General features: G+C 39.3%; 5 protein-coding genes across 7 annotated transcripts; 3 read left to right on the top strand and 2 right to left on the bottom strand.

The window, feature by feature from the left end:
- Positions 1-4,424: 4,424 nt before the first annotated feature.
- Positions 4,425-7,963, top strand: LOC104210497 (uncharacterized). Its single transcript, XM_009759408.2, has 4 exons — positions 4,425-4,835; positions 5,001-5,110; positions 5,265-7,215; positions 7,827-7,963. The coding sequence occupies exons 3-4, from the start codon at positions 5,286-5,288 to the stop codon at positions 7,961-7,963; spliced, it is 2,067 nt and encodes a 688-aa protein (XP_009757710.1). The 5' UTR covers positions 4,425-4,835; positions 5,001-5,110; positions 5,265-5,285.
- A 2,899-nt stretch (positions 7,964-10,862) lies between these two features.
- On the top strand, positions 10,863-11,627 carry LOC138876439 (uncharacterized). Its single transcript, XM_070155361.1, has 2 exons — positions 10,863-11,131; positions 11,225-11,627. Exons 1-2 carry the CDS (start codon positions 10,863-10,865, stop codon positions 11,625-11,627), a joined length of 672 nt encoding a protein of 223 aa, XP_070011462.1.
- Positions 11,628-28,359: 16,732 nt separating this feature from the next.
- On the bottom strand, positions 28,360-47,006 carry LOC138876435 (uncharacterized). Its single transcript, XM_070155359.1, has 11 exons — positions 46,730-47,006; positions 46,169-46,548; positions 41,265-41,500; positions 40,985-41,103; positions 40,797-40,864; positions 40,101-40,403; positions 39,327-39,848; positions 35,086-35,512; positions 34,437-34,684; positions 32,418-32,868; positions 28,360-28,595 (listed from the first exon to the last, which is right to left on the bottom strand). The coding sequence occupies exons 1-11, from the start codon at positions 47,004-47,006 to the stop codon at positions 28,360-28,362; spliced, it is 3,267 nt and encodes a 1,088-aa protein (XP_070011460.1).
- A 15,294-nt stretch (positions 47,007-62,300) lies between these two features.
- LOC104229093 (uncharacterized) lies at positions 62,301-63,547 on the top strand. 3 transcript variants are annotated; one of them, XM_009781670.2, is made up of 3 exons: positions 62,302-62,389; positions 62,489-62,803; positions 63,294-63,547. In XM_009781670.2, the coding sequence occupies exons 2-3, from the start codon at positions 62,496-62,498 to the stop codon at positions 63,310-63,312; spliced, it is 327 nt and encodes a 108-aa protein (XP_009779972.1). In that variant the 5' UTR covers positions 62,302-62,389; positions 62,489-62,495; the 3' UTR covers positions 63,313-63,547. The 3 variants fall into 3 exon arrangements, with proteins under 3 accessions (XP_070016791.1, XP_009779972.1, XP_070016795.1); XM_070160694.1 differs by having other exon boundaries at positions 62,324-62,389; positions 62,472-62,803; XM_070160690.1 differs by having other exon boundaries at positions 62,301-62,803.
- A 619-nt stretch (positions 63,548-64,166) lies between these two features.
- Positions 64,167-70,534, bottom strand: LOC104229092 (mitochondrial adenine nucleotide transporter ADNT1-like). The gene is made up of 8 exons (XM_009781668.2): positions 70,184-70,534; positions 68,537-68,585; positions 68,069-68,232; positions 67,910-67,947; positions 66,217-66,329; positions 65,984-66,097; positions 65,202-65,549; positions 64,167-64,547 (listed from the first exon to the last, which is right to left on the bottom strand). Exons 1-8 carry the CDS (start codon positions 70,339-70,341, stop codon positions 64,464-64,466), a joined length of 1,068 nt encoding a protein of 355 aa, XP_009779970.1. The 5' UTR covers positions 70,342-70,534; the 3' UTR covers positions 64,167-64,463.
- Between the last annotated feature and the right edge of the window lie 1,375 nt (positions 70,535-71,909).

Below are 71,909 nucleotides of genomic sequence, written 5' to 3'. Positions count from 1 at the left end.
TCAAATTGGGCCTTTTCTTTAATTATGTGTTATTCTAGGAATTACTATGCAATTTTCTTGATTGTTTGCATATTTAATTTTAAATTAAAAATACCAAAATATAGCATATGCACTTAGGATTTGATTTTACATTTTTGGTTAATTTAGTAAAATGTTATTTTTACAAAAAGATGAAAAATGCACAAAAAATAACGTACTTTACATTTTTAAAATGTTTAATGTCAAATTGTGTGATTGTTTTATTTTTAGTATTTAATTACTTGTGATAAATATTATTTGAAGTGGATTATTATTTTAAGTCAATTTTGGTTTTATAATTTGAGTTGGGATTTTGGTTTTAATTTTTTAGACAATTTAGGAAGAAAATAATTAATAAAAGAAAAGGAAATCGAAATTGGGCCAAAATTAATTTAAATCCTCAAGGCCCAAATCCTTACAGCCCAATTCAAACACCCATGTACCCAGTCCAACCCGACCCAGTCCCCAACCCTAAACCAAACGGCCCCGTTTTGTTAAGCGACTCAATCGGGACCGTTGGTTTCCATCCATCCAACGGTCCAGATTAAGTCTTTGATTTTAATATGTCACACCTCCCATACCCTTAAACCCGTCTCCATTCCCAAATCCCCCCCCCCTATTCCAATCGTCTCTTTAGAGACCGGAAATCCCTCCCCCAAAACCCTAGCCGCCGCCGGCCTGCTCCACCGCCCAAAACCCGGCGGCCGGTACTCCAATGGCCACCAAATTCACACCCCAACTTCCCCTCGACCTCCCCAACCTAACCCCTCTAACCATCACCCTCGAATCATGGCCGACTGCTTCGAATCTCAGATCGAAGACAAGACCTCGAACCTTAAACTTACCCAATCAGTCCCAAATTAACACCATACCACCACTAGACCTCCTTCGTCCCTAATCCAACACTATTTTCCTTCGAATCAAGTTGGATTCCTTCGAATTTGAAATCGATTGGACGAAACCTAAAAGAACCAACCCAGGGGATCGATATGTAGTAAAAAACTAAGGTCGTAATCGACCTTAGTCGCGTGTTCTCAATCGAGAACACTCGATTAAGGTCCATTTCGGCTTCAAAATCAAGTTGAAGCCTCGAGTAGGACGAATTCGAATGGTCTGAAATTCCAAGGTATTTCTTTTCATTTATTCTTTTTCGTTTGTTGTCTTCTGATTAATTTTCGTTGTAATTCGTCTTTTGTCAATTATTTTCTTCCTCCTCTTTCGGACCCTTTTCTTGGTCCAGTTTGCTTTGTTGATTAGCATATGTTATAAATTGTTGAATCGATTAAATAGTTTCGTCCATTAGTCCGTTTTCTTGTAGCTAATTCATGTTTGTAGTTAGTTGTTCTCTTCAAGTTATTTGACGTTGGTTGTTTTATTTTCTGATCCGTATATTCTCAACTTCAGGGGTTCATTGTTAGTTTTGAGTTTTGCTACCTGAATCAGTAGGTTTTTTAATTCGTATTCGTTTTTGAAGTGAGTTACAATCAATCGAAACTTAAGGTAGAGATTCAAGGGGGCTTTAATTTGAAAAGTTGAACTGAGGCCTGAGGGTAACATGACAACATGGATTGTCAAGGCAATTTTTAATTTAGAAAACCATGCTACCCATAACTAGGGGAATAAAATAATGAAATTGGGATGTAATGGGGTAACTGACACTTCTGTCTTGGTTTTTTTGAGTGGGAAAATCAGAGGGGGTGATAGGAGGAAATATTTTCTTAATAGTTAAATGCTTTTAGAAGTTGGAAAGTAGATAACATGGGGGGTAATGATAAAAAGTTAAAAGGGTACACATAGTAAGGGAATATACAAGTTGTAAAGAAAAGCCTGAATAAAAAAAGGGAGTAAGTTTGATCTTTAAATATAACACATAGAGAGGAGAAGAAAGAAAAAAAAGGGCGGAGAGAGCGGTATACACTCTATATACACTTTGGATACACTAGATATACAGGGGCAGAATTCATTTTGGAGAGAGTAAAAGGATAGAACCAAATTTTCTGAAATATTGAGAGCGGAAGAACACCAGAGAGAGTTCAAATCTAGAAAGAGAAAACAAAGAGAGATTTCCGGACTATTTTTCTTCTCCATTTTTACTGGCTTTCTCCGTGTTGCTGGGATTTCTGGATTGAGGTGTTGAAGCTACTATGTTGGGCTTTCTGCTGCTGTATTTTGCTGTTTGCTGTTGTTGATTGCTTACCCCATTTTTCTGTTCTACATACTAGGTACATGTCCTGAAACTCGATGTATGTAAATATCCAGTTGAAAATGAATGAAGTGGAGGCCTATTGTTGTTGAAGTGGAGGCCTATTGTTGATTTACTGCTTTCATTATACTGTGATAATCGTACTGATGGACTGTTAATCATAAGTTTGTGCATTTGAACCTTTAAGTGTGTGTTAGATATTCAGAAATGCATATGAGTTTAGTTGAGTATTCGTTGTAATAATTCCATGCTGGACTAACAGAATAGTTTCTATTAGTTTAGTTAATTTCCGGTTTTCTTAGATCTGTATAAATGGTGTTTTCAAGCTGTGATTAATTAGGCTGTAGACTGTTAAAGTAGTGTGATACTTCTTCTGATCATGGGAGCTTTATATTTAGTAGTGATGATGCGAGTTAATCTATAATTCTGAGTTTGAGTGGTTGTGTGTGGGTTCGAAATCAGAAAGTTAAAAATAGATATGAGATATGTAATTCGTAAGGTTAATTTAGGCAATCCATTTTCGTCCAGCATCCTTAATTCTGGAGTTTCAACTCTCATATGTGGTCACGTTAGTGTTTAATCAAAGTTCATGAGTCAGCATTTTAATAAAAATGAGTCATAGTAGGGAATTTGAAATTTGAACTAGTATGCACCATGTTTGAAATTGTGATCATAGGCAGTTTACGTGGGTCATGAAATCTGAAATCAGTTGCTTTCCAACTCATGTTTAATGTTGCATTGAATTTATTTTACTGGCTAGTTAATTTTAGTAGTAGATTCATCAGATTTGTGTTCTTAATTAAATTGAAATTCCATTTAGTGTAAAAGACAGGGCTTAACAGGCTAGTCCCTAAACGTTTGGGCCTCAGGATAATTGATGCACGGCCCAGGCCAGTTGTGGCCCCTTTCTCATTTAGGCTTGGGCCAAGATCTGTTTTGACCGATTTTATGGTGTATATCTAGTTTTAAATTCCCTCAGTTGGGCTCACATCGGAGCCCAATGGTCGGATGTTGGTGCAAAAATATTACTTAGTTTGCATCAGTCCAGTAACAAATTAATTAGGGCCTTTCTTTTATTTTAGAGACAAATTAAGTAGAAAACTATAGATTGCTCTAGGTTTGCACTTTAAAAAATAAAACGGGATGAGCCTCGCTAAACAAAACACATAAATTGCGGGGCCCACAATAATTGTATATATTAAAATACTTAGATTTCGGGACGGGTCGTTTAGCGAATTTCACGGCCTTCCCCAAAATAATAACGCGTTAGTCTCTTCAGGCGCGTATTTTAATAACATTACCTCCCTAAACTCGGGTGCACATTTATGTGACCCAAATCCAAATCCCAACGATAATAAAGTATGTCCAAAAATCACGGGTGCATTTATGTGACGTGGTTCAAGACTTGTTTTAATGACATTGCAATTTTCTTTAAAAAATGAATAAAAGCGGTTAAGGTTAAAATTTGCACATAGGTTCATAATTGTTAAAATCAGATAATTTAAGCCAAATGTAACAGTTGAGCGACCGTGCTAAAACCACTGAACTCGGGAATGCCTAACACCTTCTCCCGGGTTAACAGAATTCCTTACTCAGATTTCTGGTTCGCGGACTGTAATACAGAGTCAATCTTTTCCTCGATTCGGGATTCAACCGGTGACTTGGGACACCATAAATCTCCCAAGTGGCGACTCTAAATCTTTAATAATAAATCCCGTTTCGATTGTCCTTTAATTGGAAAAACTCTCTTATGCCCTTGCGGGTGTAGGTAAAAAGGTAGGTGTGACAATAACTACGGGTTCAACTGAACCCATAACTTTCGACGCGGAGTAAAAATTATATGTAATTTTTTTTTTTAAAATTGCAAAATAATAGATATGAACCCATAACTTTAAAAATATAATGGGTTCAATGTTAAAAATATTAAAATTGAATCTATAGGATTTAAATTCTGGATCCGCCTATGCGTTAAGAGTATAAAATTTGGCTTAAAAAATGACTCTCACGTGCCTACAAGGGTGAGGCAAATCAAACATGGAATCTAGTTAGCTTTTGTGTTAAAGTGGAATAAAAAAAATGGAGTTGAAGGGCTAAAATGGAGCAAGACTGAATTGAAGTGCCAAAATGAAAAATTGGGGAAGTTTGTATTTTGGAAAGAGGCGATATAGAAAATGATAGTACCTTTCACATATTACAAACTCGAAAATGTCAACAGCACGTATTTTATGGAATATACAGCTTTGCCGGCTTAAAACGTGCAATTTGGCACAAGAAAATTATACTAGAGAATCTGCCAAGTGTTGGGCCATCAACAAGTTCCTCTTTCAAAACCATTTCTTACTTTATTTTCTTAGTTTCTGTAATTCTGAAAATTCCAAAAGAGCTTGATTGCCCCCCTGTGATCCATTGTCATAGTTATGCAATCAAGTTCTTCATTGCGGTAACCAGATTTGCTTGCTGAAAGCTCAAATTCAATTCAACAACCTTTTCAATTTTTGGTAACAAGTCCAACAGCCTTGCCAAGAGAGAGATTCATAAAGGTTTTAACGATTCATAATTACTTTAGGAGACATAATGTGAGAAAGGAGCATGACGAAGCCAAGCCACTAGTAGAGTAAGTCGTTCATTGCAACCAATTGTAAATTCTTTGAGGCTCATATTCAATATTATTTTCTCAAGATATATAATACAGCTGGTATTCATTTCAAGACCCCATCTTTTCAAACCCTTTTTCTTTAGGGAAGTTTGATATACATTTTTTTGGTCTACGAATCTTCAGGTTGTGAACAAGAACTGGACGATGCAGTTTGGCATTTGATGTTTAATCAAGGCCAACTTTGATCTCCCTTGCGTTTGTTGGAACCCCATTTCAAAATTCACAATTTCTTGGTAAGCCATTTCCTTTGCTATTTCTTTTTTTTTTCTCCTTCAAAAATACATTTGATATTCATAGGCAATAATATTGTCTTTATTATGCCGATCACCAGAGTGATACTCATAATTAAGATGTAATTGATTGATTGATTGATATGCTTATGACCAGATCTTTTATATATGTCCAAGCATGCCGGCGCTAGAGGAATTCAGGCAGATAGGAGAGGTAATTGGGAGCCTTAAAGCTCTAATGGTTTTCCAAGATGACATACAAATAAATCAGAAACAATGTTGCTTGTTGGTGGATATGCTCAAATGTGCCTACAAGACAATTGCAGAAACCATGAAACAGAACTTGAGGTTTGAAGAGAAGAATATCAAATGGAAAATTATTGAGAACCCCTTAAAAGAGCTTCTCAGGGTATTCAAAGAAGCAGAGCAGTACATCAAGCAATCCCTGGAAATGAAGGATTTCTGGGCAAAAGCCATTGTTCTGTATAAGAATACAGATTCTGTTGAATTTCACATCCACAATTTGCTCTGTTGTGTGCCAATTGTCATTGAGGCCATAGAAATAGCAGGAGAGATTTCAGGTAGTGACCATGATGAGATACAGAAGAAGAGATTCATTTACTCAATGAAATATCAGAAAGAGTGTAAAGACCCTAGAATTTTCCAATGGAAATTCGGTAAGCAGTATCTGGTTTCCGAGAAGTTCTGTGAAAGGGTAAGCTTAGTTTGGAATGAGGACAAGTGGATGTTGCAGAATAAAATTCACGGGAAGAAGAAGAATTCAGGTTCAGGTACTTTGACAAAGCATGAGCTACGACTTGCTGATCTCCTCTTGAGGAACTTAAACGAGACGGAGACAGAGAATGATCATAAACTCTTACCTAGCTCAGTTCTTGTAAATTCTAAGGATTACCAGATAAGAAGGCGATTAGGTAGTGGAAGCCAATACAAGGAGATCCAATGGTTGGGGGAAACCTTCTGTTTAAGGCATTTGTTTGGGGACATTAAGCCCCTGATTCCAGAGATCACTCAAGAACTGAGTCTCTCGCATCCAAATATAATGCACATCTCCTGCGGTTTCACTGATGAAGAAAAGAGAGAATGTTTCTTAATCATGGAACTTATGAACAAAGATTTATCTAGTTACATCAAAGAGATCTGTGGACCAAGAAAGCGCGTACCATTTTCTCTTCCAGTTGCAATTGATTTACTGCTTCAGATTGCAAGGGGCATGGAATACCTCCACTCAAAGAAAGTATATCATGGTGAACTGAGTCCTTCCAACATCCTTGTCAAGGCGAGGAACATAACTACAGAAGGGTACTTACATGCAAAGGTTTGTGGATTTGGCTCATCATGTTCTATCAAGCTTCCTCAGAAAGCTCATGTGAGTCAAAATAATGGGACGCTCCCGTTCATTTGGTTTGCCCCAGAAGTCCTAGCTGAACAAGAGCAGTCGGGGGATGGAGGGAGCATCAAGTATACTGAGAAGTCTGATGTGTACAGTTTTGGGATGATATGTTTTGAGGTATTAACAGGGAAAGTTCCCTTTGAAGATAGCCATCTACAAGGAGATAAAATGAGTAGAAATATAAGGGCAGGAGAGAGGCCATTATTCCCATTTCACTCACCAAAATATGTGACAAGCTTGACAAAGAAGTGTTGGCATACAGATCCATATCAACGACCAAGTTTCTCATCCATTTGCAGGGTTCTCCGCTACATAAAGAGATTCTTGGTGATGAATCCTGAACACGGCCAACAAGATTCACCATTGCCACCAGTAGACTACGCCGAGATTGAGGCTGCCATCTTAAGGAGCTTCCCCTTTTTAGGAAATTCTGAATCTGATCCTCTGCCTGTCACACAAATACCATTCCAAATGTTTGCGTACAGGGTGACTGAGAAAGAAAAGTCAAGCACAAGTCACAGAGACATAAATTCTGAATCAGGAAGTGATGGAGCTTCAGCATGTGGGGATGATCCTGTAACAGCAGATGATCCACTTCCATCACCAACCGAAAAGAAGAATATTGCATCTCCTGAGATTTTGAGCAGGAGACTTTCAATTAAGAAACCTGCAGATATCAAAGTCGGCAAGCAACCAGGTATGATTTCTTGGCTCAAAAGCTATATCGTGCAGCATTTTAGCTTAATCTTGCCTTTTCTTAAGGGCTACTTTACCTTGTTCTTAAATTTTACAGAAAGTCGACAGACAGAATCTCTGGGACACCAGTAACAGCATATAACCCTATTTTATTGTTATTTGCTCCTTACCAGCAAAAATCCACAAAATAAGTTTTCATTTGTTATAACCTGATGAGGAGTATGGAACACTTAATTGGTAGATGTAAAGTAATCATGTTAAGAATTTCTTATCTCAAAGTTAAAATCACATCAACTTTGATCCTTTACATAGATAATGTTAGGGTTCTTAGCAATACCATGAAATATGAGCAGCCACAGCATCTATTTAGGTTATGTATCTATGAGCTTCAGTAACACAGTATTGCCAGAACAAGAATGATTCCAAGAGAACCTACAAATTGATGCATGCGATACCTTGTGCAATGATTGTAGATTAGTCTACTGGCATCTTCACTTCCCTTATCTTAAACTATTAGTGCAAGCTACAAAAGAAAAAGAGAACGATTCCAATTATGCAATTTCCATATTGTTTTTCATTGTCTCAAACATCATCATGAGATCATTGTTCCAGGAACACCAAGGGGACGGTCGGTAAGACCTCCACAAATACGCACTGTAAGGCAGAATTCCGAAAGTCAGCTAATGATGATGAACAGCCCAAGAACAAGGAGATCATCTGGTCATGCATCAGATTCGGAGCTTCCTTAACTAGTTTCCAACGTATCCACATTTTATAATACATTCTGATCCAACCCGATCAACAAATAACATGGTTGTGGTCTAAGATATTCATTATTGTTACTTGTTTTGTGTAATATATACCACCCTAGTGTCTCATATAGGGAAGGGACTGGAAGTTCAGAACAGCGGCATTTAGAGGCTCCTCATTGATCCTCAATTATCAGATTAGATTTACAACCCGGAATTGTGTAAGATTTGGAAGGGTTCCAAGAGGCAATTCAGCTCCCTCATTCAGCTTGCAGAGAGCATATTAGGCCATGCGGACAATTTTGGAGAAAATTCTTGTTTTGGAGAAAAAAGTTTTTGTAAAAAGATGTGTTTGGACAGTTGTAGTTTTTAAAAATTATGAGTGTTTTGTGAGTGCAAAAAGGGTTTTGGTTCAAAAGTGTCAATTGTGCCTCCTTAGACTTGTCTCCCGATTCGGTGTGCCTTCCATTTGCTTTCTAACAAATTAAAGAGAAGAAAATGGCACCATCGTATTAGCGTTGTGCTCCTTGAGCTGCATATATCAGTTATCCTTAAGGTGCATGAAGAAGAGATCAACTACCATATTAACGTAAATATCATTTTGTATAGAACTGAAAGAAATGCCAGAGCAAAATGAATCTACGGACAAAAGATATTGACATAAAAAAGAAATGCACATACATTGCCCTCTCCTAAACTCTGAATGGTCATATATATGGTAATTGTATTTAAAAGAAAATGCTTCTTCCTAAACAAACAGAGATGCAATGGACCTTGAAGGTTTGTGTAGTGCGATTGTTGCTGATTTCAAATTGCGAGAAGCCAGACGATCCATTCTCACTTAAATTGCTTATGCAGGATGAAAAAGTATCATATAATCCTTTTTGCTAGATGCATTTGATGGTGAAGGAATTGACCTTTTAAAGGAAACCGAGTACATGAGAAGTCTAGCCTGCTCCTTTTTACAAAAGGTCCACTATCAACTACATCTAGCAAAAAGGATTATAATCTACCTTTTCACCACGCAGAAGCAATTCAAGCGAGAATGGATTGACTAACTGACTTCTCGTGCTCTACAACCAGCTACAATCACACTACACGACCCTTCAAGTTCCATTGCATCTTCACAATGGAGTGAATGTTTGATCTAATATTTGGCAAATTAATGCAAAAAAGTAAACAAAAGTAAACCAGCTCGTTTTAGAAGTTGAAAACCGATCATTTGCTTCAAACTCGTCATTTAAATAATCAGGATTCTGTTTCATGTGAGACTCCTTGAAAAAAAAGGTAGATGTAAACCTTATCTTTCTCGTCATGTATGTAGATCTCATGCTTTTCAAAAGTTGATTCTTCCTGAACAAGTAGAAAAGCGTTTTTTGAGTTACTCAAATTTTGAAATTAGATCTTGACTGTGAAAAATTAGAACAGAAAAATAAATTTTCAGTAAAACTCATGCGAGACTCTTTGATAACTTGTGTATCCTGAAATGTGCAAATTAGCCTCTATGTTTATACTCTATGAGCATGTAGATGACCCTCATTAATATGCCTAATTTAATTGACCTATAATACCTCAACAATATGAAGTTCGACTAGAACAGCCTCACTTGTTGCACAAACACATACACATACACATACACACATATCACTATCTTCTTTGTTTTAAAGGAGTTACAGGCAGAATCAAGTCGGAAAAGATTTTCCGTAACTGGTCAATAAAATCTAACATTCCGCTTGAGGAAACAAAATCCAGAAGGACGCGATACCCTAATCAGACACTAGTTTATATCGTATCATCACGATTCAAAAGAAGAAGAATAAACAGATTTGAGAGGGTGAAATGTTAAAGCAAGAAAATTAGTCCCAGAAACACATAACAGAAAATCAAGAATCCGAGAAATAAAGTTCAAGCCTTCAAACCAAAATGCACGAAAAATAGTCCAGATGAAATAAACAAAGTCAAGCAGCAATCTCAAAGAGTTGAACCTTTTTAATGCACCCCAGAGCTGAAGTAGCATTAATAGAGATAGTAAAAGGCTTGCCTGAAAACGCAAACGTGGAAAAGCTCGTTAAAATCCAATATATTACTATTCAGCGTTGTGAATTTTCCAGTCCAAAGAAACTTGTGAGTTGCGGCCATAAATTTGCTGTATATTCTGGCATCGAGTTGGAATTAAAGGGGTCCCCTAACCATTCTTGCCTTTCGCCTAAATAAGGCGCACATGTATTTCTTCCCTTTTCTATTTGCCTTTCGCCTAGTTACCGATGCGCGTTGCTAGAGTTTAGTAATACGTTAGTTTTAATTGATTCATCAACGGCTTATAAAGAGGATTTTTTAATTTATTAGTACTATTGATAAATAATAGGAGTACAACAACTAACAACCCAGTGTAATCCCACAAGTGGGGTCTGGGGAGGTTAATATGTACGCAGACCTTACCTCTACCCCGAGGGGCAGAGAAGCTGTTTCCAGGAGACAAAAACATTGTTATGATACATTGTTGCGTTCCTATTATGATACAAAAACTAGTAGTTTGTTACGATAAATATCACATTATGGTGGATGTCTTCTCTTCTTCCATGATCTTCATCTCAAATGCTTAATGACATATTCAATGACATATTTTGTATGTTCAATGACATATTCCATGACATATTTTCTTCACTTTTTATGCCTATATAAAGGCCTTGTAATAGATAGGAAAATACACACAATTGAAGAAGAAATAAGAATCTCTCTTCCTCTCTTTCTATCTATATCTCTTAGTTTGTTTTGCTTGTTCTATATTGTTATTTTGGGTTATATTTTATAACACTTTATCAGCACGAGACTCTACCATCTCAAGAAGATCTTCGAGAAAATTAAGGTATAATTTTTTTCAAATTTGTATTTTTTTTAAATGTCTGATATTATGAAAAAAAAGTTTGTTGCCCTTGAAATTTCGGGCAAGAACTATATGACATGGGTATTGGATGCTGAAATCCATTTAGATGCAATGGGTCTTGGAGACGCCATTAAAGATAAAGATAAAGCATCTACACAAGACTGTGCTAAGGCCTTGATTTTCTTACGCCATCATCTTGATGAAGGGTTGAAAATTGAATATCTCACAGTGAAAGATCCATTTGTTTTGTGTAATGGTTTAAAGGAAAGATATGATAACTTAAAGTTGGTCACTCTTCCACAAGCACGATATGATTGGGCTCATCTTAGGCTCCAAGACTTTAAGTCTATTTCTGAATATAATTCTGCTATGTTTAGAATTACTTCCAAATTGAAACTCTGTGGAGATAATATCAGTGGCTATGATATGCTTGAAAAAACGTTTACAACGTTTCATGCTTCCAATATGGTCTTACAACAGCAGTACAGAGAGAAAGGCTTCACAAAGTACTCTCAGTTGATTTCTCCTGTACTTGTGGCTGAACGAAACAATGAATTGCTTATGAGAAATCATGAAAATCGACCCACTGGGTCTACACCAATGCCTAAAGAGGATGAGGTGTATTCCCATTATGCTAATCGTGGAAAAGGTCGTGGCCATATTCGTGGTCGTGGTCGCGGTCGTGGTCGTGGCCATGTCCAAGGAAGAAATTTTTCTGGTGTTAATCATTCTCCACTGAAAAATAACTTCCAAAAATGGAAAGGTAAAGATGAGAAGTGAAATGCAGAGGGTTCAGAAACTAAATGTTATCGTTGCGGTGGAAAAAGGCATTGGGCAAAAAATTTGTCGCATACCAAAACATTTGGTTGAGCTTTATCAAGCATCTCTGAAAAATAAAGGCTCTGAAGCCAATCTTGTCTATGATAATGAATTTGACATCACCCACTTGGATGTGACAGATTTTTTTGAGCACCCTGATGAAAAAATAAACCACTTGATCGGTGATGGATCTGTGGTTAGAGATGATTGAGCAATTTTATTTTTATGCTTTTCTATTCGTAGTATGTAATGAATGTCACACCTCCTTTTTGCGCGCCTACCCCGAAGGATAAATGCGTGAGGGAGTTTTTCCAATTTAAGTGACAATATTCGAAATGAGATTATTTATTTAATTCAGAGTCGCCACTTGGGAAAGGCTTGGCTTTTGGTGTCGCAAGTCACCAGTTTATCTTGAATCCCAATTCGAGGAAAATATTCGACTTTCTGAATGAAGTCTGCGAACCAGAAATTCTAAGTAAGGAATTCTGTTGACCCGAGGGAAGGTGTTAGGCACCCACGGATCCCGTGGTTCTAGCACGGTCGCTTAAATTGTTGTAATGGCTAAATATCTAATTTTTATACATGTTATGACTTGTGTGCTTTTATTAAGTTTAAACCACTTTTATTATTATTTTTTAATAGAATTGCAACGTCGTGAAAATGCATCTCGAACCACGTCACAATCAATGCACCCGTGGTTGTTGATATGTTCCGACTCCGTTGAGATTTGGATTTGGGTCACATAAATGCACACCCGTATTTAAGAAGATAAGATAAATTAAGGCGCATCCTAAAGAGACTAACGTATTGTTATTTTAGGAAGAGGTCGTGAAAATTCGCTAAACGGCCAACTCCGAAGTCTAACCAATTATTGTATACGTTTATTGAGGGCCCCACGATTTGTAATTTATTTGGCGAGGCGCGCCTCATTTTATTTTAAAGGTCGTCCTATAATGACTATGTTTTCTATTTCGTTTGTCTCTAAAATAAATGAAGAAAATGTCCTACTTTATTTACATACTTACGAGTTATTATAGGTAAGTTTCGAACATGATTCGTTAAATCTAAAATGAACGCAGTAAGAGCAGTCTGTTTGACAGTTATAGGCCCAGGCCTAATGTGCATGGCGTAAAACTGGGCCTGGGCCATCCTTATTCCAATTGGGCCTAATTGACTTATTTTATATATGTTTGATATTTACAAGGGGGCCGAAATGTGAACCCGTGCTATCTAATTTAACAATGTTCATGTAAGTTTCAAAACAAGCCTTTTGTTCCATGAGGTAACTATTAAGTATTTTAGAAATAGTCTAAGAGGCCTAACAGAGTCACCAACAAAACATACCATTTTTACTATTAAGTATGTTGTTAAATCTGAAACAACAGAACATGTTTTCTACCGCATCAATCCATTTTTAACTAAGCGCATAAGGGAAGAAGTTTACAACTAAACTACTACAAAACATTGTTCAGTTATGCATAGCCCATACCTACATAATTCTAGTAGAAGACATGAACTATTATATGTATACCGCTTAGTGTTCAATATACAACTAAAAGATATTCAAAACAACTTTCAACTCTTCATTTTTCATTCATGCTTCAAATTTCAGCTTACATTGAACCAGTGGATCAGTTGTGTACCTGATATTGGAAAGCAAGGAAAGAAGATGAAGATCAGTAGAAGCAGCAGTAGTATAGCGACAACAGGTTCAACAACACAGTGAAATCCTAGGAAATCGAAGTATGACCCCAAAAGAATACTCTGAATCAATCGAGATCAATGCCAGAAATTCCAAGCAGCAGAGGCGAGCCAAACCAAATTTCAGAATGGTTTCGAGAACCAAATAAGGTTGCAGAGATGACTCTAAACAAACCAATATGCTCAACAGAATGAATCCAACACCCACAAACCAAACTCAAATGAAACAGAAACAAATAGAATGACTCGCTACTAAGGTTTGAATGAGTCCAATGACTCCAAACTTCTAGTACTGGATAGGGTTTCTCCTTCGAAAACAAAAGAAACTATGTTCTGGTCTTTTAAAAGAGATATAGGAGCTAAACTTCTCATGGGATATTAAAAACAAATTCAAAGACGAGAAAGCAATCAAGCAGTATTTTTCTTTTGCTCTCCAAAAGCTTCTTGCACTCCAGTCTCCTTTTTCTGAATGTCTTGAACCCTTTCCCTTTTATAACCCAAACTGACCTCCATTCCAGCATGTTAAAACCAATTAAAAACTGACCCCCATGCTTCCTTATTTTAAAAGCACTCATTCTATACCCCTTTTCAGATGCAATTCTTTTTAGTTTTTTATAGTCTGAAAGGCATGTTATTCTCTGCAGGCCATTAGTGGATGTTCAAATAATATTTAATTCTAATCAAGCACGGTCAAATGAATTGATTAATTCAAAAACATCTGTCCACACATGGCTTCCACTAACAGTTTAAAGCAGTGAATTAAATCCAATTCATCAGTTAAAACAGTTCCTAGACTGATAGATAAATGGTACAGATTGACTCAATCAGAATTGAAGCAATATGAACCAAATTGTCATCAGGTTATTTTAACATTCAAGACTGCGAAACTAATCGACGACACTTATTAATAGACCATATATTACAACATATACAATCGATAACAAATAATCGAACTCGAACAGGTGCGGGGTGATTTCATACTGATAGACACAGTGATTTTACGAAAAACTTAACTAATCGATGGAGCCTATTCGACTCGATTGCACAAATTGTAATTACACGCAACAAAACGCGCAGAAGCAAATTCGACCAAATAAAAGGTCCGGGAGAGGTGGACAGAATAGTCGACACAATTGAAAACAAACTCAAACTGACATTTAAACACATAAACATACATCAACAGACAAAACATGGAACTGACAAGGAAAAGAAAATACCTTAAGAAATTGAAGGTTAGACGAACCCGTCTTAGATTCTGACTCGGACCTCTTTTGGGGTTGAACGGACTTTAATCGAAGTGTTCTCAACTGAGAACACCTCAATTAAGGTCTATTAGACCCCAACCCTTCGTTTAATTGGACAAACCCCCAGGTTTTGGATTTCTAGGTTTCTTGGGGCTCAGATTAGGGGTTCGAGCTTTTCTGGTTAGATTTGAACCAAACCAGGCTTGGTTTGGTCACGAGGGAGGTCAAGGGAGTAACTGGTGTGCATTTGGGATCGGTTGGTATAAGTTGAGGTTTGGCTCGGATCTTCAGATGAAGATTCGAGACGATGTAGGTTGATTCGAACCAAACGATTTGCAGATCCGTGTCCAGGGGGTCTAGGTGCACTAGGGGTGTTAATTTGGTGGTCACCGGCATCATTGCCGCCGGGTTTCAGGTGGGGGGATGGAAGGGCGGCGCTAGGGTTCTTGAGGGTTTCATCTCCGAGTTGATGGAGACGAAGGGGTGCAGGGGGGTGTTTGGTTACGGGGGCGTGAGGTTAGAGAGGAGGGTTTATATACGGGACGGGGGAGTTGAATTTCGGCCGTTGGATCATTGATGATCAATGACCTTGATCTTTTCACTTAAAGGGACGGCGTCGTTTGGTTTAGTGTTGGGAATGGGTCAATCCGGGTACCAGTGGGTCGGGTATCTGGGGAAAGCCTGGAGCCGTTAGATGAAGTGAGATGAACGGCTCATATCAAATACATCTAAACGACGTCGTTTGGAAACCCAGGTCGTGGACTGTGTTATTGTAACGAATTGGGCCTGATTTTCAAATGGATTTTTGGCCTAAATCCGGTATTTTCCTCCCCTTTCATTCTTTTAATTTAAACAAAAATTCCTAATTAAATTAAAAACCAAAATTAAACTACACAAATATTAATTAACATTCAACAAAAATTAACACACAAATTAAAACGTTTAATAAAAATAAAAATCACACGATGATGACAATTAGAATAAAAATGCATTTTTTTTGTGATTTCCCCCTTGAAAACCAAAATTATGGTTTAATTGATTCCTAAATGCACAATTAAATCCTAAGTATGCATGCGACCTATATTTTTTCTATTTTTAAATAACTAAAACAAGGTAAACATTTACGGACAAAATACTTACCAAAATGTCATGCAAATTCTCAAAATTGTACACATATGACATTTTTGTTTTATTTTGATTTTTCTTTTGGAGTAATTTTCGTGAAAAACAAAAATCACGTGCTCACAGCTGCCCCTCTTTATCTGAAAACACGAAGAGTTTTCGTGCAAAGATAAAGTGAGCGGATACGAGCGATTTTTGCCCGTTGGAATACTCCGTGTGAAGCATTTTTTGAAAGATTTGACCGAACCTTTGCTTCAAAGGCTTCCTAGATATCCTGGGCTAAACAGGAATCAGGTCAATGTAGTTCGGGAAGTTTGGGTAGTTGGGACTACCATGGGACTGCAATGCTGTTGTTACTACTGTTGTTGCTGCCGCTACTGCTTTACCGACCTCCTTATTACAACCAAGGAAAATTGAAACTAAACTAGCTACCTATGCCTGTCAACCACTAGTTACAAGATTTCTATCTATAATTCTTTTGCAACTTGATCTTGAGTCTTAGCTGATTCTGTTTGTAGACTTCGATCCGAATCTTGATGCTCGCAAGTTGTAGGCGCTTGTTTATTTCCGCAGCATTGAGTGAAACGGGATTGGCGGAGCTCGTGACTTCGATCAGATTTTGAGCGATCCGCACTTTGTTTGCTCCAATATTTGGGAACATCTTCTTTTTGTTCTTTTCTTCCTTTCTTTATTCTGGATTGAGACTCACTCCGTAGGTCATCTTGATCCCTGTGCCTCGAGGTCAAACCTGCTCAAACAACAAAACAAACGAACGAAAGTTTTCTGCCCCAGTTTCACTAGGAAAATTTCGTGAGTTAACTGCCATAAAAATCTACAGAATTGATGAGGGGATTGGAAACCCCAAGTCTAAAAGACGCAACTCAGGGATTGGAGCCCTAATGTCGTCTAAAGAAAAATCGCTCAACTCAGGGATTGGAGCCCTAATGTCGGCTAAAAGAAAATTGCTCAACTCAGGGATTGGAGCCCTAATGTCAGCTAAAGGAAAACTCGCTCAACTCAGGGATTGGAGCTTTAATGTCGACTAAAAGAAAACTTGCTCAACTCGGGGATTGGAGCCCTAATGTTGGCTAAAAGAAAATTGCTCAACTCAGGGATTGGAGCCCTAATGTCGGCTAAAAGAAAAATTGCTCAACTTAGGGATTGGAGCCCTAATATCGGCTAAAGGAAAATTGCTCAACTCAGGGATTGGAGCCCTAATGACGGCTAAAGGAAAATTCACTCAACTCAGGGATTGGAGCCCTAATGTTGGCTAAAGGAAAATTGCTCAACTCAGGGATTGGAGCCCTAATGTCGGCTAAAAGAAAGTTCGCTCAACTCAGGGATTGGAGCCCTAATGTTGGCTAAAATAAAGTCGCTCAACTCAGGGATTGGAGCCCTAATGTCGGCTAAAAGGAAAATCTCTCAACTCAGGGATTGGAGCCCTAATGTCGGCTAAAAGAAAATCGTTCAACTCAGGGATTGGAGCCCTAATGTCGGCTAAAGGAAAATCGCTCAACTCAGGGATTGGAGCCCTAATGTCGGCTAAAAGAAAATCGCTCAACTCAGGGATTGGAGCCCTAATGTCGGCTAAAAGAAAATCGCTCAACTTAGGGATTGGAGCCCTAATGTCGGTTAAAAGAAAAATCGCTCAACTCAGGGATTGAAGCCCTAATGTCGGCTAAAGGAAAATTGCTCAACTCAGGGATTGGAGCCCTAATGTCGGCTAAAATAAAAATCGCTCAACTCAGGGATTGGATCTCAAATGTCGGCTAAATGAAAATTTCTCAACTTAGGGATTGGAGCCCTAATGTAGGCTAAAAGAAAATCGCTCAACTCAGGGATTGGAGCCCTAATGTCGGCTAAAGGAAAATCACTCAACTCAGGGATTGGAGCCCTAATGTCGGCTAAAAGAAAATCGCTTAACTCAGGGATTGGAGCCCTAATGTCGGCTAAAGAAAATTGCTCAACTCAGGGATTGGAGCCCTAATGTCGGCTAAAGAAAATTGCTCAACTTAGGGATTGGAGCCCTAATGTCGGCTAAAAGAAAAATCGCTCAACTCAAGGATTGGAGCCCTAATGTCGGCTAAAGAAAATTACTCAACTCAGGGATTGGAGCCCTAATGTCGGCTAAAGGAAAATCGCTCAACTCAGGGATTGGAGCCCTAATGTCGATAAAGGCGACTAGGGAATGGAGGCCCCATGTCTCAAATCTCAACTTAGGGATTGGAGCCCTAATGTTGGCGAAAAATAGGTTTATACTGGGGATTCTAAACTAACCCTTTTTGGAATTTTCTTCTTATTTCTTTTTTCGTTTTTTTTAAAATTATTTTTGTTCAGTAAAAATGCAGGAAACAATTTGGAGGAAACTTTCCTTTTGGGTTGATTCCTTGTTGCAAAGCTGTTTCTTGCACTTGTACATTTCTTTTCCCTTTCGGTTGCACCTGCTTCTTGCCCGGTTGCTTTGGATTGCACCTGTTTCAATTTTCCAAACAAAGAACAATTGTCAGTTTGAAAACGGTAGTTGGTTCGGTGGCCTTGATCATTCCAACTGCTTGGTCCCGACCTCATTTCTGTTGAGAAACTTCGCCATTGATTGGCTTCAAAGGCGACCCCCTTTCAAACTGATAAGACTCAGATTTCAGGATTTCATGATGACTCGCCCGTGTAAGGCTTTGGTTTTCGTTCCATTCTGCTTGGGGATTTTTACTGGGGCAGATCTCATTGGGGATTTTTTCTAATGCCTTTACTTTGGAGGTAATCAACATCATGATCAGTCGGGATTGGACTGACGCACCACTAAGGGTGGGTATTTTCTTCACTTCTTGCTAGACGGAGCTCTGTGAAACCGGTCCTGCCACTTTTTCTTTCTAGCACATTTTGGAATTTAGGGTTAAGCCGAAAGGGATTCAAAGAAAGGTAAACAAAGAGCGAAAAAATGAATTTAAAAGAGAAACGTCCCTTTTGGGGGAAAATAAAGACTTATCTGAGGCGCATGTTGACTTTAAATTGACATGATATGCTTTTTGGACTGGATGCCCGACCCTCACGAACTTGCATTTTCTCATCAACCAAACAGATCTATGTTTCCAAACCAGGGAACCTTGCCAGAACTTTCTGAGGTGAAATCATCTTTTCGGCCGACAGCGCCCTTTGCTGGTTTTCGCTAGTCGACCTCTTTCATTTCTCTTCTCACTGTCGCCTGATAGCACTCTTTGCGAGTTTTTACTAAACAAGCTCTCTCATTTTCGATTTCTCTGCTCGCCATTGCCTTACGATGCCCGTGTGGGTTTTCACCAATAAGACTCTCTCATTTTATTTCTCTCATAAAAAAAATGATTTGGATTGACTTACAACTTTGGAACCATTCAAAACGGGATTACCACGGGACCATTACCACATCTGCCCCAGTTTCATTTCTGAGGGAATTTGGATTTTTTTTTTGGTGTGACTGAACCCCAGAGAGAGGCTGCCTACGTATCCTTTCGGAATCAAGTCAGACGTAGTTCAGGCAAATCATTTTTTTTTCAACAGTGCTTTTGGATTCCAAAGAGGGTAGCCAAAGAAATGTAACTGGCTCAAAGGGTTTGTAGAAAGAGTTGATAGTGTTTGGGTAGCGGGAATAAAAGCCTTCATCATCTCAAATGTGCCAACACTTCACCGTAGTAAACTCAGACATAGTACCTTTTGACTGCATCCGCGTTCACAGCTATTTCAGGATCATTTCGTTCAATATCACCCAGATATAATGCTCCTCTTGGTAATATCTTCCTGATGATGTACGAACCTTTCCAATTAGGAGCAAATTTTCCTTTCGCTTCCTGGTGATATGGAAGAATGCGCCTTAACACTAGTTGACCTACTTCAAAATTCCTGGGTCGCACTTTCTTGTTGTAAGCACAGGCCATTCTTTGTTGGTACAACTGCCCGTGACAGACCGCAGCCATTCGCTTTTCATCAATTAAGGTCAACTACTCCAATCGAGTCTTAACCCATTCGTTATCTTCAATTTCTGCTTCAACAATGGTTCGGAGCTAAGGAATTTCTACCTCTGCTGGTATCACAGCCTCGGTCCCATAAACCAACAAGTATGAGGTTGCCCCTACTGATGTGCGTACTGTAGTGCGATATCCCAACAAGACAAAAGGTAACTGCTCATGCCATTGTCTGGAACTCTGGATTGTCTTCCTCAAAATCTTCTTGATGTTTTTGTTTGCTGCTTCAACAACGCCATTGGCCTTGGGCCGATAAGGAGTGGAGTTCCTATGCATTATTTTGAACTGTTCGCATACATCCTCCATCAAGTGACTATTCAGGTTTGCCGCGTTATCTGTGATGATAGTTGCAGGAATACCGAAACGACAAATAAGATTTGAATGTACAAAATCCACCACAACCTTCTTAGTGACTGATTTGAGAGTGACAGCTTCGACCCATTTTGTGAAGTAATCAATAACGACCAATATGAATCTGTGCCCATTTGAGGCTTTCGGCTCAATCGGACCAATGACGTCCATACCCCAGGCGACAAAAGGCCACGGCGCCGACATAGGATGTAGCTCTGTTGGAGGTGCATGAATCAAATCTCCATGTACCTGGCACTGATGACATTTCCGGATGAAACTGAAACAGTCTTTCTCCATGGTTATCCAATAATACCCAGCTCGAAGGATTTTCTTTGCCAGGACATACCCGTTCATATGAGGTCCACACACTCTTGCGTGTACTTCATGCATGATTTTTCCTTCTTCTTCGGCGTCAACACATCTCAACAAATTGAGATCCGGGGTTCTTTTATACAATACCTCGCCGCTCAAAAAGAATCCACTCGCATGCCGCCTAATGGTTCTCTTTTGATCTCCAGTAGTATGTTCTGGGTATTCTTGTGTTTTCAAGAACCTCTTAACATCATGGTACCATGGCTGGGTACTTGGTCCCGCCTCGATTACATTACAGTAACCGTGTCTTTCCCTGATTTGGATTTCCAAGGGATCGATATGGGCATTGCCTGGATAAGGTAACATTGAAGCTAAGGTGGCAAGTGCATCGGCTAGTTCATTGTGACACCGCGGGATATACCTGAACTCTATTGATTTGAATTGCTTGCTGAGATCCTCCACGTGCTGCCGGTAAGGAACATCTCGAGTTTCCCATTCACCCTGGGCTTGTCGGATAATCAGATCAGAATCCCCCATAATCAACAAATCTTCAACATCTTAATCAATCGCCATACTCATGCCCATGATGCAGGCTTCATATTCAGCTGTATTGTTCGTGCAAAAGAAACAAAGCCTAGCTGTAGCCGGATAGTGTTGACCAGTTGGTGAGATCAAGATTGCCCCAATTCCTACACCTTTGGCGTTTACAGCCCCATCAAAGAACATCTTCCAAGCATGAGCGTCTTCCGAGACTACTCCTATGGTGTTTACCTCTTCATCTGGAAAATAAGTACTCAATGGTTGGTACTCATCATCAATCGGGTTCTCAACCAAATGATCTGCTAGCGCCTGAGCTTTCATTGTCGTGCGAGTGACATAGACTATGTCGAATTCAGTAAGCAAGATTTTCCACTTTTCCAATCTCCCAGTAGGCATCGGTTTCTGGAATATGTACTTCAAAGGATCCAACCTGGTTATGAGGTAAGTAGTATGAGCTTGGAGATAATGTCTCAATTTTTGAACGACCCACGTCAAAGCACAACACGTTCTTTCCAACAAAGTGTACTTGGCCTCATAGCTGGTGAACTTCTTGCTTAAGTAATAGATCGCCTACTCTTTCTTTCCAGTTATGTCATGTTGTCTGAGGACACAACCGAAAGAATTTTCCAAGACCGTCAAATACAAGAACAGGGGTCTCTCTGGCTCTGGCGGGACCAAAACTGGAGGATTCGAAAGATATCCTTTGATCTTGTCAAAAGACTCTTGACACTCAGCCGTCCATTTGATTGCTGCATCCTTCCTTAATAGCTTGAATATGGGCTCACATGTGCTAGTCAGTTGGGCAATGAATCGACTGATATAGTTTAACCTGCCCAATAGACTCATCACGTCTTTCTTCGTTCTTGGAGGAGGTAGATCTCGGATAGACTTTATCTTTGTTGGATCTAACTCGATACCTCTCCTGCTTACTATGAAACCCAGAAGCTTGCCCGATGGGACTCCGAAGGCGCACTTAGCCGGATTCAGCTTCAAGTCGTACTTTCTCAACCTCTCAAAAAATTTCCTCAAGTTTCGAACATGATCGTCCTGAGTCCTGGACTTGACTATCACGTCGTCTACATACACCTCTATCTCTTGATGCATCATATCATGAAAAATGGCAGTCATGGCTCTCCTGTATGTTGCCCCGACATTCATTAAACCGAACGGCATAACCCGATAACAGTAAGTACCCCAAGGTGTAGTGAAGGCGATTTTCTCGGCATCTTCTTCATCCATCAACACCTGATGATATCCAACGTAACAATCTACGAAAGACTATATCTCATGTTTGGCATAGTTATCAACAAGGATGTGGATGTTGGGCAACGGGAAATTGTCTTTGGGACTTGCCCTATTCAAATCTCGATAATCCACACACACCCAAGTTTTCCCATCTTTCTTCAGTACAGGAACTACATTAGCCAACAATGTAGTATACTGGACTACCGAATTACTCATGTTTTCAACTGCTTTGTGATTTCTTCTTTGATCTTATCACTAATACCAGTCTTGAACTTCCTTTGTTTTTGTTGAACTGGAGGACAATCAGGGTAAATTGGCAATTTATGCACCACTAGATCAACACCTAATCCTGGCATGTCATCGTATGACTAAGCAAACACATCTTTAAATTCAAAGAGGAGTTGAATTATTGCATCTCGCGTTGTCTCATCTGTGTGAATGCTTATTTTGGTTTCTCGGATTTCTTCAAGAGTTCCCAAATTAATCGGTTCGGTGTCATTCAAATTCGGCTTAGGTTTATTCTCAAAGTGTTCCAATTCTCGGTTTATTTCCCTAAAAGTCTCTTCTTCGTCATATTCCGGTTCTTGGTTCATTATTTCACAATTAAACAACTCGTTTGGATCTGGGCGTGAAGTCCGCAAGCATGTCATATTATTTAAAGCCGCATTATTATAACTGAAAGGAAAAGACAAAAGCAAAATAGCAAAAAACAGAAAGAATAAAGGAAAAATGATGAAATACTGATTTTATTCCTTGGAATTGGGAAGATAAACAGGGTTTATAATTCAGGAAGTTAAAACAGGAAACTAAAGAAAAACATCCGAGTTACACCCTGGGATAACTCGTGATGCAGGAAAGGTGGCATGACAGGTCTACCCGGACTCCTGCCTAACTGGGAACGGCGTGGCCTCCCAATTTTGAAGCTTAGCATTTGGCCCCATGTATAGCACCTCAACGGTGCTTGTGCCTTCTCCTAGCTGAACCATGTGAGTTTCGTAAAGCATTTCTCTCATTGCCCCACATATTTGTTCAATCTCTTCGGCCGTAAAGGCCTCGTCATCTTCTTCTTAATGTACTTTGGCCTTCTGAAAGTTTCGTACAAATGTGGCAATGGTCGAGGCAACTTCCGCCCCTCATTTTTTCTCTTCTTTGCCCAATCTTCATCTTTTGGAGTAGGTTGGAAGCCTATCCCAAAGAGTTTCTTAGTGGAAGGTAAGGTGATAGGTTCAGTTATTCCTTGCAGCGGTTTTCCAAGCCCCTTTCCCGGTTTGAATCCCTGTCGGATCATTTCTTTAGCAACCATGGTTGAAGCGTTGGACAAGAAAGGTTGGGGTCAAGGTTTTCCTTCTTCATACTACTCTGCCAGCACAATTTCAAAAGCCTGATAAACTGTGTGCTCACTCCCTTCCCTTGCTTCAAGATATGGGATGGATGGGTCCCAATAAATAGATTGTTCGTCTTCTCCGTGGACCACAATTTCCTGGTCTTCATATTCAAACTTCACCATTTGGTGGAGAGTGGAGGGTACAACCCCTGCAGCATGAATCCAAGGCCTTCCGAGGAGAAAGTTGTAAGATGTGTCCATATCCAGTACCTAGAAAGTTACTTCGAACTCCACCGGCCCTATAGTCAATACCAGGTCTATTTCCCCGAGGGTGTCCCTCTTGATGCCATCAAAATCTCTTACACAGACATTATTGGGGCGAATCCTTTCGGCCCCTGTCACACCTCCTTTTTCGCCTGCGCCGCCCGCGAAGGGGCGCGGAAGGGAGTTTTTTCCAATTAAAGGACAATCGAAACGGGATTTATTTATTTATTTTAGAGTCGCCACTTGGGAGATTTATGGTGTCCCAAGTCACCGATTGAATCCCGAATCGAAGAAAATATTCGACTTTCCAAATGAAGTCTGCGAACCAGAAATTCTAAGTAAGGAATTCTGTTGACCCGAGGGAAGGTGTTAGGCACACCCGAATCCCGTGGTTCTAGCACGGTCGCTTAAACTCTAGTAATGGCTAGATATCTGATTTTAATACATATTATAAGCTCATGTGCAGGTTTTAACTCTTTAACGCATTTATTATTATATTTTTAAAAGAATGTGAACATCGTTTAAAAAACATGTCTATGGATTGCGTCACATGAAATGCACCCGCAATCCGGAACGCATTTTTACTCAATGTTTTGGGATTTGGATTTGGGTCGCATGAAATGCACACCCGAGTTTAAGAAGGTAAGATTATTAAAATCGTGCCTAAAGAGTCTAACGCTTTATTACTTTGGAGAAGGCCGTGAAATTTGCTAAACGGCCCATCCCGAAGTCTAAGTATTCAATTAAACATTTATCGAGGGCCCCACAATTTGTGCATTTTATTGGGCGAGGCTCATCTCATTTATTTTAAAAGGATAATCCTAAAGTGCCTACATTTTTTTTTATTAAAATTGTCTCTACAAAAATGAAAGAGAAAAGGTCTTAATTTATTTACATGCTTGAGTTGTTATAGTTGGGTTTTGAATATGATTCATAAATTCTGAAAATGATGCAAGCAGGGCATTCCGTTGCCAATGCGGGCCCAGGCCCAACATGTATGGCACAAAACTGGACCTGGGTCATATCATTCGCATGTTACTACCTAATTACATTATACTAGGTATGTTCACAGTTTGTCAAATTAAAAAAAACTTGACAATCTAATTTTAATCCTAGACCATTTACATGCTGAAATTGATCAATAGTATTTAACTAAACAATATTCCTATAAGTTCCGAAATGGTCTGTTCGTTTAATGAACTAACTGTTGAATGTTTAAGAATAGTCTAAATCAGCTAACATGCTTTTTGAGACATGATAATCATCCAACAATAACGAATTAACTAGACAGAGTTACTACACCATTTATTTATTTTTTAGGCAATACATCGATAGTTCATCCGTTAAGCTATCGTCAGATGTTCCACTATATATATTAAACAGCTACATGATTCTGATTAGAGTAAGCTAAATAATTATATATACAAATAAAATTCAGAATATAATTAAAATAAATTCAGAACTTCAACTCTTCATTTCGTATTCATGCTTCATGTTTCAGTTTACAGTAATCAGCGTGTCAGTTGTGTACCTGATATTGGAAGCAAAAGAATTGGAGATCAGCAGAAATTCAGTAGCATACAACAACAACAACAACACCCAGCAACCAGTAACAACCAGCCACAAGAAACCAGTGACAGATTTTAAAATCAAGATAAAAATCCAGAAACACCGACAACGATCAACGGACAGAAGCCAAGGGAATCTTTTCAGATTTTGAAAGACTAATTAATGTTTAACCCTTAATTTCTGAATCTGTATATCAGAATATTTAGATTGTATATCAGGTGTATACTACTCTCTCTTTTAATTTCCAGAATGTTTTTATTTGTATTTTTGGAAGTCTTAATATTTTCGAAATTTTTCTCTCTCTTCAATATTCAGCTCTCCTTTTTTTATTCTGTCCAAGTTCCCTCTATTTATTACCAACTTTTAGCATTTTAAAATTAAAACCCATTATCTTCCACTCATCCCCCTTTTAATCCCATTACCTAATGATTTGTCCCCCACTACATTAAACAAATACATTATCCCCCCATTATATCTTGTCCCCTATGCCTACATTAAACAATTATATTATTCCCCCACTACATTATGTCTTGTCCCCCACCATGTACTATTTTAATATTATTAAAATATTATTTAATCTTAATGGACAGAGCACTCAAAATAATTAATTGTTCAGATTTTCAATTCCAAAAATACCCCTCCGACCTTACTGAAATTACCATTTTACCCCTCAAAATACTGCAATTTACCAATCTACCCCCATCAGCTATAACCAATTCACCTAATCAATTCCAACCAAAATACAGCAAATATAACCAATTCCTAAACAAATTTTATGAACAAACTCAAACTAAATGATGAACAACAAAGAAACAACTGGAATTATTTTGACTGAACAATATTTTTAAACAACAAATCTACTTTCAGATTTCAACAGCAATTACAAACAAGTATATCCAAATCATTGAGCACCAAATTCAAATTAAACTTAAACAAAACAAATAAACAGATTCAAATCACTAAATTAAATAACCAATTGAACCTCAAACTAAATCTAACAATTTTACAAACAAAGTAAAGGATTCAATTGACTAATACATCTCTATATTAAAACTAAACAAGAACAAATGAATAAAAACAAACTGAAGAAATAATCAAAGTGAAAATAACGAACAAGAAAAGAATCAAACTTATACTAATTTCGGATCTGAAAATATCAAACAAAATACGGACAAAAAATGAAACTTAAACCAACTAACCGGAAATAAACAACGACGAGCTCGAACGGAAACGGACAACTCGAACAAACAACCTCGACATACCGGATCTCGACGAACAACGAAAACCCACCTTCCTTTTAACCTTGACGAACTCAAAACGACAAACGATGACCTCGATGGATTGAAACTGAAGAACGACGAGGCAACAACTGATCGTGGAAGTTGCTACTGGTTTGTTTGCTATGGAGGCGACGATAGTCGTTTGGATGTGACGACGACGGGGCTGGGGACGATGAGCTGGCTCGTAGCAGGTGAAGCAGCAGCCATGGGGTTTGTTTGGACGTGAACTGAGTGGTCGTTTGGGCTGTTCGTTGGTTGAAGGGAGATGGACGATGGCTGTTATGGCTGTCGCTCGACAGAAGAGGAGACGACACAAGGTGGTCGTTTGGTTGGTTATGGCAACGTGGGTATGGCTGGTTGCTGCTGGGCTGTCATGAGGACGATGAGGAAGATAAGGGAGCAGGGATGGCTATGGAGCTCGATGGACTGAATTGTGCAATGAAAAAGAAGAAGAAGCCGCAGCCATGAGAGCTCGAGCTCGAGCTCGAAGAAGATGGCGGCGACGAAGGCTGTTAGTTCGACGAAGACGATGACATGATGATGGGAAGCTCGCGCGATGGCTACTGGAGCTCGTCGAAGAAGAAGAGGCAGCAGCCATGGCAGACTGAGGTTCGAGGTCGTTCATGGCGCAGGTTTGCGGCGAGGGGTCGCTTGGTCGACGAGGCTGTGTGTGTGTGTGTATGTGTTGCGTATGTGTGTGTGGCATGAGGGGGCAGGGGTGTGAGGGGGAGGCAGCCATGGCTGCTAGGGTTTGGGATGAAGTTTGGAGAAGAAGAGAAAGAGAGGGGGGCGGGTAGTGTTTGTTAGGTTTAGGGTTAGGAAAATGCAAGAAAAATGAAAAATGAAGAAAGGGGTTGGGTCTTTGGGGTTATGGACTGGGTCGATCCGGTTTGAAATGGACCGGGTCGTAGGGGAAGGTTGGGTATAGGTGTTTTGGGCCTAGGTTCAAAATTGGAGAAGAGGCCCAATTCCGATTTTCTTTATATTTTTTGCTCTCTTTTCATCTTTTATTTTTCTTAAACTGAAACTAAATTCTAAAAATCCTTAAATTATCATATAGAACTAAATTAATTTATAAAAGCGCAAATTAACTCCCAATAACAATTAACACACAATTAAATAATAATTACGATAAAATCACACAATTTGGACATTAAATGCTAAAAATGCAACGTACATTTTTTTAACGATTTTTTTCTTTCTTGTAAAACAAACTTAATTACTTCTAATTGTGGAATTAAATCCTAAGTGCAAATGCGACATATTTTGTATTTTTTTTATTAATTTAACAAATAAACATGCACAGACAAAAATACAAATAATTATCCAAAAATGCCACGAAAATTCAAAAATTGCACACAAAGGAAAATTATTTTATTTTGAATTTTTTGGGAGTAATTCTCATATAGGGCAAAAATCACGTGCTCACAGCTGCCCCTCTTTGTCCGAAAACACAAAGAGTTTTCGTGCAAAGATAAAGTGAGCGGATACGAGCGATTTTTGCCCGTTCGAGTACTCCGTGCGAAGCGTTTTTTTAAAAGATTTGACCGGACCTTCGCTTCAAAGATTTCCTACATATCCTGACTAAAGGGGAATCAGGTCAATGTAGTTCGGGAAGTTTTTGTAGCTGGGACTACCATGGGACTGCAATTTGTTGTTACTGTTGTTGCATGCTGTTATTACTACTTACCGATCTCCTTATTACACCGTTCTTAAAAGAAAAATCAAGAAGCTAGGCTAGACTACAGATTACAAGATCCCATCTATCTTCCATTTGTTCTTGATGCCTTGCTTTCTTGTCGGCTTGCGTCGATTCCGGTGCTTCTTTTTTTTGAGAACTGACGGGGATGACACCGGCCTCTTGCTTTCCTGAACACCAGTTTGCATCTTTTTGTTCTGTCCGCTTGAGGATGCAGCTTCCTGCATTATGCTGTGGATCTTTTGTTGTAACCTTCTGCCTTTTGGTGGGTTACGGATTTCAAGACCTGAAATGTAAAGACTGAAAAATATTCCCTCGTTATACAGGTGGGCGCTTAATTAGTAAAGACATGAAATGTATTCCCTTGTTATACAGGTGGGCGCCTAATTGGTAAAGACATGAAATGTATTCCCTTATTATACATGTGGGCGTCTAATTGGTAAAGACATGAAAGTATTCCCTTGTTATACAAGTGAGTGCCTAATTGGTAAAGACATGAAATGTATTCCCTTGTTATACAGGTGGTCGCCTAATTGGTAAAGACATGAAATGTATTCCCTTGTTATACAGGTGGGCGCCTAATTGGTAAAGACATGAAATGTATTCCCTTATTATACAGGTGGTCACCTAATTGGTAAAGACATGAAATGTATTCCCTTGTTATATAGGTGGGCGCCTAATTGGTGGAGACATGAAATGTATTCCCTTGTTATACAGGTGGACGCCTAATTGGTAAAGACATGAAATGTATTCCCTTGTTATACAGGTGGGCACCTAATTGGTAAAGACATGAAATGTATTCCCTTGTTATACAGGTGGCCGCCTAATTGGTAAAGACATGAAACGTATTCCCTTGTTATACAGGTGGGTGCCTAATTGGTAAAGACATGAAACGTATTCCCTTATTATACAGGTGAGCGCCTAATGGTAAAGACATGAAAAATATTCCCTTGTTATACATGTGGGCGCCTAATGGTAAAGACATGAAATGTATTCCCTTGTTATACAGGTGGGCGCCTAATGGTAAAGACATGAAACGTATTCCCTTGTTATACAGGTGGGCGCCTAATGGTAAAGACATGAAATGTATTCCCTTGTTATACAGGTGGGCGCCTAATGGTAAAGACATGAAATGTATTCCCTTATTATACAGGTGGGCACCTAATGGTAAAGACATGAAACATATTCCCTTGTTATACAGGTGGGCGCCTAATTGCTAAATAATAACTTGAATTGGTTTCCTCGATTCTTCGAGAAAATTTCCAAGTGTGGTAGAAAATATTCTACCCCAGTGAATGCGATCTTTCTTAGGGCGTGTCTTTCGGCCATCATCAATACTTTATTTTCCTATTCAAATCAAAGAAAATTTAGTTAGTTTTTAAAATATGGCGAGTGGTCATGTCACTCATGATGGGGGATGATTGTTTCCTTCCCCTTATTCCTGTTTGGAATTCCCAAAACTTGTTGGGGATGATGTTATTCGCTGGGGATAACATTCTGTTGGGGATGGTTTTTCCATTTATCCCTTCCCCGTTCTGTGTCTCAAAACTTGCTGGGGGTTATTTTGCTGAAGATGGATTTTCCTTTCTTCATTTCCCACTATGTGTTGTCCGACTACCTCAGAACTTTGGTCGATAATCGGTCGGAGTTCTGCTGGGGATTCTCTTGGAACTTAGCCCACAATTTCTTCAACATGCTGTTTTTCCGGTTCTTCCCCGTACTTTCCTTGCCATTTAGACCAATATTATTCGGCCTTGCAACCAACGTCTTTTGTCTTATTGCCTTGTCTCTGGCCTGTCCTCTTCACATTTTGCATTGTACCATTTTGGCAACTGATAGTAAGCTATGAAAGACCTTTCTAAAAAATAAATTTCTGGAAAAAGTCTTTTAAACAAATAAATGAAAAGATAGAAAAAGAGAAAATCTTTCTGAACAAATGTTGGGGAAAAGAAAAGAAATGAACTTATCTAGGTGGTATAACTGATTCCAACGATCATGTCGTGCATTCCGGATTAATCAACCCAGTCTATTTGTGTCGATCAATCTTTCTGATGTCTTCACTTGCTGGGGATAAATAGGTGCCCACCTCTTCGCAAAATGTGGATCCTTTTTGCCAATCTATCTTGTCGCCTCATAGTGCCCTTCGCGGGGTTTTCACTAACAAGACTCTCTCATTTCTCTCAGTTCCCAGCGCCTTATGGTGCCTGTGAAGGTTTTCACCGATAAGACTCTCTCATTTTTCTTCTCTCAGCCTACGTCGTCTTATGGCGCCTGTGAAGGTTTTCACCGATAAGACTCTCTCATTTTGCTTCTCTTAGATTACGTCGCCTTATGGTGCCTGTGAAGGTTTTCACCGATAAGACTCTCTCATCTTATTTTCTCAACTAGGGATTAGAGTGCTGCCGGTAAGATTCTCTCTGCTGGGAATTCTTATAGCTATCAATTCTTTTAGCTCATGATCCTCATTCAGTCGGGGACCGGCGTGTTATTCTCGGCTTTCATTTGCATGTCTTGGCACCTCTCGGATACTGATCGAGAGGTCTTTTTCGGACATCAATATGGGTTTTATGTGGGGCTTAGAAGAAAAAGATATAAAATTCAAAATAACTTTGATGGGTAAAACATTACAACTCTTGGAATCAAACTCTTTTTAAAAAAAAAATTTAAAAACATAACTTCTGCCCCAGTTTTCTTGCTTGGGGATTTTTTTTTATTTTTGTTACATTATGACCGAGCCGTGAGGCGCCTACGTATCTTCTTTGAGGAATCAGGTCGAACGTAGTTCACTTGATTCCTTTGTTTTTCTTGCGACCCTTTTTTTATCATTCTCCTTCTTTTCTCTTTTTCATTTTTTCTTTTCATTAATGATTCCAAGAGAGGGGTATAAAAGGATAAGTAAGGCTCAAAGGGGTAAAGCAAAAGTTAAAAGTGTTTGGATAGAAGTGAGAATCGCCTCCGTTATTTCATTATCCGATAAGCACCAAGTACAAACAAATAAATAAACAACAAAAGAAATTACACATAATATCTTTTGACTGCATCAGAATTGATAGCCATGTCGACGCATCTTTCTTCGACATCTGTCAGACGTAAAGCGTCGTTGGATAATACTCTGGTCACAATATACGGCCCTTGCCAATTCGGGGCGAACTTGCCTTTTGCCTCGATCTGATGTGGGAGGATCCGTTTCAATACTTGCTGCCCTACTTCAAATTTCCTAGGGCGCACCTTCTTATTATATGCTCTTGTCATTCTCTTCTGATATAACTGGCCATGGCATACTGCTACCAATCGTTTTTCATCAATTAAGCTCAACTGCTCCAGTCGGGCTTTGACCCATTCATCATCATCAATCCCGGCCTCAACGACAATCCGAAGGGATGGAATTTCAACTTCTGCTGGTATCACTGCTTCAGTTCTGTATACCAACGAATAAGGAGTTGCACCTACTGATGTACGAACAGTAGTGCGATAACCCAACAATGCAAACGGTAGCTTTTCATGCCACTGTATGGACCCTTCTACCATCTTCCTCAAAATCTTTTTTATGTTTTTGTTGGCTGCCTCAACTGCACCATTCACCTTGGGACAATACGGGGTGGAATTACGATGTGTAATCTTGAACTGTTGACATACTTCTTTCATCAAACTGCTGTTAAGATTAGCACCGTTGTCCGTGATGATCACCTTCGAGATCCCAAATCTACAGATGATATGGGAATGGACAAAATCCACCACCGCTTTTTTGGTCACTGACTTGAAAGTCTTGGCCTCTACCCATTTGGTGAAATAATCGATGGTTACCAGAATGAACCTATGACCGTTTGAAGCTGCCGGCTCAATGGTCCAATGATATCCATGCCCCACGCAACAAATGACCATGGCGCTGACATTGTATGCAATTCTGTCGGCGGAGAATGAATCAGATCTCCGTGTATCTGACACTGATGACATTTTCGCACGAAACTGATACAATCATGCTCCATGGTGAGCCAATAATATCCCGCTCGTAGAATCTTCTTTGCCAATACATACCTGCTCATATGGGGCCCACATACTCCAGCATGTACCTCTGTCATCACTATCGTGGCTTGACTAGCATCTATACATCTCAGCAATCCCAAATCTGGGGTTCTTTTGTACAGCACTCCTCCACTGAGGAAGAATCCATTTGACAATCGTCGGATAGCTCTTTTTTGATCTCCGGTGGCCTGCTCCGGGTATATCCCCATCCTGAGGTACTCCTTGACGTCATAAAACCATGGATTTCCATCCACTTCTTCCTCTATCATGTTGTAATAAACATGTTGATCACGAACCTGAATATGTAACGGGTCAACATGGATCTTGTCTGGATGGTGCAACATCGATGCTAAAGTGTCCAAAGCATCAGTAACCTCATTGTAAATTCTCGGGATGTGTCTGAACTCCACTGATCGAAATCGCTTGCTTAGATCATGCAAACATTGTCGATATGGTATAAGCTTTAAATCCCGTGTTTCCCATTCACCCTGGATCTGATGTACTAGAAGGTCTGAGTCTTCCAAGACCAAGACGTCCTGGACATCCATGTCTGCAGCTAAACGTAAGCCCAGAATGCATGCCTCATATTCAACCATGTTGTTGGTACAATAGAAATGTAGCTGAGCTGTAACATGATAGTGATGTCCTGTTTCAGAAATAAGTGCCGCTCCTATTCCAACTCCTTTTGCATTCGCAGCCCCATCGAAGAAAAGCTTCCACCCTGGTTCCTCATTCAGTTCTAACTCCTCTATATGCATCACTTCTTCATCTGGAAAATACATCCTCAAAGGCTCGTATTCTTCATCAATAGGATTCTCAGCCAAGTGATCGGCCAATGCTTGGGCTTTCATGGCCGTCCTCATCACATAGACAATGTCGAACTCTATGAGTAATATCTTCCATTTTCCAATCTTCCTGTGGGCATAGGCTTCTGGAAAATATACTTCAATGGATCCAGGCGTGAAATAAGGTAAGTACTATGTGACGACAGATAATACTTAAACTTTTGTGCTACCCAAGTTAGAGCACAACATGTCTTCTCAAGTTGAGTGTACTTAACCTCATAGACTGTAAACTTCTTGCTGAGATAATAGATGGCTTGCTCTTTCCTTCTTGTGATGTCGTGTTGCCCCAACACGCAGCCAAACGAATTCTCCAGGACCGTTAGATAAAGGATTAATGGTCTTCCCGGCTCAGGTGGAACCAACACAGGTGGATTTGATAAATATCCTTTGATCCGGTCAAATGCCTCCTGACATTCTGTCGTCCATTCTATCGTAGCATCTTTCTTCAGTAGTCGAAAGATGAGTTCACAAATTGCTTTGAGTTGAGCAATAAATATGCTGATGTAGTTCAACCTTCCCAACAGACTCATTACTTTTGTCTTGTTCTTCGGCGGTGGGAAATCTTGGATAGATTTGATCTTTGATGGGTCCAGTTCAATACCTCACTGACTGACGATGAATCCCAACATCTTTCCAGATGGAACACCAAAGGCACATTTAGCCTGGTTAAGCTTAATATCATACCTTCTAAGTCTTTGAAAAAACTTCCTTAGGTCTGCTACATGGTCCTCCTAATGCTTAGACTTTATGATTACATCGTCCACGTACACCTCGATTTCTTTATGGATCATGTCATGAAACACAGTAGTCATTGCTCTCATGTACATTGCCCCAGTATTCTTCAAACCAAATGGCATCACCCGGTAACAATAAGTTCCCCACGGCGTAATGAATGTCGTCTTTTCCGCATCTTCTTCATCCATCAGAATCTGATGATACCCAGCATAGCAATCTACAAAAGATCCGAGCTCACGTCCGGCACAATTGTCAATCAAGATATGGATGTTGGGTAAAGGAAAGTTGTCCTTTGGGCTTGCCCTGTTCAGATTGCGGTAATCGACACACACCCTGATCTTCCCATCTTTCTTTGGCATCGGCACCACATTAGCCAACCAATCAGGATATCGAGTGACACGAATAACCTTTGCTTGCAGCTGCTTGGTTACTTCTTCTTTAATCTTCACGCTCATATCCATTTTGAACTTCCTCAATTTCTGCTTGATGGGAGGGCATGCCGGGTCAGTGGGCAATTTATGAACCACTAAATCTGTTCTTAACCCCGGCATGTCATCATATGACCATGCAAAAACATCGTTGAACTTAATAAGTGTTTTGATCAATTCTTCCCTAATATTTGGTGCAATTTGGATGCTTATTATAGTTTCTCTGATATCGTCGGCATCCCCTAAATTGATGGCTTCTGTGTCATTTAAGTTGGGCTTGGATTTTTCTTCAAACTGACTTAACTCCATGTTTATCTCCTCGAAGGCTTCATCCTCATCATATTCTGATTCATTATCACAATCGACCTCTTGTATAGTTAGTTCGGAATCAGATTGATCTTTTAGACTAGGTTGAAGATCCGTTGTGCATGCCATGTCATTAGAACCAGTATGAAAAGAACTGTTCAGAAAAAGAAACGAAGGAAACAAAATTAATAATAACATATAAAATAAGGAATAAAGAAGAAACTTTTTCGTTTTATTGAATTATAGGATAACAAGGTTTCACACTTTGTTGAGCAGTAATAGAAATAAAAAGGAATCTGGATTACAACCCTAGAATAATCCAGAAAACAAAAAAGGAAAATCAGAGCCACCTACCAGGACTCCCTCCGAGTAGGAAGAGGAGTAGCTATCCAATTGTTGACATTGGCCCTAGGCCCCACAAACTGTATGCCTGCCTTACTGGAACCCTCTCCAGCTTCTATTGTGTTGACATCTGCGAACATTCTTTCTAAGCCCTCATCCAAATCTCCATCTGGCCCAATCAACGGTCTACGAATTTTCGGGACTGACGACCTTGTGACACCTGCTCTAACAAAAGATCTAGAGAGACGCGGAACTGGCTTGGGAAGAACCCAAACTTTCTTCTTCATTTTCCGAGCTCGCTTTATATCTGCTGCAGTTGGTTTGAATCCCAACCCGAAAGTCTCTAAATTCTTGGGCAAAGAGACAGGTTGAACAATTCCTTGGAGCTCAGCCCCCAGACCTTTTCCTGGCACGAACCCATTACTTAGCATCTCCGAAACTATCATGACGGTTGCGGAAGCTATTCTGGGGTGTGGAATGCTTTTACCCTCAGGAATCTTGTTTGTTGACACTGCATCAAAAATCTGATAAACCCAGAGACCTTTGTCATCATTGGTTTCTATGAATGGCACAATGGCACCTCCCATGGTGCACGCAGTGTCTTCCCCATGCAGCATGACATCTTGTCTGTCCCATTCAAACTTGACCATTTGATGCAATGTGGATGACACTGCTTTGGCCGCGTGGATCCACGGTCGTCCCAACAAAAGGTTATAAGATACTGTGGCATCTAATACCTAGAACTCCATAGTAAACTCGACCGGGCCGATGGTCAACTCGAGTATAATATCCCCCACGGTGTCTGTTCCACTTCCGTCAAATCCTCGGACGCAAACGTTGTTCTTGTGGATTCTATCATGGTCAATCTTCAACTGGTTGAGTGTGGATAATGGACAAATATTGGCACTTGAACCATTATCCACCAACGCCCGAGTAACTGTCGTATTTTCACATTTGACAGTCAAATAGAGAGCTTATTATGTTCCGTGCCCTCCACTGGCAAATCGTCATCAGAGAACGTTACCCTGTTTACCTCAAAAATTTTGTTGGCAATCGTTTCAAGGTGGTTCACTGAAATTTCATTGGGCACATGAGCTTTATTTAGTATTTTCATCAGGGCCCAGCGATGCTCGTCCGAATGGATCAATAGTGATAACAACGAGATCTGGGCCGGTGTTTTCTTCAATTGTTCGACAACAGAGTAATCCTGCACTTTCATCTTTTTTAGGAATTCCTCCGCCTCTTCTTCTGACACGGGTTTCTTTGTTACTGTTGGGTTGGACCTTCTCAACTCCACGGTAGTAAAACACCGTCCCGATCGAGTCAGTCCCTGCACCTCACAACTATCCTCCTCCACTTGCTTTCCCTTGTACATTACCACTGCCTTTTCATACTTCCAAGGCACAGCCTTTCTATCAATCACTGGCAATTGGACTACCGGCTTTATCATGACCGGTTCCCTGTAGACCCCTTTCACAACAACTACGGGTGCAGATGATACTCCCGACACTACCAATTTGGCTGGCTCTGGTTTCTTTGTAGCGGTGGATGGATTCTTCCCTATCACCACTGGCTTGACATCTTCCCCCTTCAACTGTACCCCTGCTTCCCCACCGGTCGATTTTTCTTTCGGAGTGGCACAGATCATCATCACTGTCTGTGGGGGTTTCTTCGGCTCCCCTCCTTCGTGCACAAGCTCGATCATGTGGGCTTCAGGGTGCTTTGGCAATGGGTTCTGGTTAATGTTAGGTGCCTCCGGTGCCTGTACCTCGATCTTGTTGGTATCAATAAGATCTTGTATCGCATGTTTCAGCCTCCAACATTTCTCGGTATCATGTCCGGGAGCTCCCGAACAATATTCACATCTTACCGAGTGATCCATATTTTGGGGTAAGGGATTTGGCAACCTAGGCTCAACAGGATTTAATAAACCCAACTGCCTTAATTTGTGGAACAAGGCAGTATAAGTTTCTCCCAACTCAGTAAAGGTTCATTGCCTCTGCAATCTTTCATTTCTGGAAGCCGGATTTCCTCTGAAACCCATCCCTGGAGGGTTCCTATAGGCTCTTGGTGGTGGATAGGTGTTTTGTGGTGGTGGGTAGGTATTATGTGGAGGTGGGTGTGTATTGTGGGGAGCTGGCGCGCGCCATTGCGGGTGAGCCGGAGGTTGAGTATATGTCTGAGCTTGATGGACGGAAAAATGTTGTTCTTGTGGTGGGTAGTAGGGTTGTGGAGGGTAATTTGGAATATGTGGGTAGTTTGGATGATGGAGTCTGGGTTGGTAATGAGGGGAAGGACCTCTAGATCTGGACCAATTGCCTGCCTCTATTGTCGTGACCTCTTCTCTCCTTTTCTTTCCGAGCGCACCTCCCGTGCCGCTCTGAATGGCCTGAGTTGTTGCCTTAATTGCCGAGTAACTCAGGATCTTATTGGACTTAAGTCCCTCTTCTATCATACCTCCCATTTTCACCACTTCGTTGAAGGATTTGCCAACTGACGTCACCAAGTGACCGAAGTAAGTTGGCTCTAGAGTTTGTAGAAAGTAATCTACCATTTCTCCCTCTCTCATTGGAGGATCAACTCTGGCTGCCTGTTCTCTCCATCGGAACCCAAATTCTCAGAAGCTCTTTCCGGGTTTCTTCTCAAACTTTAGCAATGTGAGACGGTCTGGGACTATCTCAAGGTTGTATTGGAAGTGTCCTGCGAAAGCCTGTGCCAGATCATCCCAGGTGTACCACCTTCGTGAATCTTATTTTGTATACCACTCTAGTGCCGACCCGCTCAAACTCTAGCCAAAGTAAGCTATTAGTAGCTTATCTTTGCCCCCCGCTCCCCTCATCTTGCTACAAAAGCCCCGTAGATGTACCATAGGATCTCCATGCCCTTCGTATAAATCGAATTTGGGCATCTTGAACCCTGCTGGTAATTGGACGTCAGGGAAAGGGCATAGATTCTTGTAAGCCACGCTGACTTGGTTGCCTAACCCGTGCATGTTCCTGAAGGACTGCTCCAGGCTTTTAAATTTCCGCATCACCTCGTCCTGGTCTTGGCTCTTAGCCGGGTTTTCAATCTCCGTCGGGACCTCAAAGTGGGGATTATAGGTATGTGGCTCGGGTGCTTTGAATGTGAGTTCAGGGGGGTAATATTGTGTATCGTGAGCCTGAAACAATGGCTCACTAGATGATCTGTGCAATGGGACTGGGGCAGGCGCCACAAAGACGGGAACATTTGGTGGAGGAGGATTCTGATTGGGTGGTGGAGCTTGGGTATCATAGGCCTCTCTTCCCTGATAGTAGTGATGGCTTGGGAAACTCGTTGAAGGGCCGGGAGAGGGGTATTCTGGCGTGTGTCCTGGTTGGAGAGTAGGAGTAACATGTAGTTCATGCCCCTTTTGGGCTCTAGCTAAGGCTATCTACATTTCATTCATTTCCAGCCTCATCTTTTCCATTTTTTCCATGGCCTCCTCCAGCATCCGATTTGCCGTCTTTTCCGACTCAACACTGTTGTCTGAGCCAGTCATGCTTTCTGGTATGGGCCCTTTTGATCTTGTTTGATAATGGTACGGTGCCAGTACGCTTTAACAAACTAACTGATATAGATTGGAAAAACAACAAACTTGTCAGTGTTAGAGTCTTAACGGATATTGTAATTGCACGTTGGGGGATGCAATGTTCTTAGGCAGTTAACCATTTCTAACATGCTTTTGCTCTGACCGCATGCATCATCCCGGCTTATTTTATTTGTGCCTCTTTCGAGCGTTTCAGGGACCTCTCTTTTCTTCTTCTCTCTCTCTCTTTTATTTTTTAATTACGGTCGAATCCTATAGAGATTGCCTACGTATCGTGACCCCGCACGAATCAGACCAGGCGTAGTTCGTGCCGCAAAGTAAAGACACAAAACTCTTTTGGAATCATTCAATTCATCACCAAAATTTGCTATTACAAGCTACTTATTTTAAACAAAGAACATCAAAATACAGATTCCAAAATTCTTAACCTAACTCGATGAAAAAAAAACAACATATGGGAGACAACGGACCCATAAAGTCAACAAACAAGACTCGAACTAGGGATACATTAAAGATTTCAATTTAGGTGCCCGTGAGGCATCGTTCGGCCTTTCCGCGGGCTTTGGTGTAAGACCCCTTTGCAAGCTCTTCAACTCATTCATGATCCGGTGGACGTAGCCCATGATGGAGGCAAGAAGGGTATCACGAGGTATTTGCTCACATGCTAGGCATCTCATGTAGATGCAGTGCCCAATCTCATCAATCCTACCTTGGATGTTATCCCTTTCCCCGAACAGTTGCTCTATTCGCCGGTTCTTTAGTCCCAGTACTTGAGCATTGTCGGCGAGTCGATCCTGAAACCTCTCCATTTGTTCTTCCATTCTGTCCATTAAATCATAACAGCGCCTTCTGTCTGCCCGGGCATTTCGGGCTTGTTTAAAGACCCGCTCCTGAAGAGTGGAGTTTGTTTCTCTTAATAGTCCAATGCTTATTTCAGAATCCCTTATGACTTGTTGTAGATGTTTTCTCCGTGCCATTGTACCTTTTGCCCATCTGACCCGCATTCTTGCTATGCAAGCCTCGTATCTCTCCAAGTCCTCTTGGCTTTTGCTGAATTGATTTCTCAACTCTGCTATCAACCTTTCATCGGAGCGACGTTGCTGTCGGTCCTTGTTACTCTTACTAACTTGGCGAATTCGGGCTTTTAGTGCCTGGTTTTCTTTGGTTAATTTGTTCTTTTCACCCTGCTCCGAGGTAACTTGCACGCTGTTCTCAAATTTAAGCCTTTCAACTTGTTGCTTCAGCTTCCCGATTTCAGCCCGGTAACCTTCTTCTCTCGCCAACCAACCCCACTATTCATGCGAATCATCCGTAAATTGTTGGACATGAGCTCTTTTAGCATGTCTCTGACGAATCTGGAACATTTTCCCGAACCAAACATCGTACTTTGGGTCTACCTCACCCTTAGCCAGTTCTCGAACCATAGTCTTGGGCTCAATGAATCTACATTCGTGCCACAACTTTCTAATTTTTCCTTCGGGGAACACGACTCCTGGACTCAACTCAATGGCGTGCTTACTTAGATCCTCATCAGTGGGAATTACCTGAAATTTTCCTAGTTGGCGCAATACCCGATGAGGAGCATATGGTTGGATACTGCGAACTCCCATCAAAAGAATATGACATTCCTCAGCCGCCATGTATATTACCTCAGTATCAGACAACCACCCAAATGCCCATTCAATTTGGTCGGCTGTTGTTGTCCTTAATCGTGCAAGCCACGCTTCGACACCTTTGGGGAATACAACGCCTGTCATCCGTTTCTCAAAACCACTGATACAATTTTGTTCGGTCAACCTGTGATTCATGTATCCTACTCGGTGACAGAGGTGTTCTTGCATCCACAGCTGGAGTAACAGATTGCATCATTGGAAGAAATTTCCTCCTTCTCGGCATATAGTTAAAGCTCGGTAGATTTCGGACAAAACCAAAGGGACCACAGTACTGTTAGTTTTCTTGATTGTAACATCAACCATACCTACAAGGCCTATCTCTATTTTCTTATCTTTGCGGGGACAAACCACGATTCCCTGGAATGTTGTTATGAATGCCAAAGTACGTCTCGCCTCCTACTTGTTCTTGTTCCCAGCATGAGTTAGTCCGAGGATCGGCTCTTCAAAACCCTGAGGAGTACCATACCGTTGATATAAGAATTGGAGAGCGCAGCATCCTCTCGACAAATCATCATTTTGCACCTTCCGACTAATGTTTAGCAAATCCAAAAACCCGTGCGGAGATACCGGTCTTGGTGAAAGCAAATATTGTCCCCTTAATTTCCCATTCAATCCCGCATATCCGGCGATTTCCTCTAGTGTAGGTGAAAGTTAAAGGTCAACAAAATGGAATACATTGCGGGTTGGGTCCCAGAACGGTATTAGAGCCTCAAGGATATCTGTCCTCGGCTTGATATTCAACAGATTGACAAAACCTCCTAAAATTCTTCCCACTATCTCCTTACTATCGTCTTTCAGATCATTCCACCACATGTGGAGTTGTATAGGGGCCTCGCTAAAGACTGAGAACGGTTCATTTTGATTTGTGCTCATCCTGCACATTTATTAATGTGATTAAAGAAGGAAAAACTTTTATTCGACTCAAAACAAAACTATTTATATTCCATCTTTTAATTTTGAAGATGAAGGACTCGGTTTTCAGATACGGCCTTTCAGCACTTCGGGGACGAAGATTTTAAGGCTGCGTAGGTCTACCAGTCAAAAAATCCCAAAAATGGCCGTTTGTGCAAATTCAGCCTTCCGAAAGTTTCGTACAAATGTGGCAATGGTCGAGGCAACTTTCGCCCATCATTTTTTCTCTTCTTTTCCCAATCTTCATCTTTTGGAGTAGTTTGGAAGCCTATCCCAAAGAGTTTCTTAGTGGAAGGCAAGGTGATAGGTTCAGTTATTCCTTGCAACGATTTTCCAAGCCCTTTTCCCGGTTTGAATCCCTGTCAGATCATTTCTTTAGCAACCATGGTTGAAGCGTTGGACAAGAAATGTTGGGGGCAAGGTTTTCCTTCTTCATACTGCTCTGCCAGCACAATTTCAAAAGCCTGATAAACTGTGCGCTCACTCCCTTCCATTGCTTCAAGATATGGGATGGATGGGTCCCGATAAATAGATTGTTCGTCTTCTCCGTGGACCACAATTTCCCGGTCTTCATATTCAAACTTCACCATTTGGTGGAGAGTGGAGGGTACAGCCCCTGCAGCATGAATCCAAGGCCTTCCGAGGAGAAAGTTGTAAGATGTGTCCATATCCAGTACCTGGATAGTTACTTCGAACTCCACCGGCCCTATAGTCAATACCAGGTCTATTTTCCCGAGGGTGTCCCTCTTGATACCATCAAAAGCTCTTACACAGACATTGTTGGGGCGAATCCTTTCGGCCCCTGTCATACCTCCTTTTTTCGCTCGCGCCGCCCGCGAAGGGGCGCGAAAGGGAGTTTTTTCCAATTAAAGGACAATCGAAATGGGATTTATTTATTTATTTCAGAGTCGCCACTTGGGAGATTTATGGTGTCCCAAGTCACCGATTGAATCCCGGATCGAGGAAAATATTCGACTTTCCAAATGAAGTCTGCGAACCAGAAATTCTAAGTAAGGAATTCTGTTGACCCGAGGGAAGGTGTTAGGCACCCCCGAATCCCGTGGTTCTAGCACGGTCGCTTAAACTGTTGTAATGGCTAGATATCTAATTTTAATACATATTATAAGCTCATGTGCAAGTTTTAACTCTTTAACGCATTTATTATTATATTTTTAAAAGAATGCGAACATCGTTTAAAAAACATGTCTTTGGATTGCGTCACATGAAATGCACCCGCAATCCGGAACGCATTTTTACTCAATGTTTTAGGATTTGGATTTGGGTCGCATGAAATGCACACCCGAGTTAAGAAGGTAAGATTATTAAAATCGTGCCTAAAGAGTCTAACGCTTTATTACTTTGGAGAAGGCCATGAAATTTGCTAAACGGCCCATCCCGAAGTCTAAGTATTCAATTAAACATTTATCGAGGGCCCCGCAATTGTGCTTTTTATTGGGCGAGGCTCATCTCATTTATTTTAAAAGGATAATCCTAAAGTGCCTACATTTTTTTTATTAAAATTGTCTCTACAAAAATGAAAGAGAAAAGGTCTTAATTTATTTACATGCTTGAGTTGTTATAGTTGGGTTTCAAATATGATTCATAAATTCTGAAAATGATGCAAGCAGGGCATTCCGTTGCCAATTCGGGCCCAGGCCCAACATGTATGGCCCAAAACTGGACCTGGGCCATATAATTCGCATGTTACTACCTAATTACATAATACTAGGTATGTTCTATGTTCACAGTTTGTCAAATTAAAAAAAACTTGGCAATCTAATTTTAATCCTAGACCATTTACATGCTGAAATTGATCAATAGTATTTAACTAAACAATATTCCTACAAGTTCCGAAATGGTATATTCTTTTAATGAACTAACTGTTGAATGGTTAAGAATAGTCTAAATCAGCTAACATGCTTTTTGAGACATGATAATCATCCAGCAATAACGAATTAACTAGACAGAGTTACTACACCATTTATTTATTTTTTAGGAAATACATAGATAGTTCGTCCGTTAAGCTATCGTCAGATGTTCCACTATATATATTAAACAGCTACATGATTCTGATTAGAGTAAGCTAAATAATTTATATATACAAATAAAATTCAGAATATAATTAAAATAAATTCAGAACTTCAACTCTTCATTTCGTATTCATGCTTCATGTTTCAATTTACAGTAACCAGCATGTCTGTTGTGTACCTGATATTGGAAGCAAAAGAAAAGGGAGATCAGCAGAAATTCAGTAGCATACAACAACAGCAACACCCAGCAACCAGTAACAACCAGCCATGAGAAACCAGTGACAGCTTTTAAAATCAAAATAAAAATCCAGAAACACCGACAACGATCAACGGACAGAAGCTAAGGGAATCTTTTCAGATTTTGAAAGACTAATTAATGTTTAACTCTTAATTTCTGAATCAGTATATCAGAATATTTAGATTGTATATCAGGTGTATACTGCTCTCTCTTTTAATTTCCAGAATGTTTTTATTTGTATTTTTGTAAGTCTTAATATTTTCGGATTTTTTCTCTCTCTTCAATATTCAGCTCCCCTTTTTTATTCTGTCCAAGTCCCCTCTATTTATTACCAACTTTCAGCATTTTAAAATTAAAACTCATTATCTTCCACTCATCCCCCTTTTAATCTCACTACTTAATGTTTTGTCCCCCACTACATTAAACAAATACATTATCCCCCCATTATATCTTGTCCTCCATGCCTACATTAAACAATTATATTATTCCCCCACTACATTATGTCTTGTCCCCCACCATGTACTATTTTAATATTATTAAAATATTATTTAATCTTAATGGACAGAGCACTCAAAATAATTAATTGTTCAGATTTTCAATTCCAAAAATACCCCTCCGACCTTACTGAAATTACCATTTTACCCCTAAAAATACTGCAATTTACCAATCTACCCCCATCAGCTATAACCAATTCACCTAATCAATTCCAACCAAAATACAACAAATATAACCAATTCCGAAACAAATTTTATGAACAAACTCAAACTAAATGATGAACAACAAAGAAACAACTGGAATTATTTTGACTGAACAATATTTTTAAACAACAAATCTACTTTCAGATTTCAACAGCAATTACAAACAAGTATATCCAAATCATTGAGCATCAAATTCAAATTAAACTTAAACAAAACAAATAAACAGATTCAAATCACTAAATTAAATAACCAATTGAACCTCAAACTAAATCTAACAATTTTACAAACAAAGTAAAGGATTCAATTGACTAATACATCTCTATATTAAAACTAAACAAGAACAAATGAATAAAAACAAACTGAAGAAATAATCAAAGTGAAAATAACGAACAAGAAAAGAATCAAACTTATACTAATTTCGGATCTGAAAATATCAAACAAAATACGGACAAAAAATGAAACTTAAACCAACTAACCGGAAATGAACAACGACGAGCTCGAACGGAAACGGACAACTCGAACAAACAACCTCGACATACCGGATCTCGACGAACAACGAAAACCCACCTTCCTTTTAACCTTGACGAACTCAAAACGACAAACGACGACCTCGACGGATTGAAACTGAAGAACGACGAGGCAACAGCTGATCGTGGAAGTTGCTACTGGTTTGCTTGCTATGGAGGCAACGATAGTCGTTTGGATGTGACGACGACGGGGCTGGGGACGATGAGTTGGCTCGTAGCAGACGAAGCAGCAGCCATGGGATTCGTTTGGACGTGAACTGAGTGGTCGTTTGGGCTGTTCATTTGTTGAAGGGAGATGGACGATGGTTGTTGTGGCTGTTGCTCGACAGAAGAGGAGACGACACAGGGTGGTCGTTTGGTTGGTTATGGCGACGTGGGTATGGCTGGTTGCTGCTAGGCTATCGTGAGGACGATGAGGAAGATGAGGGAGCAGGGATGGCTATGGAGCTCGATGGACTGAGCTGTGCGATGAAAAAGAAGAAGAAGTCGCAGCCATGAGAGCTCGAGCTCGAGCTCGAGCTCGAAGATGATGGTGACGATGAAGGTTGTTGGTTCGACGAATACGATGACATGATGATGGGCAGCTCGTGCGATGGCTGCTGGAGCTCGTCGAAGAAGAAGAGGCAACGGCCATGGCGGACTGAGGTTCGAGGTCGTTCATGGCGTAGGTTCGCGACGAGGGGTCGTTTGGTCGATGAGGCTGTGTGTGTGTGTATGTGTTGCGTATGTGTGTGTGTCATGAGGGGGCAAGGGTGTGAGGAGGGAGGCAGCCATAGCTGCTAGGGTTTGAGATGAAGTTTGGAGAAGAAGAGAAAGAGAGGGGACGGGTGGTGTTTGTTAGGTTTAGGGTTAGGAAAATGCAAGAAAAATGAAAAATGAAGAAAGGGGTTGGGTCTTTGGGGTTATGGACTGGGTCGACCCGGTTTGAAATGGACCGGGTCGTAGGGGAAGGTTGGGTATATGTGTTTTGGGCCTAGGTTCAAAATTGGAGAAGAGGCCCAATTCCGATTTTCTTTATATTTTTTGCTCTCTTTTCTTCTTTTATTTTTCTTAAACTGAAACTAAATTCTAAAAATCCTTAAATTATCATATAGAACTAAATTAATTTATAAAAGCGCAAATTAACTCCCAATAACAATTAACACACAATTAAATAATAATTACGATAAAATCACACAATTTGGACATTAAATGCTAAAAATGCAACGTACATTATTTTTACGATTTTTTTCTTTCTTGTAAAACAAACTTAATTACTTCTAATTGTGGAATTAAATCTTAAGTGCAAATGCGACATATTTTGTATTTTTTTATTAATTTAACAAATAAACATGCACAGACAAAAATACAAATAATTATCCAAAAATGCCACGAAAATTCAAAAATTGCACACAAAGGAAAATTGTTTTATTTTGAATTTTTTGGGAGTAATTCTCATATAGGGCAAAAATAACGTGCTCACAGCCCCGATTTCCATTCTTTGTAGCGTAGAGAGCGGACAAATGTCGACACCCGAACCCCCATCCAACATTACTCGCTTGATGTAGTAGTCTTCACACTTGACTGTCAGATGTAAAGCCTTGTTATGAGCTGCTCCCTCCGGAGGTAAATCGTTCTTGCTAAAAGAAACTTGATTAACCGCAAAGAACCTTTCCGCCATTCTTTCAAGTTGTTCAACTGAAGTCTCAGCCGGTACATATGCTTCGTTCAAGGTTTTGAGCAGGATCTTCTGATGTTCGGCGGACCTCATTAGCAAAGATAGCATGGACACTTGTTCAGGGTATTTGCGCAACTGATCCACCACTTCATAGTCAGGCATATTCATCTTTTGGAAGAAAGCCTCTGCCTCTTCAGCGCTTACATGCTTCTTGGGTGGGAAACGCTTCCGTGTGGCATTGTTCACTTCTTGAATGTCTGAATATTTTCCAACAGAAGTATTTTCTGGAAGTTCCCCCGTGATTTATTTGCCTTTGTATGTAACCAATGTTTGTTGATAATTCCACGGTACCGTAGACGGGTCTTTCATTGGCTTCTGTGCTACGCGTCCGATAACCTCTGGCTCATTCAGCCGAGGCGGTTTGATCGTCCCCCGAACCATATAGGCCCCTTTCGCCGTACATCGGTATTCTCCTTTTCATTTCGAAAATCTGTGGCTTCTTTGATTGACCTCGTGGAATGTAGAGAACTTCATTCTTCGAAGGCAACATCGTCTTTGTCTTTGTCTCAGCCTTCTTTTCGAGCTCAGCCTTGATAGTATTAGTCTTCTTTTCCCCTTTCTCTTGCTTCAGGGCTGCTTTAGGCTTTCTCTCTGCATCGATAATGGCGATTATAGCTTTCAGGACAGGATCAAACTCTTTGTCCTCACAGATCATCCTAATCAACGGCCCATTATTGTGAGCGGGCAACGGATTATTGGTCACATTTGGGACCTCCTAGTCCCTTAATACTATCTTTCCCTATTCTGTTAAGTTCTCTACCACCCTTCTTAAAGTCAAACAATCATTGGTATCATGCCCTTCTGCTCCCGAATGATAAGCACACCTGACACCGGCTTTGTAAGCAGGTGATGCTGGATTGTGCCTTGTACGAGGGACTGGTTGCAAGAAACCCATATGGACTAGCTTTGGGAATAGGGTAGAATACGGTTCACCAATGGGTGTGAAAGTTTGTCTTCTGGGTGGTTCTTGAGGACGGAAGTTATTTTGGGGTAGTTGTGGATTATATTGGTTTCGGTAAGGAGGTTAATTTCTGGGAGGTGGAGCTTGGCCCCGACTGGCTTGTTGCGGTGGCCGGACATAAGGCTGAGTATTCATGACCGAGTATGGCTGAGGAGTATAGGTCAAATCTTGGTGGGGGTAATAGTGCTGCGGGGTCCTCTCTGAGAAAAGGGGTCCGGGAGTATAGTTTCTCCTTGTACCCGACGCTGCCATGAATGTTTCTTCCATTTTCTTTCCCTTTGCTATTCCTCCAGACCCACCCTGAATGGCTTGGGAGGTAGCTCTGATAGCAGATTGGCTTAAAATACGACCCGTTTTTAGCCCATTTTCTACCATTTCTCCGATCTTAATTGCTTCTGCGAAAGGTTTCCCCATGGCCGACATCATGTTTTGGAAGTAATCTGATTCTTGAGCTTGGAGGAAAGTAGTGAACCATTTCTATTTCATCCATGGGAGGTTTTACCCTTGATGCTTGCTCGCGCCATTTAATAGCGTATTCTCTGAAGCTTTCTGAGGGTTTCTTCTTCAAGTTTGACAAAGAATTCCTATCCGGCGCGATGTCAATATTATACTGAAACTGCCTTACAAAATCTCTGGCAAGATCGTCCCAAATGTGCCATCGAGATATGTCCTGATCCATATACCATTCTGAGGCTATGCCCACCAAGCTTTCTCCGAAGTATGCCATCAACAATTCTTCTTTGCCGCCAGCCCCACGCAATTGGTTGCAATACTTTTTGAGGTGAGCAATGGGATCGCCATGCCCATCATATTTCTCAAACTTCGGTGTTTTGAACCCTACGGGCAGGTGCACGTGAGGGAATATGCACAGATCAGTATAAGAGACACTCTTCTGCCCACTTAAACCTTGCATATTTTTTAAACTCTGCTCGAGGCTCCTCATTCTTCTTGCCATTTCATCTTGTTCAAAAGCTTTGGGATTACGGTCTTGCCCAGGCGTAAACTCGTACTTAGGCTGCTGAGGGTGAGCACTGGTGGTAAACCGAGTTGGTTCCAGCGAGAAGGATGGTGCTTGAAATGTGAATGAGGAAGAGTCAAAATTAGGCCTGTGTATAGTGGGTTGTGCCGCAATTGGACAGGGCGATGCCGTGAATATGTTTGGAGCCACATCTGTCGTTGACACCTGGGGATAAAAATCGGAGGGTGATCCAGCGGAGTGGGCTAAAATGGTAGGGTATCCGAATGGGCTAGTTGGATAACTTATGGGGACATTGGAAGTCCCACTTGTCTTAGAGAACAACTCGGGGAATCTAGGGATTACACTCGGTGGCTCTTTTCCATTATTCCAGTCATCCAACATTTCCAACATGCGAAGCCACAAGATTCTGTTTTCTTCAGCAGTTGCTGATTCAGAAGTTGGGATGGCCGAGATTGAACTCTCTTCGGAAATAGGAATCGTTGGCGAAGGAATTTCTGAAGACATCTCTACACTTCCCTTTGATCTCGTGAAGTAGGTATGAATACTTTCTCTTGACTTAGTGACAGGCAGCTGAACACTTCCTTTCGACCTCGTAAAGTATGAATGTGAGGCCAGACCTCCACCAAACCAAACCATCTCTCTAAAAACCTAGACTTAGCGGCAAGCAAACGGTTAGTTTAAAACCAATAACAGACAGGTAATCTCACGTTGGGGTGTGATGCACCTATACAGTTAAGTGAGTTTCTACATGTTTGCATCGATGGCATGCTTCATTCCGGTTTTTCTTTATGCTCCCCTTTATTTTATATATATATTTATTATTATTATTTTTATTTTTTTATTTTTTTATTTGAAGTTAAAAACGTGACCGGATCCGATGAGGATTGCCTACGTATCAGGACGCTGCATGAATCAGATCATTACGTAGTCCAAGACAAACAAGTGTAAAAATAAAGAAACATTTTTATTACTAAAACATTCTATTGCAAACTAAACATTTTTTAACAGACTTGAAATAAATACAAACTCAACAACTACTGATACACCCTGATGCGAAAGGACAAACAAAAGACGCCAAGACGGAAAATACAGACTCGACCTATAAATACATTAAAGTTTTAAGAATTGGCGCCCGCGGGGCATCGTTCGGCCTCGCCGCGGGCTTAGGTGCGAGGTCCCTTTCAAGTTGTTCCAGCTCATACATGGTCTACTTGAAATAAATCATCACTGCCGAGAAAAAGGTAATGCGGGTCATATCTTCGCATCGTAGACACCTCCTAATGATGGCATGGGCAATGGTCTTAATCTTATCCCCGGTTTGCCTCTTTTCTATAAGTAGGCGCTCTATTTGATCATTACGGGCCTTCAAAACCCGAGAATCCTGGAGATGTTGGCTCTGCCACTGCTGAATTTCTACTTCCATTTGGGCCAGTAAATCATAGCAACGTCTATTTTCAGCTTCAAAGGTTTGGGCTTGCTCAGCTGCTCTGTCCTCAAGAGTGACCACCTTTCTCTTCAAATTGGCAATGGTTTGCTTGTGATCCATTTTCAACTGCTGCAGGTACCGGTTGCGCTCCTCTGTTCTTTTTGCCCAGTGTGTCTCGAGTCCTGCTATGGTATTCTCAAAATTCTCCGACTCACTCTGGCACTCACTAATTTCCATTTTTAAACCTTTTATCAGTCGCTCATCCGACCGGCTCCTTTGTTGGTTATCAGCGGCTATCATTATCTGCTGGATTTGGGCCCTGAGCGTCTCATTTTCCTGGGCCAACCTGTTCTTTTCTCCCAGATCAGTAGCAACTTGCACGTTGTGCTCAAATTTTAGAGCTTCAATTTGTCGTTTCAATTTGCTGATTTCAACCCGATAGCCTTTTTCTTTTGCTAACCAATTCCATTGCTTTTGTGATGACTCGGCAAAATTCAGGATACGAGGTCTTTTAGCCGGCCTTTCGTGTTCAAGTTCTCTTCTGTACCACGCAAGGTGCCCTGGCGCTACTTCACTTTTGGCCCGATCCTACACACAAGTATTTGCTTTCAAACATTGGCATTCATTCCAGATCTGGCGGACTTTTATTTCAGGAAATTGTCCGTCAGGGCTAATCTCAATTGCTTGAGCACTAAGATCTTCCTCGTGTGGCACTGTCTGGCATCTCCCGAGTTGCCTCAAAACTCGATAGGGCGCGTAAGGCTGAATGCTCTTAAGTCCCATCAATAGAAAGTGGATTCTAGCCGCCGACATATACATGACCTCATCAACATGCAACCATCCCAGTGTCCACTATATTTGGATGGCAATGAGAGTCTGAAAGAATGACGTCCATGCCGTAACTCCCTTGGGTAAACTGACCTTCTTGGTTCTCGTGTAAAACTCTTCTATGCAAGTTTTCTTCGAGGAACCATGACTCAAAAGCTCGGAACGATGGCAGAGATGTTCAGTCATCCATATTTGTAGTAGTAAATTACACCCTTCGAAGAAATTCCCCCTGGCTTTGCAGGCTGTGAGAGCTTGAAAGATATCAGATACTACCATAGGCGCAAGAGTGCTTTTATTTTGAGCGAGAAAGGTACTGATGACCCCGGATATTTTCAGATCAATGTTTCCGTCTTTCCTCGGAAACACCAAAAGACCCAAAAATGTTATCATGAAAGCCACTCGTCTATGCTCATCCCACTTCTGACGGTTGCCTTTGCTGCATAACTTGTTACCCGGGTTGTTGAATCCTCCTACATGACCATATCTGTCATATATGAAGTGTGGATTACAGAAACCTGCGGCGAAATCTGGGTTATGGACCGTCCTGGGTATCTTTAATGAATCTAGAAACCGATGCACAGTGACAGCTCTTGGGGCAACCAGGTATTTTTGCCTTAATGGAACTTCAGCATTTCCGATGTACCCGGCTATTTCCTCCAGAGTCGGGGTGAGTTCAAAATCGGAGAAGTGGAAGACATTGTGTGTTGGGTTCTAGTAGGTGACCAAAGCTCTTATGATATCTCCCCGAGACTGGATTTCCAATAAACCCGTGAGACCTTTCAGATATTTCTTGACCTCATTTTGCCCTTCACCACCTAGATCATTCCACCATAGCCGCAACTTGACAGAGATTTTAGTCATTATCGAAAAGCGTTCATTTTGCATTGTGCTCATCCTGGACATTTATTAAGGTGATTTAAGCAAAAATTATTTGACTCGAAAATGATTTGACTATTTTTAGAAAAGAGAGATCCGATTTTCGAACACGGTCTTTCAGCACTTCGGGGATGAAGATTTTAAGGCTGTGAGGGTCAATCGATCCAAACTCTAAAGGATGACCGAAAGTGGCCATTTATGCAAAGTCAGCCTTCCGTCGTCCCTTTCGGGAACATTTGGTTGTTTTTTGACAAAAACAACATCATTTGATTTATTTATGACTCTTTTTTTTTCAGAATAGTGGCCCGACATTGGGAACACGGCCTCACAGAGCCTCGGGGACGAGGATCCTAAGGCTATTGGGCAAATGGGTCAAAATTCAAAAAATGACCCAAAATGGCTGTTTATGCAAAGTCAACCTTCCGGTATCCCTTTCGGGAACATTCGGCTATTCCTGACAAAACGACATCACCTGACTCATGCTGACATTTTGGGCTATATCTGAAAAGGGAAGGTTGGACCCGATGAGGGTTGCCTACGTATCTCACACCGTGTGAGAATCAAACCGGCGTAGTTCGGGCCGATCAGGAATAGAGAAAATAAACTAGTCCCTTTTTTTGAATAAAATACTTACAAAGAAAAGGAGAAAATACTTTTGGATTTCGATTTTTATTTATTTATTTTTTGAAAAGAAACGACGACTAAAGAAATATTTTTCTTTGAATTTTAACTTCTTTTCACTCTTTTTTTGAAATTTCGAAAAATCTTCTAAGGAAGTATTTGGACTATTAGTCTGAATTTATGAAAGAGATACTACAAAAGAAAAAATATTTTTGAATTTTGATTTATTTATTTTTTTAAATTTTTAAACAAATATTTTTTGGATTTTGAGAGCGATTAAAATGAAATATTTTTTTTTGTATTATATATATTTGTTTTTTTTAATAAACCAAACTAAAAGACAAATTCTGTTTTCATTTTTAAAAAAAAAAATTTCGGCGGGGTTTTGACACTACTTGGACATTGGTTTTATTTTTCTAAAAATAAGTAGTTATTTCCCTGCACTGCTATTTTTCTTTTCCTCTTTTCAAAAAATTTCTCGATTTCAGAAACCGGTCAGCATGCAGATTTGAAGCAAATAAATGCGCAAAACAAGCGGGATGCAACAGGATGGTCTTTTCATTTCGGGTTGCTTGTCCTAGACGGACCCAACCCCTGTGTTGAGTCCCCTATGTTAAATGCAACATGATGCAAATAAGCGTTCCTACTAGGGATCCGGCATGAGGTTTTGTTATACTAGGTTCATCCTGGGTATATGTTCTAGACTGTGTACCCGAACGGACAACTCGAGTCGAGGAGGGGCTACGTACCGGGGACCCGCGAGATCGTCCGGCTTTGTAACTTGTCCGGCCTCTTTCTTATTTCAGGGTATGACACTAATAGAATAGGGAGTCTTGACCAGCAAGCTCCTCCCCGGAGGTAAGAAAAGAAGGGTTTCGGCACAGTTTATATACAGTTCAGATAATATCAAAGCGGTAAAAGACAACATTTAGCACGTTATGCCCAAACATGTAATAAAGATCAGATAATAAAGCCAAATATAACAATTATTCTAAGCTCGAATTCTAAACCATGAACCAAAGATTCTGGGTTGTATTCCCCAGCAGAGTCGCCAAAGCTGTCACACCTCCTTTTTACGCGCCTACCCTGAAGGATAAATGCGTGAGGGAGTTTTTTCAATTTAAGTGACAATATTCGAAATGGGATTATTTATTTAATTCAGAGTCGTCACTTGGGAAAGGTTTGGCTTTTGGTGTCCCAATTCACCGGTTTATCTTGAATCCCAATTCGAGGAAAATATTCGACTTTCCGAATGAAGTCTGCGAACCAGAAATTCTAAGTAAGGAATTCTGTTGACCCGAGGGAAGGTGTTAGGCACCCACGGATCCCGTGGTTCTAGCACGGTCGCTTAAATTGTTGTAATGGCTAAATATCTGATTTTTATACATGTTATGACTTGTGTGCTTTTATTAAGTTTAAACCGCTTTTATTATTATTTTTTAATAGAATTGCAACGTCGTGAAAATGCATCTCGAACCACGTCACAATCAATGCACCCGTGGTTGTTAATACGTTCCGACTCCGTTGAGATTTGGATTTGGGTCACATAAATGCACACCCGTATTTAAGAAGGTAAGATAAATTAAGGCGCATCCTAAAGAGACTAACGTATTGTTATTTTAGGAAGAGGCCGTGAAAATTCGCTAAACGGCCAACTCCGAAGTCTAACCAATTATTGTATATGTTTATTGAGGGCCCCACGATTTATAATTTATTTGGCGAGGCGCGCCTCATTTTATTTTAAAGGTCGTCCTATAATGACTATGTTTTCTATTTCGTTTGTCTCTAAAATAAATGAAGAAAATGTCCTACTTTATTTACATACTTACGAGTTATTATAGTTAAGTTTCGAACATGATTCGTTAAATCTAAAATGAACGCAGTAAGAGCAGTCCATTTGACAGTTATGGGCCCATGCCTAATGTGCATGGCGTGAAACTGGGCCTGGGCCATCCTTATTCCAATTGGGCCTAATTGACTTATTTTATATATGTTTGATATTTACAAGGGGGCCGAAATGTGAACCCGTGCTATCTAATTAAACAATGTTCCTGTAAGCTTCAAAACAAGCCTTTTGTTCCATGAGGTAACTATTAAGTATTTTAGAAATAGTCTAAGAGGCCTAACAGAGTCGCCAACATAACATACCATTTTTACTATTAAGTATGTTGTTAAATCTGAAACAACAGAACATGTTTTCTGCCGCATCAATCCATTTTTAACTAAGCGCACAAGGGAAGAAGTTTACAACCAAACTACTACAAAACATTGTTCAGTTATACATAGCCCATACCTACATGATTCTAGTAGAAGACATGAACTATTATATGTATACCACTTAGTGTTCAATATACAACTAAAAGATATTCAAAACAACTTCAACTCTTTATTTTTCATTCATGCTTCAAATTTCAGCTTACATTGAACCAGGCGATCAGTTGTGTACCTGATATTGGAAAGCAAGGAAAGAAGATGAAGATCAGTAGAAACAGCAGTAGTATAGCGACAACAGGTTCAGCAACATAGTGAAATCCTAGGAAATCGAAGTATGACTCCAAAAGAATAATCTGAATCAATCGAGATCAATGACAGAAATTCCAAGCAGCAGAGGCGAGCCAAACCAAATTTCAGAATGGTTTCGAGAACCAAATAAGGTTGCAGAGATGACTCCAAACAAACCAATATGCTCAACAGAATGAATCCAGCACCCACAAACCAAACTCAAATGAAACAGAAACAAATAGAATGACTCGCTACTAAGGTTTGAATGAGTCCAATGACTCCAAACTTCTAGTACTGGACAGGGTTTCTCCTTCGAAAACAAAAGAAACTATGTTCTGGTCTTTTAAAAGAGATATAGGAGCTAAACTTCCAATGGGAGATTGAAAACAAATTCAAAGACGAGAAAGCAATCAAGCAGTATTTTTCTTTTGCTCTCCAAAAGCTTCCTGTACTTCATGCACTTCAGTCTCCTTTTTCTGAATGTCCTGAATCCTTTCCCTTTTATAACCCAAACTGACCTCCATTCCAGCCTGTTAAAACCAATTAAAAACTTACCCCCCATGCTTCCTTATTTTAAAAGCACTCATTCTATACCCCTTTTCAGATGCAATTCTTTTCAGTTTTTTAAAGTCTGAAAGGCCTGTTATTCTCTGCAGGCCATTAGTGGATGTTCAAATAATATTTAATTCTAATCAAGCACGGTCAAATGAATTGATTAATTCAAAAGCATCTGTCCACACATGGCTTCCACTAACAGTTTAAAGCAGTGAATTAAATCCAATTCATCAGTTAAAACAGTTCCTAGACTGATAGATAAATGGTACAGATTGACTCAATCAGAATTGAAGCAATATGAACCAAATTGTCATCAGGTTATTTTAATATTCAAGACTGCGAAACTAATCGACGACACTTATTAACAGACCATATATTACAACATACACAATCGATAACAAATAATCGAACTCGAACAGGTGCGGGGGTGATTTCATACTGATCGACACAGTGATTTTACGAAAAACTTAACTAATCGACGGAGCCTATTCCACTCGATTGCACAAACTGTAATTACACGCAACAAAACGCGCAGAAGCAAATTCGACCAAATAAAAGGTCAGGGCGAGGTGGACAGAATAGTCGACACAATTGAAAACAAACTCAAACTGACATTTAAACACATAAACAGACATCAACAGACAAAACATGGAACTGACAAGGAAAAGAAAATACCTTAAGAAATTGAAGGTTAGACGATCCCGTCTTGGATTCTGACTCGGACCTCTTTTGGGGTTGAACGGACTTTAATCGAAGTGTTCTCAACTGAGAACACCTCGATTAAGGTCTATTAGACCCCAACCTTTCATTTAATTGTACAAACCCCCAGGTTTTGGATTTCTAGGGTTCTTGGGGCTCAGATTAGGGGTTCGACCTTTTCTGGTTAGATTCGAACCAAACCAGGCTTGGTTTAGTCACGAGGGAGGTCAGGGGAGTAACTGGTGTGCATTTGGGATCGGTTGGTATAAGTTGAGGTTTGGCTCAGATCTTCAGATGAAGATTCGAGACGATGTAGGTTGATTCGAACCAAACGGTTTGCAGATCCGTGTCCAGGGGGTCGAGGTGCACTAGGGGTGTTAATTTGGTGGTCACCGACATCGTTTCCGCCGGGTTTCAGGTGGGGGGATGGAAGGGCGGCGCTAGGGTTCTTGAGGGTTTCGTCTCCGAGTTGATGGAGACGAAGGGGTGCAGGGGGGTGTTTGGTTACGGGGGCGTGAGGTGAGAGAGGAGGGTTTATATACGGGACGGGGAGTTGAATTTCGGCCGTTGGATCATTGATGATCAACGACCTTGATCTTTTCACTTAAAGGGACGGCGTCGTTTGGTTTAGTGTTGGGAATGGGTCAATCCGGGTACCAGTGGGTCGGGTATCTGGGGAAAGCCTGGAGCCGTTAGATGAAGTGAGATGAACGGCTCAGATCAAATACATCTAAACGACGTCGTTTGGAAACCCAGGTCGTGGACTGGGTCATTGTAACGAATTGGGCCTGATTTTCAAATGGATTTTTGGCCCAAATCCGGTATTTTCCTCCCCTTTCATTCTTTTAATTTAAATAAAAATTCCTAATTAAATTAAAAACCAAAATTAAACTACACAAATATTAATTAACATTCAACAATAATTAACACACAAATCAAAACGTTTAATAAAAATAAAAATCACACGATGACGACAATTAGAATAAAAATGCATATTTTTTGTGATTTCCCCCTTGAAAACCAAAATTATGGTTTAATTGATTCCCAAATGCACAATTAAATCCTAAGTATGCATACGACCTATATTTTTTGTATTTTTAAATAACTAAAACAAGGTAAATATTTACAGACAAAATACTTACCAAAATGTCACGCAAATTCTCAAAATTGTACACAGATGACATTTTATTTTATTTTGATTTTTCTTTTGGAGTAATTTTTGTGAAAAACAAAAATCATGTGCTCACAATGAATAAACATCTCGTAATTTTTATTGCACTCTATAATTCTTCTTATGTAGTTCTTAAGAATATTTTTATTTCCGAAATTTTATAAATTTCACAAACAATGAGTAATATCCTATTAATTAGTATTCTAGTCTCAGTGATCTTTTAACGATTTAACTTTCCTATACATTGTTTTAATTCTCTTTAAGAAAAGGTTTACAAGCACCCTGGAACAACATTTGTTACTTCACCCTCAATTTTTTTTATGAGTATGTTCTTTTCTTACACGAATCAATTATGTTTCATACAATGTGTAGGAAAATGCAAATAATTTATACTTGTAAATAAATTTGTTGTAGTTGTATTAGTCATATGTGTACTTGTATTATTTTTTGCGTAATTATTTGTATAATAATTAGAATTTGCCAAAAAATGCATTAAATGCTACTATTAAATTATTGGTTTAACTTTATTTCTTTTCCATTTTTCACTAAAAATACTAATATTTATTCATATACTTCTTTTGTATGTCAAACTATGGGAAGCAAATATGGATATCTTTCAAAGCAAACTTGGATCAAAGTTCAATTATAAAAATATTTGCTTAATTGATTCATGTACGACACATACAATATTCAAAGAGAAGAAATATTTCTCTCATTTAAGTATGTGTAAGGCAGATATTACTACAATTTCTGGTAGTAGTAATCTAATTGAAGGCTCTGGAAGAGCTACTATAACTCTGCCTATGGGAACAATAATTATCATTGAGAATGCAATGTTCTCCTCCAAGTCCAAGAGGAACTTGTTGAGTTTTAAAGATATCCGCAAAAATGGATTTCATATTGAGACAATAGATGAGAATAATATGGAATATCTCATCGTTACCAAGAATGTCTCTGGCCAGAAAAGAATTATTGAGAATTTCCCATATTTATCTTGTGGCATGTATTGGACAAAAATTAGTGCAATTGAGGCACATTCTACCTTAAACCAAAAGGTTACTGCTTATAATACTTTTGTACTTTAGCATGATCGATTGGGCCATCCTGGATCAATTATGATGAGACGAATCATAGAAAACTCAAATGGGCATCCATTAAAGAATTTGAAAATTCTTTTAAATAATGAATTTTCTTGCACTTCTTGTTATCAAGGCAAAGTTAATTATAAGACCATCACCAACAAAGGTTGGGATTGAGTCCCCTGCATTTTTAGAACGTATACAAGGGGACATTTGTGGACCTATTCACCCACCTAGTGGGTCGTTTAGATATTTTAATGGTCTTAATAGATGCATCCTCTAGATGGTCTCATGTATGCCTATTGTCATCTCGCAACCTCGCGTTTGCAAAATTAATGGCACAAATAATCCGATTACGTGCACAATTTCCCGATAATCCAATTAAGTCTATTAGACTTGATAATGCTGTTGAGTTTTCATCCCAAGCATTTAATGATTATTGCTTATCAATTGGGATAAAAGTGGAACATCCTGTAGCTCATGTTCACACTCAAAATGGCCTTGCAGAGTCTTTAATTAAACGTGTGCAATTGATAGCAATACCGTTACTCATGAAAACGATGGTTACTCATGAAAACGAAGTTGCCCACTTTTGTTTGGGGGCACTCCATTTTACATGCAGCAATGCTAATTCGTCTCAGACCGACAAATTATCACAAATATTCCCCGTTGCAATTAGTTTTGGGTCATGAACCTAATATATCTCATCTGAGAATTTTTGGGTGCGTTGTATATGTGCCTGTAGCACCCCCATATCGCACCAAGATGGGTCCCCAAAGAAGGTTAGGAATATATGTTGGGTTTGAATCACCCTCCATTATTCGTTACCTTGAAACATTAACGGGAGATTTGTTCACTGCTCGTTTTGCAGATTGTCGATTCGATGAGGCATTTTTCCCAAAATTAAGGGGAGAAATTAGTGAAACAAAACGTGAAATTTTGTGGAAAAATACATCATTTCTCATCTTGATTCATGTGCATCTATTTGTGACACAGAGGTGCAAAAGGTTATCCATTTGCAGAAAATAGCAAATCAAATGTCAGATGCATTTACGGATTTGAAAAGGATAACAAAATCACATATCCTTGCAGAGAATGTTCCAATCCGTATTGATGTCCCTATTGGACAATCTTCTAGTGTCATAGCTAATGAGTCAAAAGCACGCCTAAAACGTGGCAGACCATTAGGTTCTAAGGATCAAAATCCTAGAAAAAGAAAAACAAATGATCAAGATGACACTACGAAAGAGTCTCATAAAGAAATTCACGATTTAACCAATCCTGAGATTCATGAGGAAATCAATGAGCCTGAGACTCAAGAAAATAAGGAACTATCAATAAATCCAATCGATATTGAGACAAATTTGAATCGAATGGATATAGTGGCAGATTACATCTTTGCATATAATGTTGCATCTAGCATTATGCAAGAAAGTGAGGATCTTGAACCTCAATCTGTTGGAGAATGTCGACAAAGACTTGATTGGCCAAAATGGCAAGAAGCAATCCAATTAGAGTTAAGTTCACTTGCAAAACGTGAAGTTTTTGGGCCTGTAGTCCAAACATCTAATGGTGTTAAGTCTGTTGGCTACAAATGGGTCTTTGTACGCAAAAGGAATGAGAAAAATGAGGTACAAAGATATAAGGCACGCCTTGTTGCACAAGGATTTTCACAAAGGCCTGGTGTCGATTATGAAGAGACATATTCTCCTGTTATGTATGCTATAACATTCTGTTATCTCATTAGTTTTGCTGTTCATGAAAAGCTTGACATGCATTTAATGGATGTAGTTACAGCCTACCTTTACGGCTCACTTGATAATGAGATATACATGAAAATTCCCGAGGGATTTAAAATGCCTAACGCACAGAATTCAAATTCCCGGGAAACATTTTCAATCAAATTGCAAAGATCTTTGTATGGTCTAAAGCAATCAGGAAGAATGTGGTATAACCGTCTTAGTGAGTATTTATTAAAGTAGGGTTGTATAAATGATGTCATTTTTCCATGTGTTTTTATAAAGAAAACAACATCGTAATTTATTGTACTTGCCGTATATGTCGATGACATAAACCTTATTGGAACTCCTACAGAACTCCAAAAGGCAACTGATTATTTAAAGAAGGAATTCGAGATGAAAGATCTCGGAAAGACAAAATTATGTCTCAGTTTGCAAATTGAACATTTGACAAATGGGATTTTTGTTCATCAATCTGCCTACATTAAAAAGGTATTGAAACAGTTTTACATGGATGGAGCACATCCATTAAGTACTCCGATGATTGTTCGATCACTTGATGTGAATAAGGACCCGTTTCGACCTCAAGAAAAGAATGAAGAGCTTCTTGGTCCTGAAGTACCATATCTTAGTGCAATTGGTGCACTAATGTATCTTGCTAACACTACAAGGCCTGACATAACTTTTTCGGTTAATGTCTTAGCAAGATATAGCTCTGCTCCTACAAGGAGACACTGGAATGGGATCAAACACATATTGCGATATCTAAAAGGGACTATCGATATGAGCTTATTTTATGGCAATGATTGCAATCCCGATCTTGTTGGTTATGCCAATGCTGGGTATTTATCTGACCCGCATAAGGCTCGATCTCAAACATGTTATGTGTTTACATGTGACGGCACTGACATATCTTGGCGATCGACTAAGCAATCAATCGTGTCTACTTCTCCTAATCATGCTGAGATAATTGCTATTCATGAAGCAAGTCGAGAATGTATTTGGTTAAGGTCTATAATACATCTTATCCAGGACAAATGTGGTTTGAAGTGTGAAAAACTACCCACAATTTTGTATGAAGACAATGCAGCATGCATAGCCCAATTGAAGGCAGGATTCATAAAATGAGATAGGACAAAGCACATTTCCCCAAAGTTATTTTTTACACATGATCTTCAAAAGAATGGTGATATCAATGTGCAACAAATTCGTTCAAGTGATAATATGACTGATTTGTTCACCAAATCTCTACCAACATCAACCTTCAAGAAACTGGTGTACAAAATTGGGATGCGAAGACTCAAGGATGTGAGTTGATGCTCTCATCAGGGGAGTTAATACGCGTTGTACTCTTTTTCCCTTACAAGGTTTTGTCCCACTGGATTTTCCTTGCAAGGTTTTTAACGAGGCAACCAAAAGGCGTATTTCTAAACATGTGTACTTTTTTTCCTTCACTAGGATTTTTTTTTCCTAATAAGGTTTTAACGAGGCACATTATCTTTGGACATCCAAGGGGGAGTGTTATGATAAATATCACATTATGGTAGATGTCTACTCTTCTTCCATGATCTTCATCTCAAATGCTTAATGCCATATTCAATGACATATTTTGTATGTTCAATGACATATTCCATGACATATTTTCTTCACTTTTTATGCCTATATAAAGGCCTTGTAATAGATAGGAAAATACACACAATTGAAGAAGAAATAAGAATCTCTCTTCCTCTCTTTCTATCTATATCTCTTAGTTTGTTTTGCTTGTTCTATATTGTAATTTTGGGTTATATTTTATAACATAGTTATTGTTATGGCAAAGTATTATGATTAGTGGGATAATAAGTACTCCATCCGTTCAATTTTACTTGTCCATTGTATACTTTGCACACTCCTTAAGAAATAATAAATGAGGTGCATAATTTATTATCATACCCATATTAATTGATGCATATTTTTAATGGATTTGAGAAAATGATTTGAAATGAGTAATTAATACCGTGAGTATAACAGAAAAGAAAAAAAAAGAAATTGTCTTCTCTTGATATGCTAAAAGTGATGAAAATATATTTTTAGAATACTGGACAAGTAAAAGTGAACGAAGGAAGTAATATTTGTTTCGGAACACTATAATTCTCAAGAAGCAATTTAAAGGAAAAAGTAAAACCACTCCACAAACAAAAGGGAGGAGCGGCGGCAGCCACCCAAGAAACAGGAGTATGAAAATTTGCCTTACATCTTCTTAAGGGAGTCTTCTTTCAAAATCAAGTCTAAAAGGAGTTCCAAGAAAAACTTCATATATGTATTTATTCTTGCTTCAAATTAGACTAAACAAATTTTAAAAGGGAGGCAAGAAAATAAAATAATCGAAAGGTTATGCCCTATCTATTAGCCAAACATTTGCCTATTATACAGCAATTTCTGGTTACTGTTACATCAAAAAAGGTGGATGGTTAAAACAAAGTTGACACCATATATTAGCACCCACTGATTGTACTCCTATATATATGCAACGTCCTCCTCACTCATTTCAAATATAATTCCAAAATCTCGTAACACACACACAACAAGAAAAACATATTTTCGTTGGAAACCCAATTAGAAGGTAAAAAATTATGCATTTTGTGCTCTATTTACTTGTTTTGTTTATTGATGCACAATCATTCCACAGTTTTTGCTTGAAGTAGTTATATTTGTAAAATAGGCAAAAAATGGCTGAATCTGCAACCATGGGAATGGAGCTAGAAGAACAATTGGTGGATACAGAGGAAGATCATAGGGATGAGAATGCAAGGACAATATTTCTTGCAGAGCTGAATCTCATTCAAATTATCTCATACCTTTCATTATCATCTGAAGAACTTGATTTTGAGGCAGTGGATATTAATGAAAATGGCAAAGCTCACCAACAACACAAAGTTGTTTCTGATCTACGTTCCAGAAAACGGGGTGGAATCAAGAAATACAAGAACATTGAGCCAGAAATTCAAAGGTTCTCGACCAAGATTAGAGATTGCAGGTAATTAAGAACCCTAAAATTGTTACTCTCTTTGGTCTCATACTATATGACAACGAGAGTTAACCAGTTTTTTTACTTGATTTGCTAACAAACTGGGATGAACATCTTCCCCTTCCGCTCTATCAGAGGCGAGGCGGACCCAGAATTTTTATACGACGGACATAATATTCTGCTCAACTAGTGCCCCTAAAGGTTTTTAGTACTCAAGGTGTCAAGTACTTTAAATTAACCATTTTTAAGGTATATAGATATACGTATACAGGATTTGTGCCGAAACTTGCGGGTTAATGACCCCTCACTATAACACATAGGTCTGCCTCGCGCTCTATGATTCATTATTATATACATACTTTGTCGGTTCTTGGTAATTCCCTCTTAGGATGTAAAGAGTACATAATTAATACTGTAAATTCGTTAGTATTTCTTAAAGTTAGGAGTACTAGTCCGTTAACTGTGCCATTAAGATTATTTCTCTTATTTTTTCATTCAGGCGTAGTAGAAGAATGTGAAGAAAGCAACATTGACCAAAGCTAGAAACCAGAGACGTACCAACAGAAGGTCTTTCTTTTTCAGCAAGGCCGTTGAAGCTACCTTAATATGTACTGTATTTGCTTGGGAAGAGAGAGTTCATATTAAAGAGTAGTAGTTGAAACAAAATTGATGTATTCTCATTTTTGGAAATGCCCATTTCGATTTGTTAACAATGAACAAGATTTTATCTTCTCATCCATCTTTTTTCATTTCTCCTTCAGCATATCATTTGCCTTTCATCCATTATACATAAAAACATTCCAAGGATCACCTGTTTTATGAGGCAGCGATAGGCATTTGGTTGAAAAATGACGGATGTCCCTTAACCAGAGGTCTCGGGTTTGTTAAGGAGCGCTTCCCCGAATGGGGCCCTACGCGGCGTGAATCTGAATATAATCGGGCTTGTACCGGACACCAGGTGGGAAAATAAAATAAAATAAAAACTCTTCTTCCCGACGTCAAGGGAAAAAAATTACTAGCTTTGAAAAAATGAATAACTTTCTGTCACGGAGGTTTTGGAAGTTCATAGAAATTAGAACTTTGCACAAAATTCTTTTCGCCAATTTTCCAATAAAACGCTACTGAGCACGGAAAATGCAGCTCTCTACTCTCTAGACTATATACATCATAAGTCATAACCAATTCTTTTGCGTCGCATTAAACAACGTACCAATAAATGGCATGTTTATTGAAGAGACTAATATTATAGCATTAGCAGATGATGCTAGTGAGTACCCTTCTTACCTAAACTATTCAAACTTTACCCAAAGAAAAACAGAAATAGTTGAGAACTGACAAAGACTAGAAAGCTTTGGTTGCATAGAGACCAGGATTAACAAAAGGCACCAGCGATGAGCTTTCATTCACTCACTATAGCAAGGTATTCAAATTATTCATTACACTATTCTTGATAATTTGCTTATTGGCAACAAACATCAGATAAGCAACAAGCAGATAACCTAAGGGGAATTATCAACACAACTAGAAGATCCTAAATTTTCCGCCACAAGCTAGAACAGAAGCATTAATGCTCTGTTTAAATGGTGTAACCTGCCACATTATTAATCACTCTATCTATCCTTGCCTACAAAATTATCATATGCAGGGAACAAATTGGAGCTTGTCTTCATCAGTCAGATATCCTGATCTCAACTCCCAATAGTTCCTTCACTTGCTCATATGTCACAAAAGCAATAGCTATTGAAGGGACAACCTGAACAAATAATGAACAGTTAGGAATGATCCTGAAATATATTATAAAAGGGAACTATCATAGTAGATAAGTTAAAGCTATTATTAGTCTAAAAAGATTCAGGTATTAAGAAGATAGTTCCATGCTTTACAAGAAGCACGGCAATACTGCCAACAAGTAGTAGAGAAAGTATTAAAGCTTGTGATGTGTACTTTTAATTATGCACGGACCAACTATTTCACAACTCAAATGGAGGTTTTGACACTGCAGATATCTCCTCCAGGAATACCATTAAATATAATGTTGGCTGTCCAATTGGTCCCAAGTAGAAACACACAGTTTATTTAAGAATTATTATGGGAGAAAAAAAGAAGCTGAAATTTGATTACCGCCAATATAATGAGAGTGTCAGATATTGGAGACCAACAACTAACCTTTATCAATTAAGGATATGTAATGTAGGGGTTTTTTATGAGTAAAAGATGACATCATCTACTCGGTCGAGCATTGTAACGAAAAAAATAATGTCTCACCAAGAGCAAAAGTTTCCTATATAAGCAAAATTGCAACAAAAAGGAAGCCAATTCTATGTGCCTAAAGAAGAGAAACTAATAAAATTCAACCAAAGTCTCAATGAAGAAAAAAAAAGGTACAAGGTATGGAAACAAGACTAACCTTCACTGAATTGGGCACCAAACCCTTATACAAGGCCCTGAAGCCCTCATACTTAACAGTTTTCCTGAAAGTATCAATCATGCCAGAATATTCAAGGGGAGCCTTGCTCCTCCCATCACCAGTAAGGATGGATGAAGCATCTTTCCAACCCACCATCTGCATCCTTCTGCGTACAACGTCAAGAGGGTAAGCAACAGTTTGCCCCACAGTCCCTGCCACAGCCCCACATGCCAGCCTTGTTACAACACCAAGCTCAGCAGAATCATCAACGAGACCAAGTGGTTTTGTTTTGACCAACCAGTCTTTTAGTGATTCATAGACTGCAAAGTTAAGTCCCACATATGGAATCTGCAAACACCAATTAAATTATGAACTTTCACAAGAATCAGAAGAACACTCTATTCGTGTTGCATGTTCTTTCCTCTTCCTTTTTTGTCACACTTCTGCGAGAAGGCATTTTTAAACTTCTGCCGGGAGTATTTTGGATTACAGTACTATTTTGGCTAATTAACTGGTGGATAAAGTTCGTAACACCTCTAAAAGACAATTAACAATTCATTTTCTTCTTCTCAACAAGCTTTGAAGCATCATTGTTTTGGATTGAAACTGTGCAACTAAATATATAAATAGCATTAGAGTATGCTTATTTATAATTGCAAGTATTTTCAACCTCATAAACAACTTTACATTTGGAGATTCATTCCATGAAGATGGTTTGAGCATGGTTAACAATTTAGTAGGAAACTTGCAATCACTTATAAATTCAGGAAAGCAAGACTTACGACTCCTATCACGGAAGGAAGCCATCCTTTATACAAAGCACGTGGACCTTCCTCACGAAGTATGGTGGATAGGGCATGGACCATTCCTCTGTACTGATAAGGAGACTTCTCTGTCTGCAGAGCAGGAAAGAGGATTTTCAAGAAAGGAGTATCAGCAGAGCGCTACATAGTCATAGCACGGTATGCAGAACATCAGAACAGGCAATATTTCTTCCAAAGAACTCATAAATTACCTGCACAGTGATTCTGCCCCGCACCATGTCCATTGGGTAAGTTGCAGACATGGCAATTATGCCAGCACAAGCTCCAGCTCCAAGACGTAGTATGGGAGTGAGCTGAGCGTCCTCTGTGGAAAAAGGAAGATGTCAGTCCAATTGATGCAAAATTCTTGGGATAGCTTTCTGTTCCTTTTTCATTTATTCTAAATACTAGCATAGTATGACTTCATATGTGCACAAAAGACCCAGCAAAACCATCAGATAATCTTCATTTACTTACACATTAGAAAGAACTTTATCAGATGATCTTTTGCCTACCAAGTCAAATGAGCATGGTAGGTGCAGAATACTCTAGCAAGTAAATGCTCACAAATATGGGGCTTGAAAATGTCTTTTGACCTTTGGCAATCAATCAGGCCGCTTGCCTAGTAGGACTTACACTTCACGGCTACTAGAAAATCCAGTAGTGAACACAGGCAGCACATGGAGGCAAAACTGAATTGCATTGAAGGAGAAAAGCTCTAATCTTTAAAACCTTATTTGGCAACTGAAGTTATGGATAGATCAGGATGAGGATGCATATACTCTAACCTAAATCCAGATTTGCCTTGAAATATGAATTTTGTCAGGTTTATTTTTTGCTGACTCAGCTGATGTTTTGACTTGATTTAACGTCTTGAACTGTATGTGTTGTGGGTTAACATTGCTTACTCTGAATTAAAATGGTCGAATGAGATTAATATAAGGCCTGTTGCAAAGATAAACTATATTGATAAGCTGAAGCACTAGAAAATAGTAGGATCCTGGAAAAGAAATAAGCTCACGCAAATAAATTGGAGAGCAAGCATTTATGATCGGGCATAACCAATATTTACTTCCTCTTTTCTTATCTTAATAATTCTATCTTCTTTTAAATGGATGATTCCTGACAAGCATAACTGAAAGAAAAGTTTCTTCCAAAAGGGTCATCCACTATAAGGAAAAGAAAATATTGGCGAGTATATAGCCATTACCCAGCTTTGGCCCCTCAATCCAGGGTGCTGGAAGGGTTGAACTAGGTACAGACCCAACCTCCGGCTCATTTTGCACGAAGTGGCTGCTTGCAACTAGAACCCGAATTTGGGCACTAGAACAGATTGAGCTTTTATCTCCCACCAGGCCATGGTCCTTTTTAGACAAAATAATAAGCAGACATAGCAACAAGGAGAAGGAGAGTACAGAACTACAGATATATCCCATTGCTAAATAAAACATAGCATCTGTAACGACCAACGTATAAGAGTATTCTTTTCATGACTAACAACCAAACATACATTAGCAGGAAATGAACTTGGACTAGAAGTAGCGTGAAAGGAGAAAAACAGAACTTAACAAAAACATGTACGAGCCCAAACTTAAGTAACGTTTCATCCAGTAGGAAAAGACTGCTTAAAGTTTTATAGAGATAGTAGGAAAAGAACTGTGTTTAAAGTTTTTTACATATCCGAAGAAGACTGTGTTTAAAGTTTTTTACATATCCGAAGAAGACTGTGCTTAAAGTTTTACACAGGTAGTGGGAAAAGAACGATGCTAAAAGTTTTATAGATATCTGTTTCATACACGGAATCTCATAGCTCATCTACAAAGAAATCATTGGAGGATGCCCCAATGGTAAAACCAAAAAAAATACACATGAGAACTAAACAACCCAAAAGAAAGATAGACATACCATTGCCAGTTTGTTGCTGGTAAAGATATAGTATACCCCTGTTACAATATCAATGAAGAAGTTAATAGAGGGAATAGATACCAGATATTTGATTTTAAGGGTAACATGAGAAACAAGTCTGAGTTACAAAAATTGCATAGTGATCGGATATGACCATACTTGGAGGCTTGCTCATAGCTGAAGAACTTGACTGCTGAGTTTGGGACGATACGTGCACAATTGGTGCCATTGCCCTTGAACAGTCCTTTGAACCCCTCAGTTCTCCAGATATATTTTAAGCCTGAAATGGTCCCATTGTATTTTATGCTATGTGGATTTTGAACCTGCACATCAGAAAGCATCCTGTTAAAATTAGGAGACTAGTTGAAAAAACCCCTTAAATGCAATGATAAATGTACCTGAGATACAAAAGATTAGACTCTTTCAAAGAAAATCCATGTTTGGAAAAAAGGTTTAACCATCCTAACCTTCAAAAGGAACAGAATTTGATCCAGTAATTACAAATTAAAGTATGGTCACAGTGCTCATTCAAATAAGTAAAGAATGTTCAAAGTTAGTTTATATTTTTCCTCTTTCAGTAAAACCATTGAATAGAGCAGAAACTGAAAGCATGAAACTACACTTCACCTGGAGCAATATCTTTAGCCGTTCCAGTGGGGCAACAGCAGTTCGGGACCTGCAGGATAAGGAGAGTACTAGTAAGTGCAGAATCAAGTCAAAGTTCAGGGAAAATAGAATATGTTCAAGCACTCATATATCACATGGATGATGGAACTCAATGTAGCAATATCCAGCACAAATAAGATTTTGCTAGATACTATGCGGCGGGCCTTCTTGAAGGTAGGGGTAAGGTTTGTGTACATACTATCCTCCCCAGACCCCACTTGTGGGATTATACTATGTCTATTATTGTTGTTACTATGCGGGGGGACAACCTAGTCAGATATCTCAAACTTTGAGATTATGCTTCCGGTGAAGGAGTCAGCCTTTTATAAAGAGGTTCGGATTCACAAGTTTTGAAAGATTATGCATGTTGAAGGCAAATTAATACAGAAGTATAAGTAAAATGGACCTTTGTTCCATCTTTGTTCGTCTCGAAAACTGACTTATTTTCTTCAATTCAAAACTTCCTTCATGCAATTCAAACTAGCAGAAGTTATTACTACTTCTGCGCCAATTTATATGGAAATCTTACTTTGGACATCCCAAAATATTTCGTCTTACAAAAATAATATATTCGCTTATAAAACTTTCATGTTCATAGAATTCAAGCACATTTAGCAAAACCATTTACACTTTGAAGTAATGTTTCATCCATAAAACTAAAATAACATTATAACATGTAAAATGATGTCACGTCAAATGGATGGAGAGGATATTACTTCATAAGTATCACATAAACTTGATGTGATGCCTTTAAACTAACTACTCCCCGTTTTTAAATTTCAAACTAGTATCTTAACACATCTCTCTAGTCTCTCCAACTCAAAACAATAATCTATCCAGAAATTCGCTCGTACTCTCCATACAGGTCTATGAGATCCATAATTTTATTCGTTAAAGAGTTGGCAGTCACCATTGAGGGGGGATTTTAGGATTTAAACTCTATGGGTTCAATCTCTAAATCTTTTAGCATTGAACTTATTATATTTCTCAAATTATGGGTTCATATCTACTATTTATTGCAAGTTAATAAATTTTTACACATAAATTATGCTCCACGACGAAAATACTGTTCAAATGAACCCGGTATTATAAGGCTAGATAGGCCCCTGTTATCACTCCCAGGAAGTAGAAACCACACAGTTCAGTCATCCGAGTTAAGAAGCATATACACACTACAATCTCATCAAAGTCTCTGTTTGAGATAAGTGTCAAAACATCAATGACATGCTGGAACACTCAAGACTCTTTCACACATGTCCGTCAAAAAAATAAAACAAAATTTTCAATACTACACTCGCCAAATCATGTGATCAAGTGGCGAATAACAGTCATGAATACCTCATATACTGATGGAACACTGATCAGATTAGCAAATCTTAAAAACCAAAATTATAAATACGGATAAAAGCATAAACTTCGATCAAGCGAGCTTGAAATTGAGTCCATCAAATTCATGCATTCTAACTTTCTAACAAACTTTATTTATGACGTGAACTAATGTTAAAATAACATTCCATAAATCACAATAACGAAATTACTCCAAATTTAAGACAAAATGCTTAGGAAGTTTCTGGAGTATGTTCAACATTCAGTGATGGATAAACTTACAGGCCACCGGCGACACCTCCGGCGACGAGTGATTTACAGATACTGATAACGGCATGGCTTGTAGGCCTAATCTCTTGTCTCGCTAGCTTCGCCTCTTCAGCGAGATTCACAATTTTCTCCACCGCTGATTCGCTCGCCTTCACATCCTCAGAAGCCATATAAGATCGAGATCCGCCTAGTTTTTAGCTTTCAACCTTAACCTGAATCAATGATATACTCAAGATTCAAATTTATTGAAAACCGCAAATTTAATGGTCACAGTGTACTGAGACGAGGTTCTTTTTGGCGGCGGCTACGGCAATAAGCAGAGATCGATGGAAATGAGGCACGAAAAGTGAACGTGCAAAATCTGACTTTTATTCGACTGCTTTAATTAGTTAATGTAATTCGTTCATTTCTTTCTTCTTTTTTTCTTTCTCAAATACTAATTTTTTAAATAAAGAATGCACTTCCCTTATGCCTCCTTCATAATTTTATTCCTAACTTCGTGAACTGCTAGAGTACGTTGTACTTCCGATCTATCGATTCGATTTTGACCCTTATGGATAATTACTTATCGATTATCGATTTGCATATATGTTTATCGTTATCATTTCAATAAGGTTTTGATTTTTACGATTTTGATTTATCGATTTTTGGGGCTTATCGACTCGGTTATCGATTACACCAATAAGAAAATTTGTGGGATTCCACGGAAAGTATATCGCTATAAACACGCCTAACTAATATGGACAAAAAGAAGCTAAAATAAGACGAACACCGTTTATAACATAAAAATTGTGTCAACAAGCACATGCAATGAAACTAAAGTAAGGGATCAAATGTATGTCACCAACACTCCAACGGTATAAAAAAAATACATCATCACTATCAAACCTCCTTTTTTTCCTATACCTCCGGAAGGGTGTAAGGGAGTTTTTCCAATTAAAGGACAATCGAAACGGGATTTATTTATTAAGAGATTCAAAGTCGCCACTTGGGACAAATAACAGTACAAATAAGGGGGGGCAAGAATCTCTGGCAAGGGTTTTTGCAGGGTTGTAATCCAGACATCGTCTTGTGACTCAAATCCTTCTATCCTTTATTTTGTCTAGTTCCTTTAGTCGTATTATCTCACTTAGTGTTTTCTAGGTTTGTAACCCCAGTCTAGTTTATCTGTTTTATTGTCCAAACTCTTTCACCATCTCTCTAATGCAAGTTTTTTATACCCCTTAAACTTTATCATTGTTGAACAAATAATTCAACAAATGAAGAAGGCTTAAACTGAATCATAGTCCCAATACGAATGTTTTCCTTAGTTTGTTTAATTGTGTTGTTTGTACTTGGCATGTTTTGAAGGTTGGAATGACGAAGGCATTTTGTTCTGCTATCTAAACACTTTATCCTTTGTTACCCCTTTTGAGCCAGAGCTGTCACACCTCCTTTTTTCCTACACCCCCGGAAGGGTGTAAGGGAGTTTTTCCAATTAAAGGACAATCGAAACGGGATTTATTTATTAAGAGATTCAAAGTCGCCACTTGGGAGATTTATGGTGTCCCAAGTCACCAGTTGAATCCCGAATCGAGAAAAATATGACTCTGTTTAACAGTCCACGAACCAGAAATTCGGGTAAGGAATTCTGTTAACTCGGGAGAAGGTGTTAGGCATTCTCGAGTTCCGTGGTTCTAGCACGGTCGCTTAACTATTATATTCGGCTTAATTATCTTATTTTTAACAATTATGAACC

This window comes from Nicotiana sylvestris, chromosome 1, assembly GCF_000393655.2.
Source record: "Nicotiana sylvestris chromosome 1, ASM39365v2, whole genome shotgun sequence".
Lineage (NCBI taxonomy): Eukaryota > Viridiplantae > Streptophyta > Magnoliopsida > Solanales > Solanaceae > Nicotiana > Nicotiana sylvestris.
Note: the sequence above shows the minus strand (reverse complement) of the source record. Positions and strands in the feature narration are given on the sequence as shown.

Coding starts and splice junctions, on each gene's coding strand:
- LOC138876435 (XM_070155359.1), bottom strand. CDS start 47,006: ATGATCTGTGAGGACAAAGAGTTTGATCCTGTCCTGAAAGCTATAATC. Junction 46,549..46,729: donor CGGCGAAAGGGGCCTATATG/GTTCGGGGGACG, acceptor GAAAATATTCAG/ACATTCAAGAAGTGAACAAT. Junction 39,849..40,100: donor GCCAACTAGGAAAATTTCAG/GTAATTCCCACT, acceptor TCGCATGAATAG/TGGGGTTGGTTGGCGAGAGA.
- LOC104229093 (XM_070160690.1), top strand. CDS start 62,496: ATGGCTGAATCTGCAACCATGGGAATGGAGCTAGAAGAACAATTGGTG.
- LOC104229092 (XM_009781668.2), bottom strand. CDS start 70,341: ATGGCTTCTGAGGATGTGAAGGCGAGCGAATCAGCGGTGGAGAAAATT. Junction 67,948..68,068: donor AGCTATGAGCAAGCCTCCAA/GTATGGTCATAT, acceptor ATATTGTAACAG/GGGTATACTATATCTTTACC. Junction 66,330..67,909: donor CCAGCAACAAACTGGCAATG/GTATGTCTATCT, acceptor CTTTTTCCACAG/AGGACGCTCAGCTCACTCCC.
- LOC104210497 (XM_009759408.2), top strand. CDS start 5,286: ATGCCGGCGCTAGAGGAATTCAGGCAGATAGGAGAGGTAATTGGGAGC. Junction 7,216..7,826: donor CAAAGTCGGCAAGCAACCAG/GTATGATTTCTT, acceptor TCATTGTTCCAG/GAACACCAAGGGGACGGTCG.
- LOC138876439 (XM_070155361.1), top strand. CDS start 10,863: ATGTCTGATATTATGAAAAAAAAGTTTGTTGCCCTTGAAATTTCGGGC. Junction 11,132..11,224: donor GAAAGATATGATAACTTAAA/GTTGGTCACTCT, acceptor TGCTATGTTTAG/AATTACTTCCAAATTGAAAC.